Source organism: Chenopodium album, chromosome 9 (assembly GCF_948465745.1).
Source record: "Chenopodium album chromosome 9, dcCheAlbu1.1, whole genome shotgun sequence".
NCBI classification, from domain to species: domain Eukaryota; kingdom Viridiplantae; phylum Streptophyta; class Magnoliopsida; order Caryophyllales; family Amaranthaceae; genus Chenopodium; species Chenopodium album.
In genome coordinates, this window is record NC_137842.1 from 14,423,769 (window position 1) to 14,495,857 (window position 72,089).

Genomic DNA, 72,089 nt, shown 5'->3' on the forward strand with positions numbered 1-72,089 from the left:
CCACCTATATGGGATCCGAGGGAGAGAGTTAGAGAACTCAGCTGGAGGGAAAAGGAAGAGTGATGGGGGTTCACATGGAGTTGATAAGAGGCCTAGAATTGGGGAAAATTCTGGGGGGAAGTGGGCAATTCAACAGGAGGGACAATAAGGGAAACCTTGGGAAGGGAGCTAATGGACAAGGAAATAACAACCATGGGAATGGAAATAACACCAGGCCTAAGAGAAGTTATTTTTGTAAGAGATGTAAGAAAAATCACCCAAGGAAGGATTGTGAGGGAAACCCTGTGACTTGTCGTTACTGTCAGAAACTGGGGCATCGGGAGTATGAGTGCTACACTAAGGAGAAGGATGTTAAGATGGGAAAAGTACAGGAGACCAATAACCCACCTAAACCACCCCAGACCAATGGATCAGCTCAGAAGAATGGAACCAGTAACGGTGCAGGAGGGGCCCCTAAGGGTCGTGTGTTCGTGATGAATCGTCGTGAGGCTGAGGCTTCTAATGATGTGGTAATTGGCACTTTCCTTGTTTGTTCTTTGAATGCTAGAGTCATATTTGATTCGGGTGCGTCTCATTCTTTTGTTTCAAAATCTCTGGTCCAAAGATTAAAGTTAGAGAGTCCATTATTAGTGTCTCTAGATGTTTCTATTCCAACTGGGGAGGTGAGAAATTGTTCTAAGTTACATAAAGGGGTACCTATCACCATAGCTGGAGTAGAATTTCCTTCAGATTTGATTGAGTTTGATTTGCAAGACTTAGATGTGATTTTAGGAATGGACTGGCTAGGAAAGTATAAGGCTCACATAGATTATGCTGCTCAGAAAGTGAAATTGTTGGGTCCGGGTAATGTGACAGTGACTTATAGGAAGGAAGGGAAGAGTTCAGGGATCAAAATCATTTCTGCCTTGCAGTTTCGAAATTGTGTCAGGAAGGGTTATCCTATATACATGTGTAGTGTTCAGGAAATGGGAAGGGAGGATGAGAAGAAAGAGAGTATTCCAGTAGTTGAGGAATTTCCAGATGTGTTTCCTGATGAGGTACCAGGTATGCCGCCAGTAAGGGATGTTGAGTTCACCATAGAATTGCTACCAAGGACTGGACCTATCTCGAAGGCCCCATATAGGATGGCTCCAGCTGAGATGAAGGAATTAAAAACTCAGTTAGATGACTTGTTGGATAAGGGATATATTCGACCTAGTTCTTCTCCATGGGGTGCTCCAGTGTTGTTTGTGAAAAAGAAGGATGGAAGTTTGAGGTTGTGCATAGACTATCGGGAGTTGAATAATGTGACAGTCAAGAATAAGTATCCTTTGCCTAGAATTGATGATTTGTTTGATCAGTTGAAAGGAGCTGGGATATTTTCCAAGATAGATTTGAGGTCAGGGTACCATCAGTTGAGAATTGCAGAGCAGGACATTCCCAAGAGTGCTTTCAGGACACGTTATGGCCATTATGAGTTCACAGTCATGCCATTTGGGTTAACTAATGCACCTGCAGTTTTCATGGATTTGATGAACCGAATATTTAGGCCATATTTGGATAAATTTGTGGTGGTTTTCATTGATAATATTTTGATCTACTCCAAGAATAGGGAGGAGCATGAAGATCATTTGAGGAAAGTATTGTCGATCCTGAGGGAGCACCAATTATATGCTAAGCTGTCGAAGTGTGAGTTTTGGTTAGAAAAGGTAGCCTTTTTGGGGCATGTGATTTCTAGGGAAGGAATTTCAGTATATCCCTCGAAGATCAATGCAGTGAGTGAATGGCGAACACCTAAGAATGTGTCAGATGTTCGAAGTTTCTTGGGATTGGCAGGCTATTATCGAAGATTTGTGAAGGATTTTTCGAGGATTGCGAGGCCCATGACAAATTTAATGAAGAAGGAATGTAAGTTTGTTTGGACCCAGGAGTGTGAGCAAGCGTTCCAGACCTTGAAAGACAAGTTAACCTCAGCACTAGTATTGGCTTTGCCATATGAAAGTGGGCAATATGAGGTGTATAGTGATGCATCGAAGTTTGGATTGGGTTGTGTTTTAATGCAGAATCGGAGGGTCATTGCATATGCTTCGAGACAATTGAAACTGCATGAGGTGAACTATCCAACCCATGACCTGGAGTTAGCTGCGATTGTGTTTGCTTTGAAAATTTGGAGACATTATCTATATGGTGCAACTTGTAAAATGTTCACAAATCATCAGAGTCTAAAGTACATTTACACTCAGCAGTATTTGAACTCGAGACAGAGACGATGGTTGGAATTTATGAAAGATTATAGTGTGAATATCCAATATCATGAGGGGAAAGCTAATGTGGTAGCTGATGCTTTAAGTAGGAAAACCAGTCATTTGATGAATTTGATGATTTTACCAGACCAGTTGTGTGTAGAATTTCAGAAGATGAATTTGGAAGTGGTGGAGCATGGAGAGGTCAGTAAGATGTTAAATGCCTTGGCAGTGAAACCTTCTATTTATGATGAGATTAGAGAAAGTCAGATAGGCGACTCGAAGTTGAAGGCAATAAAAGAGAAGATTGAAGGAGGACAGGTTTTGGACTTTACTATCGCAGATGAGGGAAGTATTCGATTTAAAGGGAGATGGTGTGTTCCACAACATCGTGGGGACATCAAACAGAGATTGATGAAGGAGGCCCATAGCTCTCCTTATTCGATGCATCCTGGAGGGGATAAGTTGTATAAGGATATGAAGAAGGTCTTTTGGTGGCCAAACATGAAGAAAGAAGTAGCAGAGTTTGTGGCAAAATGCTTAACATGCCAGAAAGTGAAGATAGAGCATCGAAGGCCACAAGGAATGGTTCAATCCTTGGAAGTACCAAAGTGGAAGTGGGATTCGATCGCCATGGATTTTGTGGGGGCATTACCAAGGACCAGGGCAGGGAATGACACTATTTGGGTCATTGTGGATCGATTGACTAAGTCCGCAACCTTTATACCTATGAAAAACACTTGGTCTATGGATCAGTTGGGAAGGGCATATGTGAAGTTTGTGGTGAAGTATCATGGAGTGCCTACAGATATCATTTCAGATCGTGATTCAAGATTCTTGTCTAACTTTTGGAAAAGTTTGCAAAAGGCCATGGGAACAAAGCTATTAATGAGTACAGCTTTTCACCCTGCAACTGATGGTCAGACTGAAAGGACCATACAGACCTTGGAGGACATGTTAAGAGCATGTGTATTGGAGTATCAAGGTTCATGGGAAGATCACTTAGACTTGATTGAGTTTTCATATAATAATAGCCATCATGCAAGCATTGGAATGGCCCCGTTTGAGGCTTTGTATGGAAGGAAATGTAGGAGCCCAGTTTGTTGGAGTGACATAAGTGAAACTGTTGTACTTGGGCCTGAAATGATAGAGGAAACTGTTAAGCAAGTAAAGCTGATCCAAGAGAAAATCAAAGCAGCCCAAGACAGACAGAAAAGTTATGCCGATGAGAAGCGCAGAGATGTAGAGTTCCAAGTAGGAGAAAAGGTGTTGCTAAAGATATCTCCTATGAAGGGAGTAATGAGATTTGGTAAGAGGGGGAAGTTGAGCCCAAAGTACATTGGGCCATATGAGATTCTTCAGAAGGTTGGGAAAGTAGCATATAAGTTGGACTTACCCAACGAGTTGGAAAGGGTGCACAATGTTTTTCATGTAAGTCAGATTCGCAGGTACATTCCTGATGTTGCACATGTGCTAGAACCAGAGACAATTGAGCTAGATGAGAGTTTGACCTATGAAGAAAGACCAGTGAAAATTTTAGATAGTAAAGTTAGAAGCACCAGAAACAAGGATGTGAAGATTGTCAAGGTTCTATGGTCGAACCATAAGGTTGAGGAAGCTACTTGGGAAGCTGAGGCAGAAATGCGTAAAAAGTACCCGAACCTTTTCATGGTGAGTGGTTAAGTTACGGGGACGTAACTTCCTTTTAAGGGGGGTAGAATGCAATAGAGTTTCGCGCTTTCCTTTTATGTCTTTATTAAGCGAATCTTTTGAATCAAGTCCTTAGATTATGCATGAACTTACTAAATTTTAACTAACTCAAGCTAATTCAGAATATTAAATCAAGGTATTAAATGTTTCTAAGTTTCGGGACGAAACTTCTTTTAAGGGGGGTAGACTGTAATATCCCGAAATTTTGAAAATAAATAATAAATAAATATTTTAATAATTTATTCAATTAGGAGCCAAAATTAAATTTTTGGCGCAAAAAAAAAAAAAAAAAATTCAATTATTTATTTTGGTTTTTAAATCAATAATAATTAATTATTTTGGTTAGTTCATATTTTATGATATACAACTATTTTAGTTAGTTTGATATTATCTAATATATATTTTTTTTTATCAAATCATTATCTTAAACTATGATTTTCAAAAAAAAAAAAAAAAAAAAAAAAAAAAAAAAGAGAAAAATGGCCGTGAGCATGAAGCCTATTTACCATTATCCTATTCTAACTTAAATTTCTTAATTTCTCTTAATTTATCTTTTCTTAACCATATTAGCATTTATCTTACTTCCATCCCTAATCCTTTCCATTGTATTTTCCCACATGAATTAACCTAGACTAAATTTCACTCATATTCATTTAACAAACTTACATTTATCATGTTCCCATGTTAATCTCAATCCTCCTTTAACTCTATCTTACTACCCCTTAAACACTATAAATAGACCCTCAACACTTCACAATTCCTCACACCAAAAATCAGAAATCCTCTTCTCTACTCTCTATCCCATCACCCCTTCTTCTTACTCTATCTAGCTTAAATAAACTCTACAACCCATAACCAAGTTGTTGCCACCGAACAACCACCTCGTCCGCCACCAACGACCACCCAACTATACTAATAACACTATTTTGATAAAGGTTAATATTTAGGTAGTTCATGCACAATAGAATGGTGTTTTTGGTTTTGTGTTATTTTGTTAACCTTATATTAATTAAGGTTATTTTATTTGTGTAGGAGGAGTCTCCCGATCGTGGTCAAGTTTAGTAGTCGTACCTTTTTGTTCTCGTGATCAAGGTACGTATAGGTGGCTAGGTCTTTGATACAATTTTGAATGCGTGTTTTGTATAATGTTTGTTTTAATGATTGTTTGGATAAATGTTGCGTATGAATATTTAAGTTAACAATTTTCATGACAAGTTAAAGTATATAATTTTATGATTTGAAGGTTTGATCTCTAAATGTTGATCGATTTAATAAAAGTTGTTTGATTTATAAATCACTTGGTTTAATTAATTTGTAGCTCATTGTGAGCCTGAGTATTTGATATTTTAATTGTCCCTCTACCCGGGACTGGTTAAGTAAGACCATGAGCTTTGTATGATCTGGTCTTTCCTCGAGTATAGTATAACTTGCTTGGGGGGTGTGCACACTTAGGTGAGAAAATTGGTTTAGAAATATATCAAAAATTGAGAAGTTTATAAATTGGAAATCTATTGGTTTGGAAAGCTTTTATTGATGGATATTACTACCCTTGGAAGGTTTAATTATTTTTGGAAAGTTTTATTTTGGAAAGTGACTCGTGACAGGTTTAAATTTAGATGGTTATTTCGAAAGCATGTTTGCCTAATAAAAGTATTTACATGCCTTGCACTTATACGTACTTAGCGTTTTTGCTAATCTGTTTTCCTTTTTGTTTTGGTTCGCCCTGTTTACCATTTTGGTAAGCAGTCTTGATTTCAGGTGTGAAGTTGTTCGTACGCATACTAGAGTCGGGATTGGGTTCACATAGATAGGAATTTAATTTTATTTATGTTTGGACAAGTTTTTTTTTTTTTAGCTTATTTTGAAACAGTTATTATAATTATTCATACTATTAATAAAAGTTAGTTATTTTTCCGCTGCAGTTTGAGTAATTTAATAAGCCTTACGTTTTCACGTGGCGGTAATACGCCCAAGTCTATCTCTACAGTATTTGTATACGTATAAATATAGTATTTACGTAGAGGGAGATTTGGGGGTGTTACACATATCATGGACCAACCAAACTGGATTGACTGTTTTCTTAAAATAAGTTTTCAAAAACAGAGAGAATAGAAAAGAATTAAAACTATCCGCAACACTAGACTTTCCGCACTTTCACTTCATTCGATTATGATTCGACGTGAAAGGTACTCATCACTGGGTTTGGTTTTGGGGAGACACAAATGGGTGTCTACAGAAGGAGAAACAAAAAAAGCAAGAAGGGGGATTTCGACAAATATATATATATATATATATATATATATATATATATATAGGGAGGAATCCGGTGAGAATAGGTTCATATAATTTAGAACACGTGAGTAAAAATTTAGAACATGCGACTCAAATTTAAATTTAGAACATATGACTAATAATTTAGAACATATGAATAATAATTGAACATGTGTAAGAGCAATAAGACATAGTAAAGTGTCTCACAACTATTAAAAAAATAAAAAGGTACAATGAAGAGGGAGAAATGTGGAGAGAGAGAGGAAGAGTGAAAAAGGTAGTGTGGGCCCCACTTCACGTGCAAAACGGACAAAAATTTAACGGGACCACTACCACTGAGTCTATATTTTGTTCAACTGAAACTCTAGTTGAATCTTTTTTAGTACCACCGAGACTACATTTTATATCATTGAGAGTGTATTTTGTACAACTGAAGTTCCAGTGGTATGATTTAACAGCTCAATGAGACATCTCTAAAATAACGTCTGAAATGTCTGTATTGCCCTTGTGAGACATAATTTCATTGTCTCACAACCCTCCGTTTGGAACACCTCGACGTGGCGCAACAAAAAGGAATACGTGGCACATCGACGTTCTTAGGAACGCCTTTTAATAGATAGAAAAGATAGATTTTAAATGAAATGACGTAAATAAAATAAGTTAGTGTTTGTTATATTTACCTTATTTTCACTTATTTTTAGTGAGGATACGTTCAAATAAGTACATAATAAATAACGCCTAGTATCCATCGTTAACGATTAAGACTAGTGGTGTATTTGATCTCATTCGCCCCCCTAGCTTTCGTCTCTGAGTGATAGTGTCGGCCAAGCGGAGTGCTTTCGCAGCTGGTGTTCTTTTTGATCTCTACGTATTTCACCGCTCCACTAGAAATTCCCTCTGCCCCTATTGTACTTCAGCTTAGTAGTTTCCATCTCCTGTCCAGGGTTGAGCCATGGGATTTGACGGCGGACTTAAAGTGCCCACTACAAACGGATTACACTTGCATCCTTTAGCTTACCGTGACTGCTAGCACAGATGAGTTAGCCGATGCTTATTCCCCGAATACCATCATTGCTTCTTCTCCGGGAAAAAGAAGTTCATGACCCGTGGGCCTTCTACCTCCACAAGGCAATGCTCAGATTTGATAAGATCAAGAAAAATATGATTGAAATAAATTTTAATAATATTATACTCTGTACTAAATAAGATAAGGTAAGATATCAAGTGAATAAAACACACCTTATAATGTCGATTCATCCTAAGAAATACTCCGTCTATAGCCTTTTTTACTCGAAAAATACAAAACTAAACCCGATTGCATAAACCGGGTGTATATTCTAATTTGCGAAATCGGAGAGATACAAAATATTATACGGGGGTAATCAGAAACGATTGAACGTAGATCTGTCATCGTCTCTCAATCTCTTTCTCTCTCTTTATCTCTCAGTTTCCCATTCAACCGCACTTCACGATCTCCATTGAAGCACCTTCTGATCTTTCAATCCTCCATTCAACCAGTTTCCGTGGTAAGATTTGTAAAAACATCGATTATCAATTTCACAATCTAGGGTTTATCTTTGATTTAATTCTCAGTACACTCAATTTAGGGTTCTTCTGTACTCGATTATTGAATTATTAGTTATGATTACTTAGGTTTATAAAGGTCGATTTTTGTTGCTAGAGAAGAAAATTTTGTGTTTTTCGAGTTTAATTTGATGTCTGAATAAAGTTTGCCTTTAATCTTAGGATGGAATTATGAAATTGAAATTGGACCTTTTCTCCCTAAAATTATGTGATTTTTTTTAGCCTAATTTGATAATTGAATCAAATTTGGTATTATTATTGTGTTGCAGAGCCTTTAATGTTAGGATTGAACTATGAAATTGGACCTTTTCTCCTTGTGCTTCGGGCGGTTGCCCGGCTTGCCCCTCCTGCCCGGGCTCAGGGACGGACCTGGTTGTTCTTGTTGTTTATATTCTCTCCTTTCGCATCTGAGTTGTTTGACTTATATTGTAATTTTTGTGGATAAAGTAGCAATATCAAGGTTATAGTTAGTTGTTTTAATACTCTATCTCTTACGCTTTTTGGGCCTTTTCTTTAACTAGTTTTGTCCCAGATCAATCATGAGTGACGAGGGTGAGAAGACCTGTCCACTTTGTGCCGAGGAGATGGATTTGACTGATCAGCAATTGAAGCCGTGCAGATGTGGCTATGAGGTTGAGTTTTTTCCATAATTTTTGTGGCTTTGTTTTACCAATTAAAAAGCGTTTTACTTCTTTTTTTTTTTTCTTCTTTTACAATGTAGCGTTGTTTGCTTATGTGCTCTACCAGATCAATTTAGAGGGATGAATGACAGTTATGGCTTTGTAGTTTAGGGGTGATATTTAAAATCTGTTAATACCCTTTGGCCTTTGCTTCTTCATGGGCTCTTGAAGATGCTGGATTTTTTTAATGTCTCTTGTTCTTAGTTTTAAGCAATTGGGAATTTTGCAATATCTTGAACGTAAGACAATCTCTTTTAATGGTTAATTAATCAAATGTCAGGCTATTGTGTAATCATGCCAGTCCAAACCTTTTACTTCTGCTAAAGTGGAAGTTTGAGGCTGTATTATTGTGACATTTTGGTGTCTTATTATAGATGCATCATGCTTGATTTTATGTACAATCATAAGTTATATTATATGTCCTCCGTTTTTTTTTTTAATATTGCTCTATAAGAGTTGGGCACAAATTTTTTGGTAGTGAGAAAAGAAAGAGAGAGAAAGGTAAAAGTACAAAATTGCCCATGTGATGGTAAACATAAATTAAAGAAACAAGTGTTAAAAAGTAAGGGTAAATAAGGTATTTGTAGTGTGAACACAAATATCTATTTGCCTAAAATGGATATGGTGCAATATTTGTAAAACGAAGGAAGTAATATTATGACGAGGCATCAAATTTTAAGTTTTACATTATATCACTTGTTTGTTCTTCCTTCCGTCTATACTCAGCATATGTGGTGTCTACTTTGTATCAGAATTTGATTGAAGTTACTTCATACTTTTTGTTGGAATAAAATTTGAATTCCCCTTTTCTTTGTATGTTCACTGTTTGTTTGACTCTTCTTCTTGTCCCTCTTGTGGATTCTGCTGTGTGCAGTAGGATTTTGTTTCGGTTGACTGGGGTTATGTTGGGATTTGTGCTCTGTATCCTGGTATGATTCTAGTAATTATTTCATCAAGAACGTAAACTGGGCTGGTATGTTCAGTTAGGTAGCTTGCAAATAACTGCTTTAGGCACACAAATTGCTTATGGCTGAGAGCCTGAGAAGTTGCATACACCATTTTTCATTTTTTTTTTTATCACGACTGTTCTTTCCTCCATTTGTCCTTTATTTTTCATTCCTTTGCTTGTCTTTAAATCTGCATCCGATGATGCAGATTGCAGAGTAATGAGAAAATTAATTCATTAATGGTGTTTTGTTAATGAAGCATAGAAGATAATCAGTTGGATGATTATGTGGAAGAGTGGTACGAGGCTAGGAGCTAGTACAAACTAAGGATCTAACCACTAATGATTAGATTTTTCTTGTTCTTCAAATTTGGCCTTGCATTATGGTCCATGCCTTCTTGACATTCATCCCTGTTAAAATGATTGATTATAAAGAGTTAGTATCCTAATTTTGACGAAGCTTCATCTTCACTGCCTATTTTTGACAAGGAAAACAGTTGTGTGTTGCATTTACTGAAAATCCAGCCCTTTTTTTCCCTTGCTTCTTATTTTTATTTGTTTCAATTTTACGCTGTATCTAGGGGCTGTATCCTCGTAGTATGAGTTATTTTATCCATTGCAAATTTAATTTGATATTTTCTATTTATTTCTTATCATTTTGGTTAGTCTCTACATTACTCTTATTGACTTTATGACAGTAATAGTCTCTTTTTGTGTTGAACTTTTTCTTGCTGTTGACATGCTTTGAAGTTTAAACTTGTATTTTACTAGAAACTAAATTTGAATTATTATGTATAACTGTTAACAGATGGCTGCAACTGTATTAATTTCTTTGTGCTTTTGTGCAGATTTGTGTGTGGTGTTGGCATCACATAATGGATATGGCCGAGAAAGATGAGTCAGAGGGACGCTGCCCTGCATGTCGCACTGCATATGATAAAGATCGAATTGTAGGGATGGCTGCAAACTGTGAAAGGTTGTTTAACTGATTTTTTTTTTTTTTTTTTGGTTAGGCCATAAATGTAACTATTATACTTCAGAATGTAACCTAAACCCAAAAAGAATGGAAGAAAAGTATGTCTCATCCCAGCTTTTTTCAGGTTGGTACAAGAAGTTAATATGGAAAAGAAGCACAAGTCACAGAAATCGAAGGTTAAAACATCTGATAGCAGGAAGCAGTTGAGTAGTGTGCGTGTTATTCAAAGAAATCTTGTCTACATAGTGGGCTTACCTCTTGATCTTGCAGATGAAGATGTGAGTGTTTTGTTGATTCCCCTTTTATCATCATATTCAGTTCGGTGCTAATTTTGGTGGTTAATTGTTTCCATTTTTTTGCAGCTTCTACAACGTAAAGACTATTTTGCCCAATATGGCAAGGTTTTGAAGGTGTCCATATCCCGGACTTCAGCTGGCACCATTCAGCAGTTTGCAAACAATACTTGTAGTGTGTAAGTCAAGTTATTGTCTATGTGATTGTTTCATAATATCCTAATTTTACTATTCATATATGTCTTTCTTCTCTTTACTCATGCATGTGTTCTCTTTGCTGGCTTCATCGTAGTTTGCTTCTTGCTTGTGTTGTAGTCGATCCTCAGTGTTTATTGGCATAGCTAGCTTGCTCTGCGTCTTTTATGATATACGTGGTATAATTATTTCAAGTACCCAGTTGAAATGAAGATTACTGATTTCTTGTGATCAATTTTCCTTTATATCGTACTTGGTATCCATTTGGGGATAATTGAGTGTTGCTACTCCCTTGCACTGCTGCTTTATCTATGCTTGTCTGTTATGCCTCCTCTCATCCTTCTCTTGGCTGGTAGACTCGGTCAAGATCATCACTGTATGTTTTCTCCTATCGCAGCCTTCAGTACTCAGTGTTACTGTGGTAGGAAATGTGAACGGACGGTAAAAGGTGGAGGATGAAGTTGTTATTGTTATGGTATCTAAATTCTTGAATGGGTTTTATTTTAGAGCCAATTGCCTTGTTATAAAGATGGAACAAAATTTTGAAATAAGCTTGAAGTTTGAAATTGAAATTATCTGATTAATGTCCGTACTCTGTCTTTGCTGTTATAATAGAGTTTAGGTTTAAGGACTCACTGAATTCCTATATCTGACGTGCTGCCATTGCTCTAGAAAGCACAATTTATTTTATTTAATTTTTTTAAGGTTTTATTGTACCAATGAAATACATACATCTATCTGAAGGCATGACTGCATGTTCTGCTGCTTATTTTTGGGTTTCAGATATATTACGTACTCAAAAGAGGAGGAGGCAATTCGTTGCATTCAGTCAGTGCATGGATTTATTTTGGATGCCAGGCCTTTGAGGTGATTTGAGAATGGAATCATAACCTTCTTAGTGCTTGTTTTGTATTATTTAATACTACTTATTTTGAAAACTTCACTTTATTTTACAGGGCATGCTTTGGAACTACAAAATACTGTCATGCATGGCTAAGAAATGTGGTATGATACCTGAATGTTAGTTGATTTGTAATATAGAACAACTATATATGTTTAACATTCAGTGCTCACATAGTGTATTTCTTTTGTTTCAGCCCTGCACCAACCCTGATTGTCTATACTTGCATGAGATTGGTTCACATGAGGATAGCTTCACAAAAGATGAAATTATATCTGCTTACACAAGGTATTGATATGCCTGCTTGCTAAAAAGTAGGGTTTGCATTGCTCCTTGACAAGGAAAGGTTTGTTTAAGGACATTAAAATTCGGTAATGGGTACTTGGTAGCTTATGGCTCTAGCTTAGTGTATCTACTTGTGCATTTAAAATTTTTGTTGGCCTTTGTAATCACTGTGGTTTAGAGGATAATGTGCTTGATTGAAATTAGAAAAATGATAAAGATGTAGACATTTCGTATTGCAAATTGCTGCATTCAAGTTGCAACTTTATGATAATTTTTGATTTTAAGTAATTGATGACTTGTTTTGCTTAACTAGGTTTATCCTTGGTGCAATTTTTATAACAAGTTTCTAATTCTTAAGATGTCAATTATACCTCCTTTTCACTATGCCACATAGTTTTAGGCCATCCTTAAATTATGGACTGCTTTTAAAATCTTGTAAATTTAACTTTGAAATTCCCACATTATCCTTCTTGAATTATGGGAAATTTAGTAAGCTCAATGAATTTAAAAGAAAGACTGTTAGTACGGTGGGGGATGAAAAAAATGTGTGGTGAATGATGGTTTTTCAATTTTACTCCATTTCTTTATAAATTTGCTCTATCAATTAAACCCCTTGTCACTACTCACTAGTGTCTTTCTCATTCATAGCTTTACTTTGGCTTTCTATTATGCATTGCCTTTTAATTTTGTTTGGTTTTTTCTTTTTGATCTGGTTAACCGCTCAGTATTAATGACTCGCTTTTCTTGAATAGAGTTCAGCAGATTACTGGGGTTACAAATAATATGCAACGGCGTGCAGGGACTACATTGCCTCCTCCAGCAGATGATTATTGCAATAACAGTTCTGTTGTAATAGAGAAGCCGACTGCCAAAAGTACTTCAACTGTAAGACCTCTTCCTTTTGTGAGGGCTATTTTTCCCATATTTTTCTTGAAAGACAGTATGGCTGCTTATGTGCTTTTTGAGAGAGCTCATGCTGTTGGCAAGGACTCAAATTGGCTATGATTTGTGGTTCTAAATTACATTGTGTGTGGTATACTCTTTTTTATAATTGCAACATTTTCCCTTGGCATGCATTAAAGATTGTCAACAGAGAAATTCGTTTGAAAATCTTGCACCGGTTGTTCAACTCTTCCCTAAACGTCTTAAAGTTATATTGATTAAATTGTCCGTTTACCTTCTTTAATGTCTTCCTGAAAATGCATGTTAGGGGACATGTTGTGATTATAAGAAAGCAAAAGAAGTATGTGATATTTGTAACATAAAAGGTTGTTTGACAAGCTGATATAGGTTGGTGCTTGAATGTTGACGTAAACTTAAAATATTATTTTTGTTGTCCTTGTGAGTTGTGATAAATAAACTGATCCTTATTACCCTATAGGTTGTTTTACAAACATTGGAAATAATTTTGAAGGAAATTTTCTGTTGCTTGTTTACATAGGGCTTTAAGTGTCTTGTATCTCATCTTTTAGCCAAGCTTGTTTTATCAATATTTGATAATTGGGAAGACATGTATGAATATTACAAGTCTTGGAATTATCTTCATTGTTGTCTTGTTATTTGGATGATTATGTCCTCCATCAGTGGGCGTTTGTTTCTGTTACATGAACTTGGATACTATCTAGATTGTTAGGTATTGGTAGTATGGGTATGCTTCATGATTGATAGCTGGTTTCTGGGATTCTGAATGCAACTCAAATTTAAACTTTTCCTCTCATCTACACACACACACACACACAATTTTTTATTTTTATTTTTTGCAATTTCCTCTCCACATATCGACATATACACAGTCTGCACACAGTCAAATATTGGCTTTAAGTATTCTTAGATCAATGTGAAATAGATAATGGTACATGCATTAAGCCGTTTGTTCTCATGCCATGTTAGTCTGTTAAGTACATGATTGTTTCCTTTGTCAGGGCAATGTTTATTATTTGATCTCATTTTAGTCTGACAAATGGTTCTTTGTCCACCCTTTTCTCCAAGGGTTTGTAATATATGCAAGGTTTGAATTAAACTTAATTTTGGAAACCAGAAGAAGACACCATCTTTTTGCTTTTAGATTTTTAAAATTTATATTAATCGTTATGAAACTTATATAATATTCCGTCAGCCCCTTAGTATTTCCACCAAGTACATATTGCACTCATTTCAATGTTTAGTTGAGTGGAGGTGATAAATGACTTAAAATATTGGGGACATGTAATTTTGATGATTGAGTAAATTAAAGAGAGCACATGGCTCGCATTCTTTGAGGCACATCCTAGAAAGCAAAGTGTTGTAAACTGATGAGAAAGGACACTTTTTGTGTTGATATACTGTGCAGTAATTAAGGTTTTTGTTGGAATTCTGAGAGGCAACTGGCTTTTATTAGGTTTGGTAATTGACCAATATTTTTTTGGGGGTAAGGCCAAAAACTAAACTGATATTGAAGCTGTACAGGCATTAAGGCTTTTGTTAGAATTTCTGGTGAAATTATTGACATAACTTAGGTGCGTTAACTGGCTAAAATTCATTGAAGGGTTTATTGGGATAACCGTCATTTGTTGGCTGTGGTTTATGTCTGTACGTGTTTATGTGTTCTGCTTAATTTGAACAGCTATCTATTGCGCCCTCAAGTATTTAGGCTAGAAGTATTACCATATAGATATTTGGGCTGAGGTTTTGACTTCCGTTTTAAGAGTTACAACTCGTTTGAGTATGAATTGCCAAGTGTATGGGATTCCCTTCTTCCCTGTTACATTATTAAATGCAGTCTACGGTTGTTTTTGCTAATTTGTGTGGTGATATATTCTTATTGTGGCTGTTTGGTTGCAGAATTCAGCAAGCTATTCAAAAGGTTCACCCCCAAATAGCAGTTCGGGTAGATCTGTTGCTCTGCCGCCAGCAGCGTCATGGTAAGTTTCTTTCTTGCCTATTATTACTCTTTCTGTTCATTGTTTTTGATTTCTGTTTCAATATCAGGGGTGCACGTGTTTCCAATTGCAATCCTCCGTCTGTAAGCTTAGCTAGTTCAAATGGATCATCCAAGCAGAAGGCTGAGACAGTTCATGAGTCACCAGTGCTGGCAACAACCGTTTCTGACTTCATTTCCAGTGATAGTGGAAAGAAGCAAATGCCAAATGAAGAAATTAATGCAAATCAAGCTAAAAGTAAATTGGAAATTCCAGAAACAGTGAAGAACACTGGTAATAGTTCTCAAAGAAATGTTTCAGAGGTCTCTTCTACACTTTCAGTTGCTTCAGCTGGAAAGTCTGTAAGCCAGTCATCTTGCTCCCCAGCTATCAGTAGTGATATAGAAGGTGGTGAATGGCTTTTAAATGCAAATTCGTTAGACAGACAACCTTTTTCTTCTTGCGAAGACAACGGGAATTGTTCTGTTATGGACGGTAAAATTCAGAAACTCTGCTCTGATATATCGTCTATAAGCACTGACAAACAGCTAAATAGTGAACATTCTGAGGTCGTCAGACCTAATGGATTGACTTTAAATAATTTCTTATCCCCTAGAAATCAAGGTATACAGTGGCATGAGTCTGAGAGGCTTCAAGAACATTCTTCTGCTACCTCTAGTAAACCTAGTACTATTAATTCTTTGACCACTCAAAAAGAAGTATTTGATTTGCGATCAGATATGCAACCTTCGGTTTTACAAAATATACCTTCAGAAACAGAAGATGATTTTAATAATCAAAGACTGCAGGATGCCATAGTCGTCAATCAGGCAGCAATACCCGCATCATCTCCACTCCATCTTTTGAGTCATTTAAGGGTTCCTTTACAGTCTCATGGCGGTGCTGATTGTGCAGGAAATTATACCGCTGCCCCTTCTATTGTAAATAGATTAAGTGATGAGTGTTTGACAAGTGTATCTAGTGCATCTGTTGCTCCTAATGGATTTTTAGACTGTTTTGTCAGCCATACTCCAGACCAGGATAGTTCTTTGCTATTTAAAGGTGGGCAAGAGAGTCGTATGGGAAGATTTGATGGTGAGCTTGGTTATGTGGACTCACAGCCTGCCCTGGATATGGGGGAAAACAGCATAATTTCAAACATACTGTCCTTGGACCTTGATTCTTGGGATGATTCTTTGACATCCCCACAAAATTTGGCCAAGTTGTTGCGTGAAACTGATAAACAAGAGGGTACGGTGAAACTAGCTGGTTCCTGGAAAGGTCAAAATAGCAATCAATCCAGATTTTCTTTTGCAAGGCAGGAAGACTCACGAAATCATTTATTTGACGTGGATCCTTCGCTTGGCAATATTGGTCTGGCAGCAAAGAATCCCCCTTTTGGACAAGAATTTCCTGGAATTAGAGATCCTTATCTTGATAGAATGGGTAATGGTTTTGGATTTCCTCATCGAAATATTGAGCTGTCGGATAATTTGACTAGTGGCCATTCCAATTTTTCTACCAACAAGCTTTCTTGTGAGTACCTATTGTGCCCTTTCTTTATTTGTGAAGTGGGGAAATTTAGGTTCTCTTATCATATATAAGTTGTTTGTCAATGTAACCCCTTTTTTGTTTTCTTTTATGTTTATTTCTTAACATCTTGCTGACATAGTCTCTTTATCTGAACTTCAGTCTCTAGATCACAGATTTCAGCTCCACCCGGTTTTTCTGCACCAAGTAGGCCTCCTCCTCCAGGTTTTGCTTCACATGAAAGAAGTGATCAGACTTATGACTTAATGAATTCTGGTTTGTTACTAAACTCCCATCTTCCCTCAAGACATCTTGAATTATTTGTCACATTTTAAGCATTTAAAATTTGTATATGTTATTACAGGAAACCATATGGTAGAGACCCCATCATTCTTGAGAAACCCTTATCAGGCACCACCAAGTGGAAACATAAACCCTGTGAATGATATTGAATTTATAGATCCTGCAATTTTAGCTGTTGGTAAAGGGAGGCTCCCTGGTGGGCTCAATAATTCCTCTATAGACATGAGGCAGAATTACCCTGTACAGCCGCCTGCATTTGAAAATGATTCAAGAATGCAGTTATTTATGCAAAGATCTCATTCACCCCATCAGAACCTTAGATATACTGATGTTAGGGATAACTTCTCTCCACCAAATGACGCATATGGCTTTTCCTCTCGACATATGGATCAGTCCCAAGCTAGTAATCATGTCCCTTTTTCACAATTTTCACTCCAGCAACAGCCTAGAAATACTGCAGTCTCTAATGGTACTTGGGATAATTGGAGTGAGCTGCAAGCTGCAAATGATATTGGTGTAGCAGAGCTCCTTAGGAACGATAGACTTGGTATTAACAAATTCTATGGTGGTTATGAAGATGCCAAGTTTCGAATGACCAATTCAGGAGATTTATACAACAGGAGTTTTGGGATGTGATTATCATCCTAATTCTTATGCCTGAGTGCCAATTTCTGTGGATGGAGACGCATAAATAACAGAGGATATCCTTTTACACAGGGGTGCAGGCAGTCTATTTTTTTTTGACTAGTCTCGTTGGGCAGCTTCACAGAGGAACACTTTATTTGAAGCTGGAGCTACAGCTGATGATGATATGGGATAGGAGGTGCAACGAATGGATGACCACTTGCTATATTCTTGAGAGTGGTTTGTGATTGTTTGATATGGATTCCAACTGGATGTTATCTTCTATTTTAGTAGTAAAGTTGGAACCATGTCCTAGATTTGGCGTTAAATTTCACATGTGCTAAAAAGTGGAAGAGGATCCTTCTAAGCAACAGGTGATTATGTCTTCTTTTCATTAGTTTGAGAAATTAGATATGCATCCTGTTTCTAGTTGTCTTTCCAAAATGTTGTATGTCATCAGTTTATCATCTTTTGTGCTGCTGTGCTTTTTCTCTGGGGAAGCCGATGTCTGACTGTTTTTACTACTGTTACTCGTCTGTTTATGTGCAACTGCAATGTTCACAGGCTGATATGAATATATAGTTACGCTTTAGGCATGTTATTGCTTGGTTGTTTGTACTAGGAATGGTTGAATACAAAGCACAATTTTTGATGATGAAACTTATGCAGATGTCTTTTATTTCAGGTTAAAGGTTGCTTGAGGGTGGGACACAAGCTATATATATACTGTACTGTCTGGTCCTTTATGAAACCATCCGTTCGGCTGTCTGCTCCTGCTCAGAACAATGCTCCAAAATTCTGTGAGTGAGATGGAAATACAAAATTTTTGCCCTTGGTAATGCATTAATTCTAATGGGTTAGTGCTGTTGATAATATGGTATATACTTTAATTAGCTTTATTTATAGTTCGTGAGCTTTTTCCCCCCCTTTTTTTTGGTGTTTTGTGATATTGAATTGTCAAATGTGATTTAAAAGGATTTTTTGCTCATCAATTTTGACTTGATCTACATGCTTGTGTCTTGTGTAATGGATGAATTTTCCTCTACAAAGTTCTGGAAATGCCAAGCTGACTGCCCTGCTGATTTGGGTTTTGGAGGTTGTCACCCAATTTGTCTCATTTCTCATTTCATGCTTAAGAAATTAACATGATGAGAAGTTATGCATAAAATTGACCACTACCAAAGTGGTTTATGTGAGGCCTTTCATAGTAGGTTGTGCTAACTCAATTTCATCACGCGTCAATAAGATCAAGTTATGATTGAGTGTGATGGGATATTTTTAGCTCTAAGGTTTGATTGTAGGTTTGGATTTTTTTTTTTTTAAAAAAAAAAATCTATTATATTACTCCCTCGGTTTCTTTTTAGTTGCATCACTTTCATATAACGGAAATTTCAAATTAGTTACATCACTCTGCTTTTTAGTTAATAAACTCTTTCTATCTCTCTCCTTTAACATGATTACATTTTTTTTATTCTCTCTCACATATCCACAAATTGACTAGGAGTCCATAATTTGCAAAGTGTTACAACCAAAAAAATTGAAGGAAATGAAATATCATGGTATCTCAGTTGTGTATGATATGATTTATGCCAGTGCATGAAAGTAATATAATGAAGTACTAGTGGTTTATTATACATCTAATGAAAACATGGCATAATTTGAAACGAACATTTTTTTTTTTAAAAAAATAAAATCATAATGAGTTGTATTTTCTTAGTTGAGTTATGGTTGATTAATCAAATGTGAATTTGAAATTGCAACCTGCGTTAGATAATGTTACTGAAATTACATATTAATACTAAAGCAAATAGAGTTAATCGCCGCTTCTCTGTGGATGCGTTGGCGATCCGCCTTATGAATACTGCAAACCCGAAACCTAGAGGCAAGTTGTAAAATCCTCCGAATGAGCCATATATAAGCGATATAACTTTGTCCCTTCCCTCGAAGTAGGGAGACCAGAAGATAGGAATCAGTAAAAACCGCGAGAGACAGAAATCCTCGATCAAACGCCCATTGTAGCCCATACATGCAAGCCAACACCTTCGCATCATGTAAAGCCGAGGAACAAACTCCGAAGTTACTTCTTCCACTGATCCGATCATCTAGTGGGTCATCATTATCCAAGCACCATCCCATTCTTGCTCGTCGAGAATCTTTGAACTAAGAGCCATCTATTTGAAGAGAGAGTAAAGCACTTCCATGGGGAGTCAGACCAAGCTGAGCCATGTAAAAACCAATCGGTGAAGAGGCACCGCCATTTGTCGCCGCTGTAGTAGGGATACTAGTAGGGGGATTTGAATTGACAAAGATTGAATGAGTATCCATTACCTCCTGAAACAGAGAATCAAAAGGCCGAGATGCAGAAGAATCCTTAAAAAATTTGGAATTACGACATAACCACAAGCTCCAAAGCGTACCGACAAAGGTACCTAAGCGAGTACTAGAAAGACCATCCTGACTGATAAAAAGTCGGAATAATCTTGGATCCAATCTGAGAGAGAAAGGTCTCCATTAAATTCTGAGCGAATGCCGAGGCATCCACCCCTTCAAACCGATTGTGCATTAAAGCACATTCTGAAAAGGTGTTGTAAATCCTCCGGTTCCGTACGACAGAGGTCACATCACACGTCTAGAGTCGGAACTCCTCGATGATTGAGTTCCACCTTGACCGCAAGAGCGCGGCGTAGCAATTTCCATAAGAACAACTTCCATTTAGGCTGCAACGGAAGAGTCCAAAGAACCTTCCAGAAAGAATCAGAAGCAGAAGGTATAGAAGGAGGGGAAAGTTGTTGTTGAAGAATAACATACCCAGTTTTAACCGAGTACTTTCCAGGAAGGGTACCCAACCAATAACGGAAATCGTCCTGAGTCGTATCAGGGACCTCCATTGCCAGGATTGTAGCAGCATCTGCAGGAACAAACCAATCAACAACTTTAGTAGAATCCCAACCCATGGTCTGAAGATTGATGAAAAAACTGACAGTATGAGGGGCCGTAGTTGGCAAAAGAATTCCCGGATTGAACTCAGGAATGCAACCATTAACCCACTTAGCTGACCAGCTAGAGTGGACTTGCCATTACCAGTTTTCCAGTGACAACCGGAACTTAACAGAGTGTCCGCCTTGAGCAAACCCCGAAGGCCATAGGAGTTGTGACTGGAATAACGCGGCCGAGTATTAGGGTTGTTGGAGAGAAAGGTCGTACGAGCACTAAAAACTTTAGAAGCTAGCAACTGTGGGTTAGAAAAGAATCTCCAAACTTGTTTCATGAGCAAAACCTTATTTAAGGAAGACAAGCAGCGAATGCCCAAACCACCGAGGCCACGAGGAAGGTGCATGGTATCCTTATTTACCCAGTGCATACCTTTAGTATCAGAATGCGCCAAGAAGAAGCGCAGTAAGGAGTCAATTTTCCCAGTCACAGAGACGGGTAACTCATAACAAGTAAGAACATGGGAAGTCATAGCAATAAGGATTGAGTTAATAAAAATTAACTTCTGCGATTGAGAGAGGCGTATGGTATTTAGACAATTAATGCGCCCAGTAATTTTGTCAATGATAAACTGAAAGTGATCTTTCTTCCTTCCGACGAAGTCAATTGGAGCTCCTAGATGATGATCGAACACCTGAACATGCTTCATTTGGAAAATAGATTTGAAGCCGTGCTGAGCAGACGTACCGATATTAGGGCTAAACTTAATCAAGGATTTAGACAAGTTTAGTTGTTCGCCTGAGATCTTAGTAAACCTATGAATAATATGCATGATATTAGGCTGTAGATGAAACCCGAAAAAAGATGAGAGCATCATCCGCGAAGAATAAATGCGAGATAGTAGGGCTCATTCTAGACAACTTTATTCCTTGAAAAAGCTTCAAATCCTGTCCCAAATGCAGCATATGAGAGAAAATATCCATGTAGAATAGAAAAAGGTACGGGGAAATGGGGTCACCCTGGCAAAGACCACATTGTGGTTTAAAGGTATCCGAAGTCGAGCCATTAATCAAGGATTTGTAAGAAACCGTGGCAAGACATTGTTGGATCATCTGTAACCAACGGCCCGGAAACCCATAGGCTTTTAAAACCACAAAAGAAAACTCCAGTGAACTCTATCCTAAGCCTTGCTCATATCAATTTTGATCGAGGCAAGCCAATTAGTGCCAGTTTTAGAACAATTGATTTTCTCCATTAACTCACGACTCATCAAAATATTATCCGTCATAACGCGACCTTGAACAAAGGCATGCTGAGAATCTGAGATGAGAAGAGGAAGATATTGGCGCACCCTTGCCACCAAACACTTGGAAGCACATTTATACACTGTGTTATAAAGGCTGATTGGACGTAAATGCTCTACCTCTGTTGGTGTACCAATCTTAAGAATCATAACAAGAAGCGACTGATTCCATTCTTTCAGTAGAAACCCCGTGTGGAAGAAACTTTGAATGCCGGAAACCACCGAGTCACCCACAACATCCCAGTGGGATTTGAAAAATTCGACTGTAATTCCATCCGGACCCGGAGACTTACTGTTCCCTAAAGAAAAATTAGCAGTGCGAATCTCAGAAGTAGAGAAGGGACGATCCAGGTTTGCAAGCTGAGAAGAATTGAGTCGAGGGAGATCTAATTCACGTAGAACAACATCAATTTCCGGATCATAAGGAGGCATAGTATCACATTGAAAAGTGTCTTTTAGGGATTTCACAACCACTCGCTGGACATCCGTCTGACCATGCTGAAGAGTTCCTTGGTCGTCAAATAAAGAACTAATCTCATTCTTCTTTTGCCGACTTTTAACCTTCGAAAACAAAAGTTTAGATGGACAATCACCTTTAAGTATCCAGTTTTTCTTACAGCGTTGTCTCTAGAATTGCAGCTGCAATAAAATATTATCTTTTGAAGTAACTATATTGGACATGTAGAGAGTGGCATCAGGAAGTAATTGGACTAGATCACTACAAAATTTGATGACAGTCTGAAGTGAACTCCCAAGGTTTATGTATTTATTACTACCTCCGTTACAGGTTATGTGCAACGATTTGACATAAAGCAGAGAGGGAAAATGTCTAATCGTTTCACATAACCTGTTTCGGAGGTAGTATTTTCTTTGGGAACATTACGCTAAATTGTAGTGAGGAGGTTTACTGTGTCATTTTTCTAAAAAAAGCACCATAATATGATGGTGTGTCGTGTTATGATTGGTTATTTCTTATAAAAAGCCTAAATGTCCTATACGTGTTTGTATAATTGTAAATACATGTATTTTTATTTAAAGAATATGTAATTATAGTATTTTAAAATCTATTTTAATCTTTTTAAAATAATTTTTGAAAATTAAATTATAATAAAAATTTAGAAAATAATAAATTCATCGTTGTTTTTCATTCATGATCTAATTAACCACCCCAAAATCTTGTATAATCTATTCGGAAGTCAAACTGAAATTCCGTCCAAAGATCGGGTTTATTGGGTTTTGGATTTGTTTCCATGATTCGTATACAAATTTCATTTTAGGGTTCGATTGATAATTTTGATTCACGTAAAAGTCAAGTTTGATAGTTTTGAGCAAGACTGAGTTATTCGTGAACTGTTTGAGCTCGGTTTGGTAATTTTTTTAAAAAATTTACTACTATTCTTAAAAATGTGGAAGTATGAATTACAGTAGTAATTAGTAAATGCTACATAACTAGCCTCCTCTCTCTATTTTTTTTTTATTTTTTATTTTTATGTATAAATATGGTCAATTGATACAATCTATGAAGATGCTGAGTATTCAATTTGTAATTGCATACCTAATTTCTAATAAATACAGAGTACTTTACACTAAATTGCTGATTATGAGGTTCTAAAAATTACAAGTTCAATCCGAGCTTCGAGCTCAGCTCGAACTTGCATCGGGATTCTCGAGCTTAAGCCGAGCCTATGTTTTGAAGTTCCTCAAGCTTCGAGCTCGAGCCAAGCCTCCTTTGAGACAAACGAGCTCGAGAAAATAGCCTTAGAAGCGAGTATTATGATGATCTACAACACAGATCTTTAAATTTTTTTATTGATCAATGGATAACGAGGGTGCTTTGCGTTTTAGAACTTTTTTTTTTTTTTTTTTTTTGCAAACCTGTTTGATCCAGAATTTAGATCTGTGATTTTTGTTATCAGTTTGTGGTTAGGTAATTACCTGTATTTAATTAGTTCATTACCTAAAAAATTTACTTTTAATTACAAACCGATTATATAAAGCACTATTCTCCTTATGTAATGACCAAAAATAGTTAAGGTCATTAGGGTAAGTTTATCCCCTGACCGAGACTCTTAATTCAGACTCTACCTTGTCAGCTTTCCGCTAAGGTTAAATTATTTTTTAATTATAATACTCATACCAGACCTTCTCCACTTTAACACATTATTCCAAGACTCACTCCAGATTCACTATTTATATATCTATTTGTTTTATAAAAATCAACAACTTTTTTGAGCCGATGAGTTGGCAGCTCTTTATTGGCCAACAAAAAAATCAGATTGCCTTTTGTAAATCCGTTGAGTTTTAAGATGAGTTTTAGAATCCAAAACTCATCTCAAGACTCCCCATAACCTTGCACCGCTTTATTGCAAAAATTATATAGTCTTGTATGTGAGTCTTGAGTTAAGACTCCACTCAAGACTCTCCAATAAACTCACCCTTACTAAGTCACAAACAAGTTCGTGAACTAATCATTACATTTTTACGAATCAAACAGAAGGGGCTCTAAAAGAAAATATAAACTAAAAGATTGTATTATGTGATTATATAGTCTAAAGAACGCCCATCATTCAACTTAAATCACTATGATGCATACCACCGCGATAATGCAAAAGACCCATGCAATTCTTCCTTAATAAATGCTTAAAATGAGATTGTAAATGAGATTTTTAATGAACCAAAACCTAAACTAATAAAGTGCAAAAAAAAAAAAAAAAAAAAAAAAAAGCAAAAACACAATTGATATACAAAGTTTAATTTCGAATTAAGGCCGGATTTGAGAATCTGTCAACAATTAAACGATGATTTTGGGAATGACTGGCTAATCTATGACATGAATGAAGAACATTGATGAACAAGATGAATAATGATGAACAATTTTAATTTTGGGTTTTTTAATTTTTATTATAATTATAATTTTGAAAAATAATTACTACCTCCGTTACATATTAGTTGCAACTTTGAGTAATATTTGTGAGAGATAAAATATTCCAAAGTTGCAACTAATATGTAACGGAGGTAGTATAATTTTATATTTCTTAAAACAATACATGTATTAAAAAGAATACATAAAACAATACAATTTTAATACAAGATGGACATTAAAAATAATTCAAAATTAAAATTAAAATATTAAATATGCGCCAACTAGATTTTGCCAAATCAGCAAATTATGGTGTTTTTTTTTTTAAAGATTGACATTGTAGAATTTTTAAGGGGTGATAAGTGTCAATGTATTACACAAATTAGTGTAAAAATACAATCAAAAGTCAGATATGCACGTCAATTGGACATAGATTAAAGGTAAAATACAGTCCATCAACTTTTGTATATGTGCACTTTTAGTCACTAAGAAGTTTTTTTGACACTTTTGGTCCCTCTACCACCACTCTTGTTGTTTTTGATCAAAAAGTCTAGGGACCTAGCCTAGTCAGCATTAGTTTAGGGGTCATGACTCATTTTTTTATTTTTTTTTATTTTTTTGCCAGAATTTATTAAAAAAATAAATAATATTTTTATTAGTTTAAGGACGAAGCTACTAAAAAAAATAATTAAATAATCTTTTTATTAGTTTAGTGATAGGCTAAAGTCGTATCACCTAATCAAAATTAAAGTATTACCTAAGTCCTCTAACTAATGTTAATAGGGAAGTAGGGTTGAATCCACAGGGAAACAAGTCTTTCTTTTCCTAATTAATTATTATAATCTAAAGTATAGAGTAACCAAAATTGTTGTTATTAAAATAAGTTATACTACGAAGATTAAGATTAGGGAGAAATTAATTAATAAAAGGCCTAGGGTCATGGGTTCACCAATAATTAATATTCCTGGATAAAACAAAACAATAATAATTAACATTGCACATATACCATGATTAAAAGGCTCTCACAATTTATTAATCAACATAGATCTAACAGGATCTCGCAATTTACTAGATCTAAGTTCCTATTGAAAATAGCCTTTAATTAACATCTGCTCGATTCATCAATTCAATATTAATATACTTTTACAATCAAATCACATCTGCTCGATTCATAATCTAATTGTAAAGAATTAGAACGATCCAATAAGAAATTATCATGCAAAATCAACAATATCAAATTATCCCTTCATATTAATTATGGATCCCCAAGAACCCTAGAATTAAACTACTCACACATAATTAAATCTAAACTAATCAAAGCAATTAAAGAAGACATGGTTAAGATTAAATCAAGAAAATAAACAATAGAGAAAGAAGAAAGAATACCGAAAGAAGGAAATTGGAATTGCACTAAAAAGATAAGATCTTGAGTTTAAGAATAAATACCAACTAAAAAGCTCTCTAGAGTTTGAGTATGAGAGAAAGAATAATGAAAAACATCGCTTAGAAAGATTACAAAAAGAGTATTAAAACTAAGCTCGACAAATTAGCCAAATCGAACTTCCTAAACCGACTGCAAACACACGCGTCCGACCGGGCCCGCCTTTTTTCATAGATGCTTGTTTCTGGGCAGCCACCCGATCGAGCCTATGGCTGCCCGATCGAGCCCGACTTGCTTTGGCCGTGGCTTGATCTTCTATTCTATTTCCTTGGGCTTCAAATGACGAGGCCCAATATCTCTTCTTGGTCCATTGTCCGGACCAATTTCACGAACCGAGCCCTTAATCACCGATACGATCGGTCTTGGGCTACAATCAACGGTCATGATGTGCTTCAAGCTCCAATATCTCGTAGTGGCCGGAAAACCATAGAAAATACCGGTAAATCCGGGAAAATCCAACAAAACAACTGCCAACTCTACAAAACATTAGAAACCATACATTAGTACCAAAAATAGCTCCAAAGAGCTCAATTATGCATGTAAATAACCGTGGGATGGGGATAAAATATAATATAAAACATGAATATCATTTAGGGACCAAGGAAAACCGGTAACCCAGATCCCTTTGTCACACCTGATAACCCCACCCTACTTGCATTGACAATGCCCATCCATGAACCATATGTTTTCAGCTTGTAATAGACTTTTTGAAGAGGAGCCCACATTCTAGAAACCTTTTCAGTAGAAGAAGATGGTCCATCCAAATTTGCCTAGTTAAATTTCAAAGAGAAATGATAATCAACAATGAACTTGTTAAAAGTTGACTGAATAAAAATCATTTTTTTTCCAAAGTATAGGGAATATTTCAAGCATTAGCCCTAGCTTGAACCCCACTGTGATCATACACTAAAGTACGGTGGCGTCCAAAGGGAAAGAAGATAGAGCAAAAGAGTCGCCAACAAGTTTTAGGAACTTGTAAACCGTTCACAGGGTGAAGGTTACACCCCTTAACGATCCAGGAGATCATCAACTCCTATAAGTCTGAAACCATGACTGATAGTTCGGGGATGAAGGTACAAATCCAACCTAAAAGAGATTAAACCTGCCCTAATAATAGGCCTCTACTTTATTCTGATCTTATTCATGTGCGCTTTCTGACTAACATGCAATCAATAGATTTAACCCTAAACCTGTTTATCTATGTTGGTTGAATATTAATGCACAAATAAAACTATTATTGGCGATCACTTGAATTATAATCAAATAAACCCTAAACAAGATTATTAATTATCTTATTAAGCGTGATTACAAATACAAAATTCCTTTAAACATGCATAAAAGGCGTGATCAAGCAATAACAATATATATAATCAAGCAACATAATAATAATCATAATAACAATCATCATGATAATAATCATCATGATAATAATAATTAAAATAATCATGTTAAAAATAAAGCATAATAATAGCAAGATCCTAGGCATGATACTAACAAGATTAATAACAAACCCTAGCATGTCACTAAACAATAAAAATCAAAGCTTTAACCCTAACATGATATTAGGAAAGAAAATAGGAAGCATCGCAGGAAACACAATTGTCATATTTGATAATAGAAATTATAGTTGTTACCCTAAACATGATACTAGGAATCAATAAAACATCCTAAGCATGATTTCTATATCATAAAATCAACAAATCAATTAAAGCACTTACTTGGATGCCTTGTACCTCTTTCTAATAACAAAATACACACGTTAGTAACTTCAAGGAAAATAATAAAACCAAAGAATTAAATTAAATAATTAAAATAGAGATTTGGGACCAAACCCTCAGAAATTAAAACCTTTCACGTCTAGGGCGAAGGCAACTTTGAACTATGTTAGGTGTTTCTAGGTCTTGTGAATGCGGAATTTTGTAGGGGTGAAAGTTCGGTTTGCGGTTTGGATTATAGCCAAAACCACATCTAATCCGAATTAATTCGGTTTCGGAAATCTCAATCCGAATCCAAACCGAATTAAGATTCAATCCAATCCAATCCAAACCGAATTAATTCGGGTTTTCAAATTAGAATCCAATCCAAACCAAAATTTGTTTCCTTCTTTTGCAACATTCAAATCCGAAACTCGAACTTCACCCTGAAAATTCCTATAATCATTTCTTGTTAACTACATTCTTTGTGAGAGAGTAAGATATTGAGAAAGGAGACTTGAGAATTAGGTTCTTTTTTTAAGTTTGTATATAAAAGGGCAAAGTGGTTGGATAGTTTGAAAAAGAAAATAGGCTTAAAGTATTGGGTCGAAATTCGGTTTATAATTCGGTTTTCGATTTTTTTAAACCCCAAACCGAATCCAATCCGTAATCCATATTTATTAATTTTTCCAATCCGATCCAATCCGAATTCTTATAAAATCCAAACCAAATTACTAATTCGGTTTGGTTTTCGGTTCGGTTCGGTTTTAATCCGAATTACTTTCACCCCTAGAATTTTGTATGAAGGGTGGTTTAGAAGAGAGAGAGAGAGAAAAGCTTCTAGCTTTAAGAGAGAAGAGTTAGAAAACTAAGAAATTGATAATTGTAGATGATTGAAAACGGTGTTTTTAGGAGGCTATTTATAGAGAAAATCAGGCAAAAAGATAGAAAACCGAGCCAGAGTTCTGACGCGAAAAAACAGAGTTAGCGCCAAATGCTGACATTAGCGCCAGACGCTAACGCTAGCGCCAGGCGCCAAGCTTAGCGCCATACGCTAATGTCTGGCGTTAGGCGCTAATCAGGATTTTGACGTGTTTTCTAAAATTAGATAGAATTTAACTGTACGGGAGGATAAAATCGTATTTTCCTCAAAAACACTTTTATTCTGATTAAAACTCCAAAAAGTCAACAAAAGTCAATTTATCAATCTAGAAGACTAAAATCATTCCTAATTGTATTAGGAATGATAAATCCATATTAGGCCCTCCTCTAGATCATTGGGCCGCATATAAGGCTCAATACCGGGCCCAGTTTAGTAATTTGGCCATAACTTCCTCAATATTAATCGGAATTGAGCTTATAATATATCGTTGGAAAGGTCTTTTCAAGCCCCATCCAACTATACTATTAATGGAGCCATATCATGGACCAACCAAACTGGATTGACTGTTTTCTTAAAACATGTTTTCAAAAACAGAGAGAAGAGAAAAGAAATTAAAACTATCCGCAACAATAGATTTTTCACACTTCACTTTGTTCGATAATCAAATGACATGAAAGGTATTCATCATTGGGTTTGGTTTTGGGGAGACACAAATGGGTATCTACACAAAGAAAGCAACATTTCTAGTATGCCAAATAGCAACTGCAAAAATGGTTTTCTAGGTAGAAATATTTGAAAAGTTAAATGCCAACCAATCTGAGAGATTGGTGTTATACAACCGATGCAATTAAATCAATCTTTAAATAAGGAAACATGTTAAAAATAATAGACCAAAAAGCAAAAGAGTTTGGACAGTCTCTAAAGATAAGAATGTTGTCTTCTAGAGGATCCTCACATCTCATACAAGTAGGACAAAAAAATCTAAACCTCTTCTTTAAGGTAGTACCTACAGGAAGAATATCTCTTATCAGTTTCCAAAGAAGCATTTTATACGTGTATGGCACCTTGACTTTTCACATATTCTTTGAAGAAAAAATAGAGAGGAAAGAAGTGTTAAGATTATTAAGAGGGAGAGTAGAGTTGTATGCAGATTTGATAGTACAAGAACCGCTCTTATTTAGTGTCCATTTCAACCTATCAAAAACCTGAACAAGCTTAGAAAGAGGGTAAGCTAAAATGAAATTACATAAACAGGAAGGAATAATATGCCTAACATCATCTAGATACCATTTAGTGTTTTCTAGATTCCTTTCCCTAAATAATGCTACAAAAATACTCAATTCCATAAATACAATCACTTTTTTTATTTTTATTTTTTTTATAAATTCCCACAATACCGTCCACGTCATCAGTTCAAGTAATTTTTAGTTTTTACGATTTTATGTGAAAACCGCTACTTAAGTGGCGGTTTACAAAGACAAATCACTACTTCAAGTAGCGGTTTTTATCTTAGTAAACACGTTAAACTTTATTCTCTCTCACCTTCTCACTTTTGTCTTCGAATAAAAGCAAAAAAAGTTCCTCAACGACGACATTCATTCTCAGACTTCTCAAATATGAAGAAAAAAAATTATTCAACCCACTTAATTCCGCAATCAAAGCGACGCTTGATGCTAGAGATGATTGATGTTTAAATTAGGGATAATGGAGGGTTAGTATAGTTTATGCCTAATTTTGTTTTTATTTTTTTCAATTCAATTGTTAATTTAGGCGTAATTTTGTTTCTATTATCTAAATTCACTTGTTAATTTATTCAATTTTTGTAATTGTGTAATCTAGATCTAAACATACTAAGGTTTTTTTTTTTTTTTTTTTTTTTTTTTTTTTTTTTTTTTTTGGGAGTTTTATCAATCATAATTGGCTCTGCTTTGTTTTCTTCTAAGCATTACTATCAATCTTGGAGTATTATAATTATGTAAACTTTGTTTTTGTATTTTGATTATTTGTTTGTTGAAAGTATACATATATATATATATATATATATATATATATATATATATATATATATATATATATATATATATTACAGCAAAAACTGCTACTTCAAGCAGCGGTTTTCACTTCTAAAAACCGCTACTTCTTTAGTTTTGAAAATTACCACCTCAAGTAGCGGTTTCTCCCTGAATCAGTAAAAAAAAAAAAAAAAAAAATCGGGCTTTTCTAACTTGCTTACGTGGATGGTATTTAGGGAATAAAAGAAAAAGAAGCTGTATTTAAGGAATTGGAGTTTTTCCCAACATTATTTTGGGAAAGAGATCTTGTTTCTAATAATAATGTTAGAAACACGCCAATTTCCTTTTGAGTCTGATATGATAATATTAGGAATAAGATAGAAAGGACAATCTCCCATCCAATGATGGAACCAAAAAGAGGTATCATTTCTATCTCCTATATTGATAATAATTCTTTTCTTGAGAATATCCCTACCAACTATAATATCTTTCCAAATGATGGAATATGTAATTCTAGGGTTAGAATCCATGAAGTTAGAAAGTAAGATTTTTTTTTTTAAATCCAGAGTTTCTCAGGTTGAGTTAAAATTTTCCAACCTAGTTTGGCCATAAACGATAAATTCCATCTTTTTAAATCTCTAATACCTAGACCTCTCTTAGCCATAGGATCACACACAACTTCCCAATAAGTACGAGGAATGAATTTAGATCTATCAACGCTATTCCATAGAAATAGTTTGCATTTTTTTCTTCAGATTTGCATGGAATAGAACGGATAAGAATGCAAAACAAATTTAATAAGATTACATCTTCCGGCTATGTTTAGAAGTTTTTCCTAGAACAAGTTTTATATAGAAGGGGGAAATAATCTAACTAATTTAAATGTTTCTGAGATATAATAATGCCAAGATACTTACCAAAATTAGTAGTATTGGTAATATTACATAAATCACAAATAGATTTTGGATTTCCTAACATTATAGCTGACGACTTAAGGATATTAATGGATAGACCTGAAATGCATTTAAAATGATCAAGAACCTCCATCATTGATTTAATTTGATGTTATTGGAAGAAGCTTTTTCAAAAAGGAACACGTCATCTAATCTGCATAGAATAAATGAGATATATTGGCATTTTTTTTTGCAATTTTCATAGGTTTCCAAGATCTATCATTAACTTTATCTTGAATCATACAAGATAAACGATCAAGACAAAGGACAAAAATGTACGGTGAAAGAGGGATTCCTTGTCTAATTCCTTTGCTGGGAAAAAAAGACATAGGCCCTGTTCTTTAGAGCTGCTCTGCTATACTCTACCGAAATTTGCTCCGCTTCAATTTGCTCTACTCTACTCTGCTTAAAAATTATAATAATAATTAATATTAAATAATAATAATAAAAAATTAATATTTAATAATAACAATAATTAATATTGAATTATTATGATAATACTAATCAATATTCAATAATAATAATAAATAATTATTATTAAATAATAATAATACTATTAAAAAAATAATATTTTATAATAATAATAATAATAATTATTTAATAATAATATTATTATTAAAATTTTATATTTAATAATAATAATAAAAAAAAATATTATTTAATAATTATAATAATAATTAATTTAAATTATAATAATAATAACATTTATATAATAATAATAATAAATAATTAATATTTAATAATTATAATAATAACAGTAATAATAATAATTATGATTATTAAGGATTATATTATTATTATTATTATTATTATTATTATTATTATTATTATTATTATTATTATTATTATTATTATTATTATTATTATTATTATTATTATTATTATTATTATTATTATTATTATTATTATTATTAAGTGCGTATACCATTGATTTAGGTGAGTGAAAACTTAAATAAATGTGTACCATATATAACATATGTTAATAGTACAGTAGAAAGATAAAAGACAACAGTTTAACATCTTCAAATTATTTCAATCGCATATCAAAATAGGAACATAATTAGATTAGAGTCTAACATCGTGGTGAATTAACCATCCACTTTCATATGATTGTGATTTTCATCATCTTCATTGTTGCTTTGATCTTGGTTATTATCACTTTCATTGTCGCTATCCGATTGATTAGCCCTCCAAATTCGAAGTGGTATATGATGTCGCACTATGTCCATACTATCTTTGCGCTATTGTGCTTATATAGTTGAATTTGCATCTCCTATATTCGCATCATGTTGAATGATTGGTATGCCAAATTTATGCATCCGAATAAAATTGTGTAGTGTGCAAGTGGCTATATTGATTGACATTTGACTCTTTTGTGACGCCTGTGGCATGTTATGTAATATCTTCCACATTTTTTTCCAATTGTTATTATTATTATTATTTTTTTTGAAAGAATTGTTATAATTAAGGATGTTTCCGGGTTACTTCAAAAGTTGAGTGGGAGCTTTATTGCTATAAGATTGAATTGAGTCTACCTATTAAATTAGGGAACGTGTCATGGCAGCTTGAAGAGGGAGAATTCAGAAAATACGTGGCCACATTCAATTGTATTACTTAGTAATCATTTGGTTTTGTAATTCGAACTCAGATTTCAAGAAATGATTTGTAGATTAATATGATCTCGACATGTGATGCAATCATATTATCAAATCGACACATATTGACTTAAGGAATTTGAATATTGCACACTTGTCTCAGACAAGTGGGAGATTGAAAGATTTATGTCTTCGTCATGTGCAATTACTAGATATATAAATAGATCAAATTATGGAGATAATAAAGTTGTAGATCCACACTTAATTATATATACGTTACTTATATGGATGTTATTCATACTTATATTATCGATTTTTTTAAGGAAAATTTGCAAATTACCACCCAAAAAAAGTATCAATTTCTAAATAACCACCCATTTAAAATTTTATTTTAAATTACCACCCACAAAAATGATTTTTATGCAGATTAACACCTTTTTTCAAAATCCGATGGAATTCAGATGGGTGGGGCCCTCCTAACGGCTAGTTTCTCCTTCCCAAATGAATTTCCCCCCGATTTTCCTCTATATAACATTTCTCCTACCCTAATTTGCGATTTGTACTTCAAAAATTCCCCAAATTCCTCAAATTTCACTCCCTTGTAATTGCTGTAGCATCTTGAAGAAACCTTAGAGGTGAATTCGCATCAGGTAACCTATGACATTCTTTAAATTTAGGGTTCTTATTGTGCTTAAATTGGAGAAAACTTGCTGATTAGTTGATTAGGGTTTACTTTCTTCGCAAATTAGGATTCTTTTCCTATTTAATTGGGGGAAACTGAGTGTTTAGTTATTTAGGGTTCATGTTCTTTGCCCAATTTAGGTTTTTTGTCATTGAATTGCTGTTTGTACTGGGTAGGTTGTGTTTGCAATTTGTGCACTTAATTAAGTACTGGTAGTATTGATTGAAGCATGTTTTAAGCTTTTATGTTTATTTGTTGTTGGAATTATTGTGGCAGAAATGGAAGAGAATAAGGTGATTCTCAGATTAAGTATTTGAGTAGCTTACAACAGTGAAATCGACAAAAAAATAAAATAATTTAGGAGGGAAATAACGACTGTGGGCCCCACACGCCTGAAATCAACCGGAAATTTAAAAAAGGTGGTAATCTGCGTAATTAATTATTTTAGTGGGTGGTAATTTAAAATAAAATTTTTAATGGGTGATTATTTAGAAAATGGAACTATTTTTGGGTAGTAATTTGCAAATTTTCCTTTTTTTAATAACTAATTAAACAACAAACCCTCACTTTTTGTCGAAAATGATTCACCATCTCTTTGTAAACATACAGATTGGAAGGAGTCATCTTTCGATTTCACAGACAACCAAGCTTCCTCCGTACGGTATACAAAATATATGTTCATGTTCTACATATAAATTTATGTTAACTTTAAACAAATACATTAGTATAGTATACCATATATGATCGATCTGGTTTAATAATTTTCTTGCAGTCCGCACGTTTTAAAATTCAAACCCGGTACTTTGGAGAAGCATTATCACTATATAATGAAAGCTCATCCCGATCCGAATAACTATCATGATTCCAGTGGCGGATCCAGGATTTTCGAACTTATGAGTCACCATTAATAATTGATCACTTATTTCAATATAAAAATTATATAAAAAAAATTATATTTCACCAAAATGATTTCAATCCAAAAATAGGATATAAAAATACATACTATAAAACTATTACATTAAACTAACTTTATGATTTTTTACTTAAAAACAAGAATTATTAAAAAAATTGTTAGATAACTTAAGAGACCAGTTATTAAATATAACAGGTCTCTTTAATGAAATAAGAAAGCAGCGCAAAAAATTATTCTAAGCTGACAAAAAGAGACATGTTATCTAGATCCGCCTATCGTCTATCTGTAATAGGAGGTCTCTTAGTTTTTTTTTTTTTTTTTTTTTTTTTTTTTTTTTTGTGTGCTGGTGAGTCACGTGACTCACTGTGCACCTTAATAGATCCGCCCCTGCATGATTCGTTATCGCTCCTAGAGGTTAGCACGAGACTTCAAGACATACATAACCACATACGTTATGATGTTACTCAAATGCAAACTTCTACATGAAGGTGCAATATGTACGGTTTTTTTATTTTTTATTTATATTATTTTTTTAATAAAAAAAAAAACATTTGCGAACAAAAAAAATACTACTACATACGTGTTTTGTGCAAGGTTTCTTATGTTTTTTTCCTAAAAAAAAAAAAGTTTCTTATGTTTCCTGATTATTAATCATCTCTTTTTTCGGTCAATTTACAGATAATACAAATAATTATTATTACAATCAAAATAATGAGATGAGAAACCATATCTCAATGGTACTTGACAATGGTACTCAACAACTGCCTTCAAGCTTTATGAATGAGGCTTTGTCTAGTGGTGTTAAACATACGCGTTCATGGGAAATTGAAGATCTGCTTAACTACGTTCCTTATGATAATAATCAATCACAAACTCCGTATGAACGTACAATAATATGTACTCCCTCCGTAACATTTTACTCGCAACAAACTACTAGTTTGCGGACTCCTAGGCAAAAGATGGTAAGTGTAATTAACAAAAAATAAGGGCATGTGTTTAATATTAATCCAACCCAAATCAAAAAAAAAAAAAAAAAACATCAATTACAACCACCTATCACCAGCACCACCACCGCCTTGCACCATCAATTAAAGCTTTAATTGGTCAAATTTAACCATCAAAACTCCAGATCTAGAGTTTTCATGGTTAAATTTAACCATAAAACCTTCAAATACATGCTTCACCGCAATGACAAAACAACAAGAAGAGGAAGAGAGAGAAAACGGAGGCGGCCGCAACAAAAGGGACATCGGCAGCAACTTCCGGCGACGGTGGTGTACTGAGGTGAATTTTTGGGTGATGAACAAAGAATGGAGATTGGTGGTGGACTAGTGGTGGTTCCCAGTCAAGATGAGAAAGAACTTTTTTTTTTTTTACAAAAGATGAGAATGAATTTAGATGGGAGAGTAATGATTTTGGGGAAATAATTAAGTTAGTTAATGTTAGGGTTTAAATTATTAAGTTATAATCAGTAGTTTAATTAGGGTATTTAAGAAAAAAAGTAAGGGTAATATTGTAAAATCACACCAAAAAAATTTACCAAAAGGAAAGAAATAAGTTTGTTGCAAGTAATGTGTTACGGCTAAAAATAGTAATTGTTGCGAGTAAAAAGTTACGGAGGGAGTACATATCTTACCTTATTTTGTTAGAAATTTGCAAACAAAAAAATACGTGTTTTGTGCCTGCTTTTTGACATTTCCTAATTATTAATCATCTATTTTTGGTCAATTTACAGATAATGATACAAATAATGAGTACAATCAAAATGATGAGATGCGCTACCTCACCGCCATCCCAGATGCTTCAAAGATTTATGATAGTACTCAACAATTGACTTCGAGTTCTATGAATGAGGCTTCATCGAGTGGTGTTCAACATTCATGGGGAACCAATGACTTTTTTTCAAATGGCTCGTTAGGAGATATCTTGAGGAGGTATTGTTAGAAGTGGCATAACGTAAAGAAGATAATCCACGTTCTCTTTTTTAGCTCGAGAATGTGGATTATCTTCTTAGAACTTAGAACAGTTAAAAGTGCGAAATTGAAGTGTTCAGTCGTGCAGTTGCAAAATTGTCGCAAAACAGAGAATTCTTACATCTAATTAGCAATATATATCCTAATTTTACTAAAATCATACACTATATGAATCCGAAAAATCTTACATCTAGTCATCACCATAAGCTCGAAAGTTATAACGCTCCTGGTAAAAGTCATTGAACCACAGGTCAGCCTCGAACCACTTGGGATAGCGCACAAGGTCACCAGCCTTAAAACTCATATATTTTTTGCTCCCTTCCGGAACAACTCTAACCTCTCCCCTTCGATATAGACAAGCTGGTCCACATGCCAGTCCCTGGGCAATTTGCATTTTCCGGTCTTCCATACTGACCATCTTGATACACCAAGCTCATCTAATCTCTTAGGAGATACTTTTCTTTCTACCCTTATCTGATAAAGTTCTTCCAAAGACTTCTCTACTCTCATTGCCTTTACACAACAAACTCTGCCAAGTTTATGATCACGCCTTTTAACTTCTGTGCTGGTTCGGATAGTTGAGCCGTGAAATGTTGGTGAAAACAGAACACTGGCAATCACTGAATACAGCTCCAAGCTTGTTTCTGCCAATTTTCCTGCAGCAAAATTTTGAAAGACCAAACTTAGAAATTAAGAGCCCTACAGCATTACTGTAAATACTACGAGCTAGCACCAAAATGGCTAACAGTCAAAATAGAGATGCTGAAGAAACAGGGGCCTATTTGTTTAGAGGGTACAATAGACCACAAGAAAATCAATAATCTTCATAACTGTTAACTGTTGTATTTAGTTTGAAAATTCTTGGTCTCATTTCTCTAATATTCTGTACGGAATTACCCCAAACGACTCACTGATTCCACACACCCCACAGATTTCTGATTCCCCCAGATTTTTCTAAATCCTCTCACCTCTTCCATTAGCTTACCACCAATCCACCAGCTAAATCTTGTAAAGATCAAACAAGTATAAAAGCCCTAACACAATATGCAGCAATTAAAACAAATTGTCTGTAGAACCAGAGCTGAAAAAACGGCTACAAGATAATGTCGAAAGCACAAAACATAAGTATTAACCAGTGTGGATTACAATCAACATTCCAAACCGAATGTGAAAAATACACAATATCATCCACAGATTATTGGCAAACAATAGCAGCATACAACTCAATGAAATGGTATGCATCAATTACATCCAAAACCAAGCCTTTTCATTACTAGAGAGTTTAGCTTGAAATTCTGATATACTACTCTGAACACAGAAACAGATACAGTATAAGGGTACTTAATTAACTTTTTTCATACGTAGTATTATAATTCCTCCACCTTATATTATCAGGAATACTACTAAACTAAGTTTTTTCATATTATCGGGATCACTTAACTATCATCTACAAGTATTACTTCACTATCATCACACCCCACAGGATTTTCAATTCCCCCAGATTTCTCTACACCCTCACCTCTTCCATTACCACCAATCCACCAGCTAAATTTTGTAAAGACTAAACTAGTATAAGAGCCCCAACACATTATAAATTTATAAGGGTACGAGATTATGTTAAACACGCAAAACATAAGTATTTGACTACTTAAGATTTATTAGCATTTACATGTGGACAAAAGCAGTGTGAGATATGATCAACATTCCATGCCGAACATGGAAAATTCACAATTTAACCCATACATTGTTATTGGCAAACAACAACAAGCATCTCTACGAAATGGTCTACACCAATTACATTCAGAACCAAGCATTTTCATCACTAGAGAGCTGAGCTCAACTTAAAATTCAGATACACTGCTCCAAACACTGAAACATAAACAAACAGTATAGGAGATTAATCCCTCCCCTTTATATTATCGGATTACTACTTAACTAACTATTTTCATTATCATATATACAAGTGACTCACTATCCATCACACCCAAGGAATTGGATTCACCCGAAGCATTGGATCAACAATCACTGTTTATAATATAAATCAATGTATAATACTGGGAATTTCCCTAATCTTAAATCAACTATCTAGCAGAATTCCTTCCAAGAAATTGATGCATTAAATTACAATTTTACCTCTTTCTCTTTTGCCTTATATGTAAAACTGAAGACCTCACAACCACCACTAACACTACTGCCAAAGCTAAATTACCACCATATTTCTCAAGAACATCCAGAATTATACTAGATTAAACAAATAACATACCAGAGTGAACATACTAGATTAAAATTTCAGAGTGAAATGAACTAAAATAACATAGAGTTGAAATTGAAATAAGCATGAAAATTACAAAAAAAAAAAAAAAAAAAAAAAAAAAAAAAAGTAAGTAAAATAAAGGAGTGTAGAATAGAAAGATACCAGAGCCTTAAATGGCGAGTGAGAGCTGAAAGGGGTTTACTGGAGATTGGTGTAATTGATTTAGCAAAGTTGTTCAATTTGCCTTTTTTTTTTTCTTACATCTTCTTTATTTGGGTGGGCTGGATTACCCCTATAAATGCTATTGTATTATGGCCCATTTTGAGGCCAGGTTTGGGGATTTTCTTTTTCTTTTTCTCTTTTTTATAAACACTGTCACAAAAAATTTCATTTGTGTTATGAAATATTTGTGGATATCCATTATCCTCCCTTGTATCATTCCAAAAGAATCTAGATCTAGGATTTATATTCTTATCCAACCAAACCCTAATTATATTGTGTGTATATATATACCTTGCCATAATATGGAATAAGATACGAAGTATATAGATTAATTCTCTCCCTATCTCTCATATTTCTTCTTGTTTTATAACACGTTATCAACACCAAAACTCAATATAATTGATCGAATTAGTTACATTACGACGCATATATAATTCATCCGTGATCAGGTATGTAGTCACCCCTATTTTGATTATGTTATAGAATTTCTTGAGTATCGTGAGTACAATTGATCATCTGCACAATAGATTAGTTTGTTTTATATTCTTCTGCTTTCAATTTTCTAATAAACCTACCACCCACTAACATGACATAATTAACTAGCAACTTTACCACAAAACTATATTACGATTTGGTTAATTATCTAGTAACATGCATGATTGATATTGTAGTGTTTAAATCCTTTTCTTAATATAGTTTCGGATGCAAAACTGTATAGTTCCGAAGTCTGGAATCTTATTTCTGCAATTTTGTTTAATAGTTATTTATATGTATTATTATTAGATCCAATTTTTTTTAACTTATTACGTTGAGTTATTAATATTAATTGTTCGATAAGCAAGTATTAATATATTTATTTTACGCTTGTATGATGTGATAATTTGACTTATCAAAAGGTAATTTGATGGTAGTGGAAGTGTAACATATCTATATGCAATTTAGCTAAGTGGTTATAACTGTATTTATCACATATATGATGATGATTGATTTTCCATCTCCGTTAATTTACCTTGTACTCCGTATTACAGTACCAATTATAGATTTATTTGCAAAGCTGGTCGGATTAATAATTTTCTTGGTTTTGATTGATCAACTTTGAGATTAATCCTAGTTTTATCTTGAATAAGTTTGGTTGCTTCATATTGTTTACTCCATATTTGGGTTAATGTAAGGAATAGTAAATAAATTATGTCATTTTAACATATCTATATTATAATTTCGTTTGATGATTTTAGAATCGTAACCGTATCTTATACCATGAAAGAAATTGATTTATTTCGTGAGTGTTATATTGCTAATCAGTGAATATATGTACAAATTACAAGCTAAAAGTTAGGCTACTAAAAGATAATGTTTGACAGCTATCTTTGACACATTAAAATAGCTAAACGTTTGCTAACACTGAGGAAAGTTCATATACTAACTAAATTAGTAAATAAGATGTATACAAATTCTTATAGAATACTTCGTATATGATAAACGTATTCTAACAATATCAAACTTGATAGCTTTGTTGTATGATTTTTGTTATGTGTTAGGGCTATCAAACTTGATTAGCTTTATCTTAAGAATATCAATTACTTATGATATTTTATGATAAATATATTTATCTAAGTGATTTCCAAACTAATAAGTCCTCATTTATAGTATTTATTTTAGATGGCATGTTTAGACCTTATACTCCCTAAGATAGATGACATGCGTTTGGTAGTTAAGTTCACTACCAAAGAGAATCACACTAGTTTTGTTTTGTTATGGAGAATACTTATTGGGTTTTAAGTCTATTGAGCTGTTAAAAGAGCTTAACTTTGATTGAATTAAGTGACTTTAACTTGATGGGTATGGATTAAACTTTGTGGACTAAATTTTCATGAAAATGCAAGGAAGTCTTTAAAGATGATCAATATTGCTTGTACTTTATGAATGGAATTACTTGTAAGTGGGTGACGAAATAATCTCATTCACCATATGTAGATTTGCTTTAAGATATTTAAAGTCATTATCAAGAAATATAATTCATGAGTATGATTTAGCTCTTTGATGATAGATAGTATTGTTTTTAATTATCTTTTTGATTGAGATTGCAATATTTGAATGCATGATGTCACATACTTAATTGACTATATAGATTTTTTCTAGTTGACCTCGAATTATGTTAATCGTATTCCATCTTGTTTTATTTTATTCATTTATTTCGTTAATTAGATGGAAAAGGAGTTGATTGATAAATTATAGTAAGTGATGATAATACGAGATCCGACATATAATTAATGAAATGGTCAACTTTCAAGCTAATACTCATTCGCATCCCCATTTTTGGGACTTGAAGTTTCACATTTTGTTCTTTTAATATTAATTACATGCTTATAATGCTGAAATATTGATTAATGTATGATTGAATTTAGTTATATATGATATCATATGACTACATGAAGTTGGTTTATAAAAATGAATTTATTTCAACATGTAATTTTTGTATATACAATGGATCTGAAGTAACCTAAATTTATGAAAGCAAGGGTCAAAGACCTTCAAGAATATTAGGAAAACAGAAATAGCTAATATAGTTTCTAAAGTATGTTGACTAGATTATCCATCATGTTAAAATATATAAATAAGGAGTTGATGTATCTCTCTTTTGGTTGAATATTTTTTTAATAGAAAACTCTGTCTGAGATCAAATTGATGAATGATAGCTAATTAGACTCACTAGCTCATTCCCGAAGTGAATGAGAAATTGCATGATTAAAAAAAAAAAAAAAAAACCTAATAAGCATATTTGCATGATGTTCTTTTAATTATATTATTCATGAAAAAAAAATATTCATAAGAATATCTATTTGAACAAGAAATAGTGTTATGAGTTTAAGAAATTAATCATGACATTATGAGCAACTTACTTACAAAATATATTTATTATGCTCATACTTATAAGAGATTAATATAATTGGACAAGAGTTACGAGTTGAGTTTTTTATAAGAGTATTTTATTATGCTTGATACATGCATTGGTAAAAGAATTTATCCCTTAAAAGGTGGAAGAGATTTAAATGTTGTTGTATTTATTCCATTATTTTATGTAATCCTTGCACACAAATAATAGAATATATTGCTGGTTAGTTTATTTGGTACATACATTAACCTAAATATCAACGATTTATATAATAGAATGAAGTGGCCACATGTTAATTAATTTTGTAATGATATATACCATCATGAAGATGGATATGAATAAATGTCATTGACTATATAACGGCTATAAATGCTCCAATGAACCTAAAGAACGCCAGTAGCATGATAGCCCAATGAGTTCTAAATAAACTTCAAATAGGAAAGGAGCAATTATTGACAATAATTTGACGAGGTGATGCATTTGAATAGATCTCTAGAAGAGATTATATTTATTAATTGATATGTACCATAATTATATAAAATACTCCAAAAAAGTATAAAATTTCCAACAAGGTTAGCATGTATTAAGATTATACTCCAGCAGAGTATGAGTTAATATTGGATCAAATATTAGCTGATTGTCTTGCCAATAGTATAAAGAAACACATGTTAGTGTTCTAATATCAAATCATCTTCATGGCCATGTATAAAGTACGTTTAATAAAGTGATCACTAGTGTTGGAAGTTCAAATTTAGAGAAGTGATTGGATGTGATAGTTAAATTAGGTCATCCAGGTTTAATAATTACCCGTTATGGAAACATGAAGTTTTATTTGATAATGTGCTGATGCTCTCTCAATGTTAGATATATAAAATGAATTAAATGGCAAGATATAACATTGAGATTGAGCTATATTTGGATTGTGATTCATAATAATTTGTATTGATGAAAATTTCAAGAGTTATTAGGTTTTGATTTCTTATATAAAAGAGTATTGGGTGACTAGAAGTTCACCAAAGTAACTTATATATTATTGTCAATTATTAGGTGACCAGAAGCTCACCAAATACACTATTTAAGTCTTTAAAGATCCAGAAGATCACCACCTAGTAGAATTATAAGCAAGTGATTTATGCTTATATAACAATTCCTTTGATTGGGGCTATTATATGTCAGCACATAAGAAATGAGAAAAGAAGGAAATTCAACTGCACAACATATGTCTCCCCATTGATGTTGAATTATTGATCTCCTGAAGAAAACAAATTATGAAAGATCTTATAGTAAATACATATGCGTTATGCACTGTATAGCTAATGAAGAAATGATTTAAAAATTGTTCTCTAGAAGAGATAAAAGCTTGTTTAATATAATTCTTATGAGAGATAAATTTTGTTGATTATGATCCTCCCATGAAATGAATTTTATTGCAAATTTGTATACTAAGTTGGTGAAGAATTGTGATGCCCCTATATATGAGATATTGTACCAACTTAGGGGAAGAATTGGAGTAACTTGGAAAAATTAATTAAACTGATGATCCCTATATATATAATGTAATTTGAAATATTTTCTAGCCAACTTTCGTCCATATTGTTGTTAGGTTTTGATGATAGATAACAAATGATGATTATCTAACTAATATGTGTATTGAGATGAGCATGAACAGGCCATGAAGCATGAAGAATGTTGATTACAAATTTGATCATTATTGAAGATTACAAAGTATGAATCATGCTTGAGTTCCTCAGGGGAACACAAGAAGGAGAGTTCCTCAGGGAAACACAAAAAGAAGAGCTCCTCAGGGAAACACAAAGAGAAGAGTTCCTCAAGGGAACATAAAGAGAAGAGTTCCTCAAGGGAACATAAGGAGAAGAAGAGTTCCTCGGGGGAACACAAAAAGAAGAGTTCCTCAAGGGAACACAAAGAGAAGAAGTCTAAATGTTCAAACGTTCTTTTAGACTTTATACGCAGCTCCTAAGAAGCACTAGAAGTTTGTTCTTCGACGAAGGGAACAAGCAGCAGTTCCTCAATGGAACAAACAAAGAGAAGTTCCTTTGAAGGAACTAGAAGCTTTGGAGTAGAAGCTTCATCAGAAAAACATGAAAACGACAGAAAAATAGGAGTATATTTTTCTAAGAATCATGTAAGTATGTTGGACAAGAGAAATTGTTTGGAACAAGCCTAAGGAACTAAATTGGAGCTTTAGTCTAGAAGGAACTAAGTCTGACAGCTTGGAAGGAACTAGGTGACCAGTCAGTTCCTTATGGGTCAGTCAAAGAAAAATAAGTAACGTTCTTTTAATGAATGAGTTTATATTTAGTTATTTTTCTTTAAAAGATAAAGTTTTTTAAATGTGATAAAATTAGTCTTCGAAAAAGATTTTTTACTGTTTTTGGAAAATAAATCTTTGATATTATTTTACAAAAAGATTTTATTTTGTTTTTGGAAAATATATATCTTAAATATTATTTTACAAAAATATATTTTTCATCAAATAAAATTTTAACTGCTTACTGTTTAGGGCAATTTTACCCCGCCACGTGGTCCAATCAGAGGATGACACGTGTCAGCCTCAGGATGGCCCAAAGTGGACCAATCTCTGATTGACACGTGTCACTCCAGAAAATAAGGAAAAGGCGGCCTTCAGGCCCAAATCCCGAGAAAGCCGCAAAGCGGCGCAGCCCACCACTGATTACGGTACAGTGATCTAATCAGGGGCACAAATCCCAAAGACCCTATAAATAGGGAGATGTCCCTCTTTTTGAGGGCACATTTTATCATTTATTACACATTTACTCTTTGATAGAGACATCCTGAGCTTGGAATCCGAGCAGACCCCTACCTAAATTTCCGCACCTTTTTCTCCCTTCAAGTTTCTAACTTGTGCGTCGGAGGCGGAGCACCACCCAACTGGTGTCTCCGTTTGTTTTGCAGGTACAGCTCACCCCGGATCAGTCTTCGTGTTGTAACTCTCCCGAGGGACAAAAACACCCAAAACATTTGGCGTCGTCTATGGGGAGAGTACCTCGAAGATGGTTCAAGAGTCTGTACCACCCCCTAACCGTCTGGGCGATGACCCAGAAGTTTTTACAGACCAGGAGGATAAGGATCCTCAGCTCGAAACCTTTACAGCCGAGGATGGCTCGCTTAGAATCAAGAGCATCCGGCCCAGAGATATTCTGGAGCGGGGTGCCTCCCAGGCGGGTCCGAGCAGACCCACTGGGCAGCCGGAAGGGGAAACCAAAACGGCCGCTGGATCAGCCCCTATCACCCGAGACGAACTCATGAGATTTATGACAAGTTTCAAGGGTGAAATTAAAGAGCTGATCACCAAAAGCCGGGCTGGCCCAAGTAAAGGTCAGTCGACCAAGAAGACTCCTCTGGAAAAGGGGAAGTCAGTCAAAGATCGGCAGCCCACTCCTCATCCAAAGGATAAGGCAGCCGGGACCATTGATTGGTCCAAAATTCTTCTCCCCAAGGGGAATAACAATTAACTCCCGTCGGACTCAACAGCCGGTGAGAAGTAAAAAATCAACTCTTGATGCCCGGGAGATCATTAACCGGAAGAGAAACCAATCGCTGTCTGAGTCGGCTTCAACGTCAAACTTTCCAGACAGCTTCAACAATATTTCTGCAGGGAGTGCACCCTCCTTGCATGAGAGCCAGACATGCAGTAATACCGTCCATTCTGGCCTCACATGATTGGAGCTGTACCGTATGTGCCTACTCAGGCTTATGGACAATATCCTCCTCACTTCATGCAGCCGGCCTTCTTTGGAGGTCAGGCGGCATATCCAAATGTCCAGCCATTGGACTGGCAGCTTCGTCTGCTGCGCCTGGGTGAACAACCTTCTGCGTTCACTCGGGAGATAACCGAGGCGGCCCAGCCGACCAAGGTTAAGAATGTATTGGTTGGTACCTATGATGGTACCACCAATCCGGAAGACCACCTCATGGCTTACACCAACCTCATGTATCTGCAGGGGTTGGATGATTCCACTTGGTGTCGATGTTTCCCGGCTACATTGAAGGGCATTGCCCAATAATGGTTTGGTAATCTGCCAGCCGGGTCCATCGATAGCTTCAGGAAGCTAGCCTTCCTGTTTTCTTCTAACTTCTCAATGAACATCCCTGCTAAGAAAACAAGCCTTGATTTGAGCACTGTTAAGCGGGGAGAGAGAGAAGGGTTGCGCTCATATGTCAGGCGGTTCAATCTGATCAAAATTCAGATTCAGGGACTGTCTGATGAGGTAGCTTTTACAGACTTTTTCAAAGGTTTGAGAGACGGGTCGACCTTTAAGTTCGACCTAGTCAGAAAAGGGGCTTTCACCTTACAGGCGGCCCTGAGGGAGGCGGAAAGTTACATTCAAGCTACTGACCTCTGCTCGCCTGGTAATCAGTCGGACTCCAAGAAGTCCGACAAATCGAAAGACAGCCGGTCTGCTCAGCCGGCCAAAAATAAATAAGAGAGCAAGAAAAGAAAAGAAATCTGGGCGGTTAATGATTCTGACCAGCCGTCTCAGAAGAAAAAGAAAGAGTTTAAACCGTACGTCCCCAAGTACGAGTTTAACAAAGACTGCAACTCCATCCTCATGGAGGTAAAGGACCGGCTGTCCATTGAGAAGCCGAATCCTATGAAGAGTTCTGTCCAGTCACGGAACAAAAACAAATTCTGTCAGTTCCATGAGGAGGTCGGCCATGATACCAACGACTGCTTCAGTCTTCAGCGGGCGTTGGACCGTCTGGCTGACAAAGGGCTGTTGAAGTCCTACATTTCTAAGAATTGACAAGGAGCCGGTCTACACAATAGCAGGCGGGTTCTCCTGTGGTGGCCCTACCATCCGGGGCACCAAGAGCCATCTTCGAAAGATGGACAAGGATGATGATGAGCAGGCGTCTGGAAGCACCTCCTTCCCAGACGTCTTGATTACTGAAAAGGATAGGGGCAGCGTCCGCCGTCCGCATGATGACCCGGTTGTCATTGAATGTAAGGTTGCCAACCAGCTGGTTGGACGGATCCTTATTGACACCGGCAGCTCATTAGACATCATCAGCCTCCGGTGCCTGCAAAAGCTAAAATACAATGTCAGCAGCATGCATCCAGTCACCCACTCCTTGGTTGGTTTTGGGGGTGGGATGGTCTACCCAGCCGGAAGAATTGACTTGCCCATCCGGCTGGGAGAGAAAGGCCAGGGACGACATATTGTCGTCAGATTCTTGGTCGGTGAGGAGTTGACCGCCTACAACATTATCCTTGGCCGGCCAACCCTCAACGTAGCCAAGGCAGTAATCATCTCGTCTCTGATGCTCATCAAATATGTGGGGGATGACGGCTCTGTTGGTTCCTTGAATGGGGATCAGAAGACGGCCCGGGAGTGCTATCTCTCAGCCGTCAGGGACAATGTGTCCCCAGGCGGTCAGGAACCAATTGACCTTGACAATGTCAAGGATGCCGATCCAGCACCTGCCCCACCAGTAGCCGGAAAGAAAAGAAAGGCACCTCTGCTGGTGGAGGTGAAGAAGGAGAAAAAATAGCAATCACTGACCGGTGAACGGTCAGATGAGCTCCGTCCCCAATCGACTGGTGAAAGCATTGACCTCGTTCTGGATGACAGCCTTCCGGAACGTACTGTAAAGGTTAGGACGGTTGCTCATGCTACTTTGGGTGCAGACTTGCACCTTCTGCTGAAGGAATTCAAAGACATTTTTGCCTTTGAAGTGGAAGAGATGCCAAGTGTCAGCCCGGATCTTGCTGTCCACAAGCTCGCCGTGGATCCTTAAAAGAAGCCCATCCGGCAAAAGAAAAGAAACCACGGTGAGGAAAGAAGTCAGGCGGCAGCTGCCGAAGTCAAAAAGCTGCTAGACGCCAGGTTCATCCGGCCTTGTAATTTTCCCGACTGGGTGGCCAATGTGGTCCTTGTTAAGAAACCGAATGGGACCTGGAGCATGTGTGTTGATTACACAGACCTCAACAAGGCGTGTCCAAAGGACAGTTACCCGCTTCCAAAGATCGACAGTCTGGTCGATTCTACAGCCGGTCACGCCTTGATGAGCTTCATGGATGCCTACTCCGGCTTCCATCAGATACCCTTGTGGAAGAAAGATCAAGAGAAGACGGCCTTCGTCACTGATCAGGGGTTATTCTGTTATACTGTGATGCCGTTTGGCTTGAAAAATGCGCCTGCCACTTTCCAACGGATGATTAATACGGTCTTCATTAATCATATTGGGAGGAATGTGGAGGCGTACATTGATGATATGATAGTCAAATCCAAGCTCCAGACGGGTCACCTTGCTGATCTCCGAGAAACATTCACCACCCTCAGGCGGCATAAGGTTATGTTAAATCCTAAGAAGTGCGTCTTTGGTGTTGAGTCTAGGAAGTTTCTCGGATTCCTGATTGATCAAAGGGGGATAGAGGCTAACCCTGAAAAGATACAGGCGGTGATAGACATGAAGTCACCCCGTTCAGTCAAGGAAGTGCAGAGACTCACCGGCTGTCTGGCCGCCCTGGGGAGGTTCCTCAGCCGGTCAGGCGACAAGTGCCTCTACTTCTTCCAAGCAATCAGGAAGAAGACCAGATTTGAATGGAGGGATGATGCTGAGACGACATTCCAGAGGTTGAAAGAGCATTTACATTTTCTACCTAGGTTGGTTAGTCCTTTACCTAGGGAGACGTTGTACATGTATTTAGCCGTCTCAGGTCATGCCCTTAGTGCCGTTCTCCTTGCTGAGCGAGACGGCGTGCAGCTCCCGGTTTACTTAATTAGCTATGTTCTTAAAAATGCTGAACTCCGGTATCCCATGGTTGAAAAATTTGGCCTTGCTCTGTATATGGCTTTCAAAAAATTGAAGCCCTACTTTCTGGCACATCCGGTAGTGATTTACACCGACCAGCCACTCAAGCGGCCAATGTCTACCTTGGACTCATCCGGGAGAATGTTGAAATGGGCTATTGAAATGCAAAGTCTTGAAATCACTTACGAACCAAGAAAGGCAGTGAAAGGTCAGGCGTTTGCCGACTTCATTGTTAAAATGACCCGTCCGGTGGCTCCGAATAAGGGCTCGGTATAGGTGATACCGGGGCATTTGGACCGAGTATTCAAGACCCAAAGAGGAAACCCAGATTGGCCCGAAGAATTGGAGCCCAATCGTAGTCCAAATAGTGGCCCAAGAGAGCCGCCCGGCCAAAAAGGCTGGCGCCCGGAGGCGCGCCCGGCCGGGCGGGAGAAGCAAAGGTCGGCGCCCGGCCAAAAAGGCTGGCGCCCGGAGGCGCGCCCGGCCGGGCGAGAGAAGCAAAGGCTGGCGCCCGAAGGCGCGCCAGATCGGGCGGTGCCTCGCCCGATCGGGCGCGTGTTTTATTAGTTGACGCTTAACGTCGTTTTAATTTGTTTTAATTTAGGATTTTGTACGGAGTATAAATATTCCTCCGTAATACGATTTTAGGATCACTTCTTCTTCTCTTCCTCTCCTTTTTACTCTTTCTTTACTCTCTTAATTATTCTCTTAGAATTCTTTCTCTAAACTTTTGTCCTTAATTCTTCCATTAATTCTTGATTACTTTTTGGTAACAATTTCTTCCCCTTTAATTTCAGTTATTTTATTTACTCCCTTGATTATGCTTTTATTTATTTATTTGATTAGTTTAGTCATGATGATTTGTGAGTAGTTTAATTTCTAGGGTTTATGGGGATCTAATAAATAATATGAAGGGGTAAATTATTGTTGTTGATTATCAATGCTAGATTAATTTCCTATTGATTGATTTAATGCTCTGTGACTAGATTAGGCCTATCTTTTATGCATGAGTTTGACAATATTGATTCAATAATCGAGAGATTAGAATTAATGTTTAGGTCTAGTTTCAATAGGCAAGTTAATTTATAAATGGTTAAGTCAAGATTCGAGAAATGAGATTTAATACCGGTAAATTAATTGTGTGATTGTAATACGTAGCGAGAGCCCTTTACAATCTTGTTAATTGATGCATTGATGATTGACTATTATTGATTATTGGTATTGCATGATAATTTCTTATTGGATTGTTTTAATGTTTTACAATTGCGGCTTGTAAAAGTATAGCAATATTAAATTGATGAATCGAGCAGATGTTAATTGTATATTAAATGCTATTTTCAATAAGAACTTAGATCTAGTAAATTGCGAGAGCCTGTTAGATCTATGTTGATTAATAAATTGCGAGAGCCTGTTAATCATGTTATTTATGCAATGTCAATGATTGATTACTATGTTTTACCCTGGAGTATTATTTATTGGTGAACCTATGCCCTAGATCCTTTCATATATTGTTATCTTCCTATTCTCAACCTTAGTAGTTTAGTTTCTTACTTAATTATAAATATTGGTTACTTAAATAATTTAGATTATAATAATTAATTAGAATTAAAAAGACCTGTTTCCCTGTGGAGTTCGACCCTACTTCCCTATCTACTTAAGTTAGAGATTTAGGTAATTATTTTTGATTGGGGGATACGACTTTACCCTGTCAAAATTTGGCGCCGTTGCCGGGGAAACGGTTTTATTTTTATTTCTGATTGTTTTTGTAGTCTAGATTATTTCTCTTTTGTCTCAGAGAGCGTTAGTTCTCTGAGACAAATCTCATATTTGCTTCTAGTTTTTGTTTATGCCCAGGTGTTCCAGATCAGGTTATATCCCATTCGATCCTGAGATCGAACGTTCCTTCCATAGACAGAAAAACTTCTACAAGAAAATCCTGGCAGATTCTGGTGATAATAACAATAATCACCGCGATCCTCCAACTGATTCTAGCGATTTAGAGGCATCATCAGACACAGAATCAGAGATGACGGCTCCAAAGAAGCTTAGTGATTATTCACAACCAAAGCTTATGGATTTTCCACATCTCACCCCTACTCCGGCTCTTGATGGGGTTCAATTTGAAATCAAACCTCAATTTATAACGATGATAGAGAGGAAGCAATTCAGTGGAGCCAAGGGTGAAGACCCGAATCTTCACATTGCCGACTATTGTCAATATTGCAACACCATCAGGCAAGCCGGGGTCACTCAAGACCAAATTAGGGAGATTCTCTTCCCTTTCTCTTTAACTGGAAAAGCTAAATTGTGGTTTAATGGCTTAAATAGAACTACACTTGGTATAACTGACTGGGAAACTCTTGTTTTGAATTTCTATAACAAGTATTATCCTGCAGAGAGAACATCAGTACTACGGAGTGCGATTCAGAACTTTGCCCAAGAAGCCGATGAGTCTTTATATGAGGCTTGGGAGAGGTTCAAGGACTTACAAAGAGAATGCCCTCACCATAATTTAGCACAATGGTAGTTAATCCAAGCCTTTTATAACGACATTGGAAATTCCTCTAGAATAATTTTAGACTCTGCAGCTAGTGGGAGATTTATGAATCTTAATGTTGATGATGCAGGTGAGGTTATTGAAGATATGGCGATACACAATTCCCAATATGGGAATCCCAGAGGATTTTCTAACAAGGGGAAGCATAGTGTCGACTATGTATCCTTTCTGCAAGCTCAATTAACCTCTATTTCCCAAAAATTAGATAACCTGAGCACTGCTAATGTAGCCAATGTTTCTGCGATTAATAATAATTCTAATGAGGCTTTCTGTGAAAATTGTGGTATTGTAGGTCATTGGGAGCAGGATTGCAGGAGTTCCGTGGAGCAAGTTAATGCCTTCCAAGCTTATAGGCAGAATAACCCATACTCCAACACTTACAATCCTGGGTATCGGAATCATCCATACCTTTCCTACCGGAGCACTAATGTTCAAAATCCACCACCACAAGAACCACAGGCGCCGCAGCAACAGCAGCAGAAATATTATCATCCCAATGATAGCCAGAAGAACCAGCCACAACAACCCTCCTCATCTTCCGACCCTTCTCTGGCGGAAATTAGAGCAATGTTGGTCAATATGCAAAAGCATATGGAGAGCAGAGATGCGACAATTGATCAAATTTTAGCGCATAATAAAATTGTAGATAATCAAATTGCGCAACTCTCCGCTACTCTACAAGCCCGCCAACAGGGAGCCTTGCCGGCACAACCTACAAGGCCTACGGATCAAGCATTTGCAATTACTCTAAGGAGTGGTTCGAACTATGAAGGGCCCTCTATGCCTAGAGTTGATGAACCTGTTTTACCAAATAATGCTAATCTTGATTCCATTAAACCAAACAATGTAGTTGATAGCCCTGCAGGGGTAAAGGATAATACTAACATATCTAACTCTACATTGAAGGGTACAACTCCAGAGAAGGTGGCTACTCCAGACAAGAATAAGAATGCTCCAAAGCCAATCATCAAACTTCCTTTCCCCAATCGTTAATTGAAGACAAACTTGGATAAGCAGTTTGGTAAGTTCCTGGAGGTGGTTAAAGATTTGAAGGTAACAGTTCCCTTTACTGAATTGATAACACAAATCCCCTCTTATGCAAAATTTATGAAAGAAATATTGACGAGAAAAAGGTCTATTAGTGAGGTAGAGACAGTAGCTTTCACTGCAGAGTGTAGTGCCGTACTTCAAAATAAGTCTCCACCTAAATTAAAAGATCCGGGTAGTTTTTCTATCCCTTGTCATATTGGCAATCTCTTGATTGATAATGCATTATGTGATTTAGGTGCTAGTGTTAGCGTCATGCCATTATCTGTGTGCTCCAAGTTGAATATGGGTAAGTTAAAAGCTACCAATATAACTCTACAAATGGCCGACCGTTCTTTCAAATACCCCTTAGGTGTTTTAGAGGATGTCCCCGTTAAAGTAGGCAAATTTTACATACCTGTAGATTTTTGTTGTTCTTGATATGGCTGAGGATATGCAAACCCCAATTATTTTGGGTAGACCATTCCTTAACACTGCAGGAGCAGTCATAGATGTAAGAAGTGGTAAGTTAACACTATCAGTAGGGGATGATAAAGTTGTTTTTAATCTGAATAATGCCCCTAAAAGCTCCATGACTGAGGAGAAATGTTTTAGTGTTAATGTGGTTGTAAATTATTCTAACAAGCCCCAAGCTCTTGAAAAAGATCCCTTGGAGGCGGTATCTTGTGTTGCATCCTTTTCAGATGAGATAGACAAATGGCAGAAGGAATTCGATGCAATAGAAAGAGCACTCTACAATGTTGGTCTTGGTTTCGAGGATGAACAAGTGGAACCGATCGAGCAAGTTGTGCAAATCGAGCCTACAGTAAGTGTTTCGCCAGATCGAGTTGCAAGTGTTGAACGCAATGACAATTTGAAGCAACATTCGATCGAAAAAGGGTTTTTAGTGCGTAGCATTGAAGAACCCCCAGTCCAAGCCAAGGAAGATCCACCAGATAAGTCGACTTGGCGTCCCACAGGTTATGTCAGGAAGCCGCATCGCAGCTTAAACATCGCTAGACCGGGTGAGAAACCACCCGATCAAGCGTTAGGCCAAGGGTCCTAGAAATTGTACTTGGTAAGAAGGTCGTGCGGGACCTAGATAAACCAGCGCTTTGCGGGAGGCAACCCGTATTTTTAATGCTTTTTAGACTAGTTTTTTCTTTTCTTTTTCTTATGAGAGGAGAGATGAGGGAATTTAATGAGTTTTATGAGTGTTTGTACAGGTTTGAAGGAAAGAGTTAGACAAATTTTGGAGAAAAGAAGAAAATATCGATTGGACAATTTAGCCTCGGGCCCGATCGGGCGAAGCTTGCCCGACCGGGCGCGAGAGCAAGGTTCAAAAATAAAGTAATTTGGCCCGACCGGGCGAGTGGCGCCCGATCGGGCGCGAAACTTGACGTTTACAGACTTAATTGTCCGTCCGATTGGGCAAGCCTCGCCCGATCGGGAGCGAGAAGAGCGAAATTTTGGGCCTACATATCACCCGATCGGGCGCGAGACTTGGACGAATTCGGAGCTTAAGATCGCCCGACCTGGCAAGTTTTGTTCCGACCGGGCGCGAAAGTTGGGTGAATTAGATCGCCCGATCGGGCGAAGGCCGCCCGACCGGGCGCGAGAACCAACCTCAAAATAACCCAGATCGCCCGACCGGGCGACCCACCGCCAGACCGGGCGCGATGTTTTTTCCGCGTCTTCTTCTTCTTTCGTTCCTTCTTTCTTCCTCCATTTCTTCTTTCCCCATTACTTTCTCTCTCTAAAACTCAAATTTTCTCTAACTTCTCTCTAAGATTTCTCCTCCATTACCAACCCAAATTCAAAACTCTTTACATATTTGTGATCCTCTCTTCATCCTCTTCACTCTCATATAACAATTTTTCAGTTTTAATTCAATAAATTTTAAACCCATTTCTTGAACATGGCATCAAAGAGGGCTAGGTCCATTTTTGGTAGGAGCTCCAGTTCGAGGGAGGAGTACGACCCAGACTTGCAGCTCCCGTATTGGCCGACGATCCGGATCGTGAGCCGGGAACAAAAGGAACGATTGGAGCATTTGGTCGGTCGTGAGGTAATTCCTTCTCGGTGGTTACACCACCCTACCTTAGAATCATTTGGTTTGTACGATTTTGTTAAACGATTTTTGAATGACATTGGCATGAGAAAATTTGTTGACATGCATTATCCTACATACTGAGAACTTACCTGTGAATTCCTGTCCACTTTTCATGTTGTTAGTAGTAGGAATGGGCCTAATTTATTTTTCAGGTTAAATAATAGAAATATTAGTTTAACTTTTGTTGAATTTTGTAAAATTTTTGAATTAAATTCTGAATTATCTCACCAGTGGCATGCAGATTATAAAATGGGTGACTTATATTATGCTTTGACTGGTTTACCTGCCCCCGACCCCCAACATGCTAGTACCAAACCTATTCACCACCCTGTCCCAAAAATCTGGCAAAGATTTGCGGGTTTGTGTTTTTTAGGTAGGGCCGAGCCACATAACGCTCAAACCAATGAACTAGCTGTCATAGGACATTATGTGTACGGGTTCGGGAAATTGAACATAGGCAGGTTTATAGTTCACCATTTGAGTAGGCATGCCACAGCCAGCACCACTTCCAAGTCTCCTATCCGTTTAGGTGGCCTTATCACTCGAATAGCGGTGAAAAAGGCCGGTTTTGTAGTAGACGGACCCCACCAGCTGACCAACTGCGGACCAGATACCTACATGACTGCTAGGTATTTTGAGGATGTGGGGTGGGTTAGACCGGATAGCGAGCAGACACCCTTTTGGTGTATCCGGACTGGGAACGAGCAACCTTTGCCCATTTTTCCCTTACCCAGTCCAGACTTGACCGCCTTTCCCCCAGGGCAACTTTCTTACACTTATGATGCTTTAGTTGCCAACGCTAGGGGGCAGGCACCACCACCACCAGTTCCACCACCCAGCCTCAGCCCGAGGTGGCTTTCTCTCCACCTCGTATGTCCCATTCCGTCCCTCATGTTGACTCTGACCCAGTTTGGGATCTTCAGAGTATAGGTCAGGCCCTAGGCCATATCGAGCATTCACATACTGACCTTAGGAGGATGGTAGGCTCCATAGACCAGAGGTTAGGGTACCTAGAGAGGAACCAGGGTAGAGCTCTCTACCCTATGTACGATGATTATGCTCGTCGGGGCAACATTCCCGACGACGCTATTCACCCTGACTGGTTTCAGCCTCCACCCCAGGGATACGATAGGGATCCCACTGCCCATGGTATTTACACTGACTATTCTTCCTTTTTCGGGTACGGGCAGGACATTCCTTTCGGGGGACCGGCGGGGGGGGGGGGGGGAGTTTTCACGCTGATTATTTTGGTGGTAGCTCTTCTGGTGCAGGTGGAAGTGGAGGTGCAGGTTTCGGCTCGATGGACGAGGATGATGAGGACTAGCTATGCTGGGCTAGTTTCCGAGCCACTGAGGACATTGTCTGATTTTGGCTTGGGGGAGATTTTTGTTTGGTATTTTTCTTTTTCTCTTTTCTTTTATTTTTGGTGTGTTTTCTTAGGTTAGTTTTATTGCTTTCTTTATATATAAAAATACAAAAAAAAAAATTGAAAAATAAAAAAAAAATTCAAAAATACGTTCCAATGAATTATAAATTATGCTTCCCTGTGCCCCTTACTTGAGAAAATTGTTTTGATTCCTGGTATTTGATGATAAGCATTGTGGATTAGTTGATCATGATTTGAAGTTTGATTGCCTTGAAACCTTAACATGCGTCAATTTTGTCCAACTACTTGTGAATATAGTGCTCGACTAGTTGATTTGGTAAGGAATGTGTGATAGTTCCATATTTCCTGGTATGTCAATGAATTTGAGTATTGGTTTGCAACTATTAGTAATATTTATATGATTCATTATTATGCACATTGTGGAGGACGAAGGCATTTGTTCTTTTAGGTAGCCTCCAGATGATTGTAGATACATTTGTTCCCTTCTTGCTACCCATGTTGTTGCCTTGACCTTTTTGTTGTTTATTAGCCACATTACAAGCCTATTTTGCCCCATTGGTTACTAGTCCCAAGCTTGGCTTGGGGGAGCTATTAGTGATTGAGGCGAGGGAGTTTGTAGTGTGCTTATTATTTGCACAATTTGGGTGGGATTTGAGAAGTTGTTTTGTTTGTTTATCATGTTTATTTTTGATGAGTATGAGAGTTATATTTTCTTAAAAAAAATAAGCATGATATTACGAGAAAAATAAAGAGAACTTCAAAGAAAAAAATGTGAAAAAATAAGTGAACTTCGAAAGAAAGAAAAAATGTTCAAATGTTCTAGTTGGAGGTTGATCAAAAGAAAAAAATAGAGCCTCAATGGAAAAAAAATTCAAGTTTTGAAAATAAAGTTTGTTTATTCACTCTGTTACTCCATTATTATATCTTATGAGTGAAATTGTAAGAGTTGGGTTTATTTATTATGATTGGAGTATATTTGGTTGATGTTAGAGTTGGTTATGTAGGAGATGTATGATCACTATTTATTTTGATAATGGGTTTTATTAGGATATAGCTCCTTTAAGCATAGCTTTTCTCTCACTTATTCCCAAATTTATCCTACCCTTTACCCTAGCCTTACATTACAAACTTTAAAGACCTTCTGACCTTTGTGCATAGAATTGTATGAATGTGAAAGTGTCGCTTATCAATGCAAGTTATGATTTGACATATTTCGAGTCGACTAGTAGGTTGAGCGTTCATTGTTTTATACACACGAGAGTGTGAGTTGGGAGGGCATTGTTCACATAAAGGGGTTGGATGGAGAGCGATCGAGTACATCTTTTACTTGCCACAAAAATGAGAGTTGAGTGCGTGAGCACTAGTCTTGAATTCTATATGCTCTTGTGGTTTGCTCTGTTTGACAATTGTTAGGGAAGATTGGTAATTAGAGGGATTTGATTGGTTGATTTTGAAACATGTTTATTTGATTTACCCTGGATCATTTGTGCTTGATTTTTACTTTTTGGGGTGAAGCATATTTATTGATTCATTGATGAGATCTTTGCTTAGGGACAAGCAAAGGTTTGACTTGGGGGAGTTTGATATGTCTATTTTATATAGTATTTTACCCCCGTCCCTTGGTCATAATTAGTAGTGTTTTTGGCTCTTTAGAGCCCCTTTTATTACTAATTGGTGTTTTATAGTGTTTTCGTAGATTTGGTTGACTTTTGCAGGGATTTATGCTTTTGGAGTATTTTCCCGAGATATTTTGGAGCAATCATGAACATTGGAGAAGCACGACCAGATTTTATAGCCCAGGGCCGGTTAGAGCCATCGAACCGGTGATTAAGGGCTCGATATAGGTGATACCGGGGCATTTGGACCGAGTATTCAAGACCCAAAGAGGAAACCCAGATTGGCCCGAAGAATTGGAGCCCAATCGTAGTCCAAATAGTGGCCCAAGAGAGCCGCCCGGCCAAAAAGGCTGGCGCCCGGAGGCGCGCCCGGCCGGGCGGGAGAAGCAAAGGTCGGCGCCCGGCCAAAAAGGCTGGCGCCCGGAGGCGCGCCTGGCCAGGCGAGAGAAGCAAAGGCTGGCGCCCGAAGGCACGCCCAATCGGGCGGTGCCTCGCCCGATCGGGCGCGTGTTTTATTAGTTGACGCTTAACATCGTTTTAATTTAGGATTTTGTACAGAGTATAAATACTCCTCCGTAATACGATTTTAGGATCACTTCTTCTTCTCTTCCTCTCCTTTTTACTCTTTCTTTACTTTCTTAATTAGTCTCTTAGAATTCTTTCTCTAAACTTTTGTCCTTAATTCTTCCATTAATTCCAGATTACTTTTTGGTAACAATTTCTTCCCCTTTAATTTCAGTTATTTTATTTACTCCCTTGATTATGCTTTTATTTATTTATTTGATTAGTTTAGTCATGATGATTTGTGAGTAGTTTAATTTCTAGGGTTTATGGGGATCTAATAAATAATATGAAGGGGTAAATTATTGTTGTTGATTATTAATGCTAGATTAATTTCCTATTGATTGATTTAATGCTCTGTGACTAGTTTAGGCCTATCTTTTATGCATGAGTTTGACAATATTGATTCAAGAATCGAGAGATGAGAATTAATGTTTAGGTCTAGTTTCAATAGGCAAGTTAATTTATAAATTGTTAAGTCAAGATTCGAGAGATGAGATTTAATACCGGTAAATTAATTGTGTGATTTTAATACGTAGCGAGAGCCCTTTACAATCTGGTTAATTGATGCATTGATGATTGACTATTATTGATTATTGGTATTGCATGATAATTTCTTATTGGATTGTTTTAATGTTTTACAATTGCGGCTTGTAAAAGTATAGCAATATTAAATTGATGAATCGAGCAGATGTTAATTTGATATTAAAGGCTATTTTCAATAAGAACTTAGATCTAGTAAATTACGAGAGCCTGTTAGATCTATGTTGATTAATAAATTGCGAGAGCCTGTTAATCATGTTATTTATGCAATGTCAATGATTGATTACTATGTTTTACCCTGGAGTATTATTTATTGGTGAACCTATGCCCTAGATCCTTTCATATATTGTTATCTTCCTATTCTCAACCTTAGTAGTTTAGTTTCTTACTTAATTATAAATATTGGTTACTTAAATAATTTAGATTATAATAATTAATTAGAATTAAAAAGACCTGTTTCCCTGTGGAGTTCGACCCTACTTCCCTATCTACTTAAGTTAGAGATTTAGGTAATTATTTTTGATTAGGGGATACGACTTTACCCTGTCACATGGACATTTTAGGTTCTTACACGCCTGCTCCAGGCGGTAAGCGCTACATCTTGGTGGCTGTGGATTATTTCACCAAGTGGGTAGAAGCTGAGGCGGTTAAAAACATCAAAACCTCAGACGTGATTTCCTTCATCTGGAAAAACATTATCACCCGGTATGGGGTACCTATGTCTATGGTATTTGATAATGGTCCTCAGTTTGAGACGCCTCAGCTAAAAACTTGGTTGGGAGATCAGGGGATCTCAAGCTATTTTGCATCCGTTGGCCGGCCCCAAGCAAAGGGCCAAGTTGAAGCCTTCAATAAACTCATCTCAGACGACATTAAGAAGAAAATAGAAAGAGCCGGTGGCTTATGGGCAGAAGAGTTAATCCATGTCCTATGGGCCATCCGGACAACAGCAAAGGGGGCAACCGGTGAAACCCCATTTCTCATGGTTTACGGTGCTGAAGTCGTCTTGCCCATCGAACATTACGAGCCGACCCTCAGAGTCATGCTATATGATGAAGAGGCAAATTGGGAAGCAATGCGCTTGGCATTGGATTCACTCCCAGAACGGAGGGGCAATGCCGCCTTGCGTCATGAGATTTACCGTCTGAGAATGACGAGAGCCTACAACAAAAAAGTATACAAGCGTCCTTTGAAAGTTGACGACTTAGTGTTACGAAAAATGGAGGCAACCGGTAGGGCCAATGAGCTGGGGAAGCTAACCCCAAATTGGGAAGGCCCCTACCGGATCTATGAAGAAGTAAGGGATGGCACCTACCGCCTGGAAACTCTAGACGGCAGGCGTCTGCCTAGAACTTGGAATGTAGACAATCTAAAAAAGTACTACTTCTGAGATTGTAATTGTAAACTTTTTGTAAACAGTAAATCAATTAATGAAGATTCAGACTCTGTTTGCAAAATTGAGTTATTGTTTGATTATCCATCCGGGTAATACCCAGACGGACTCTTCCTTTACCTAACTAAGTTTGATACTTAGCAAAGGTTACATTTGATGGACCGCCTGGGTAATACTCAGATCCCTTGTTTATTTAAGTTTGATACTTTGTTTATTCAACTGCCTGATTATCCGCCTGGGTAATACTCAGACGGATTCTCCATTTATCTAACTAAGTTTGATACTTAGTATGATCAAATATTTGCCTGTCCGTCTGGGTAATACCCAGACAGACTCGTTTGTTTAAAAAACTAAGTTCGATACTTAGTGTAAATTCAATACTTTAACTAAAAACTAAGCACAAAAACGTTTAGTGGCTATACAACCGGTCTCAAACAAGACCAGAGGCTAAAATGGCCGGATGGTTTCTCATTTTATAAAATCGCCTGTCCCAACATGGACAAAGGCGTCCGGCGACACCCCTCCGGGTGCAATCGTCGCAGAGAACAGTATTTGTCGGTTCTACGTACCCATGCAGACGGCAAAAATTGAACGACCAAATTGGTCAACTCATAGCCGTCTGACCAAAATGACCTATGAAGAATGATCAAGTTGCCGAATACCGAATGCCCTGGGGCATCAGTCGGTCACCGGCTGAAGATCTCACTTGGTTATTTATTCCAAAATTGCAATTCCTACCTCAATTGGAGCAAAGGAGTCGTGCAATGGCTATGAAATCTCTACCAAGACGGATAAGCACCGTCAGGGTAGTGACTGGAACGCCTGTTGGTGTACGGCTGTGCACTTGGTTTGGGGCAATCACTATTGTGATTGATTGACTTGCAAACATATCATGCTCTTTACAGCATCAGACGTTTTCAAGTCAATCAACCAACTCCACTTGAAACCAACCACACAGCCGTCCAGGGGCAAGGACAGCCGGACTATTGATTAGTTAGGCAAAAATGAAAAATCGCCGCATGCTTTTGATAAGTTAGGCAAAAATGAAAAATTAAAAATGATCAAAACCGACTCAGTCGGTGCATTTCATAAAAACCACCCAACCAAACGGTTGTAGTGGATTAAAATGTTAACCGGACCCCGTCCGGGAGAAAAAAAAATTGTTAATTGACCCGGCTCCTCAACCGGTAAATACAAATTTACTCGACACGCAGGCTGGAAAAACAAGTTTTGGCATACTGCCGCTGAATAAAAGAAAAAGACAAAAAACAGAGATTGGCATACTGCCGCTGAAAAGTCACTTCTGGCCTGCAGGCGGCTCCTCCTGGTCCTCCTCCTCATCATCTGAGGGTATCTCCTGCGCTTCACCCGGACCAGGTAGCTGAGGTACGAGGGGCTCATTGTTGGCATTAACCCAGGCGTCGAAGGACTCAGGCTCTGGATCACCCTTCTCTCTCAGGTACACCACGTCCTCGGCGTACCTGTGAGCCAGTGCCCAGACGCCATAATCCGCGTCCGGGTATAGGGCAGCCCATGCGATCTTCATCCGGGCGTCATTATCAGCGCCACTCTCAGCAACTAGACGGTTTTGCTCTGCCTCCAGGGTTGCTGCAAAGTTTATCTGAGCCTGAGCAGCCTCCTTCTCCAGTTTTTGAACCTTGGTCTTCAGATTGGTTTTCTCTTCAGAAACACCCTGAAGATTGCCAAGGTCCGTCCGGGCTTTCTTGAGCGCCTCATCAGCCTTTTTGGCACTCTCAGCAGCCTTCTTCTAGGCCTCCTCCGCCTCCTTCCGGGCCGTCTCAGCATCAGTTGCCCGCTGCTTGGCCGCCTCCAGATCTGACTCCAGCTGCTGGATTCTAGACTCCTGTGTCATAATGATTGCTTTAGTTTCAAGTTCATTTAAGATAGTTGAGTGTAAAGCAATATTGTCAGCGTCTATGGCGGACTTCTTGGCCCTTTTTACCTCTTCCCGTTTGCGGGAATAAGGACGTTTGAGCCCGTCCACCCGCAGCATAGCCTGCAGAAAAGCAAGCGGTGTGAGTATCGCTGGCGGGATAAAACACTTGGAAAAAATAAAATTGAATTGACAAGTTTCTTACCTCAGCCAGAAGGGATAGAATGCGTTCAAGATTGAACATCTCTATCCCAGGGGTACTGTCTTTATCCCTCTTCCGGACGGCTTCCAGCATGGCCTTGGCGTGCTTCTGGACGTCTGGCCAGCGGGGAGATTGATCTGCACCACAATCAATACGTGATGAGTGCGAAACTAAGGCAGCACCTATTTGTTGCCGACCGTCTGAAGATGACGTCTGTTGAGAGTGGGATTTCACCCGCAAAGGCCACCCCAACTCAAGCGGGGATTCAAAAGGGTTCTTACCTTCAGAGCCAGCCAAGCGGGAACCGCTTGCAGGCATGGAGAACCCCCCGGTCACTCTTACGGGGTTAACGAGGCTGAGGCCTAGGCTGCCGCCTACCTTCTCGTTACGCCCCGCTATCCGCATCTGCTGATGCCCGGCTGAGGCGCTAGGAGTTGACGCAGAGATGGATTTTTTGATTTTGTTGAGAACGGCAGGGGTCTCCTCCCTAGCCCGTTTGAGTTGTTTCTCAAACGACTTTCCAACCTCTCCTCCCTACAAAAATAACCAAAGTTAAGGTTAGCATCCGGGAAAAATGATTTTAAAAGATCAACTTATGAAAGGGTCAGGCGTTTGTTACCTTGGCCTTGACCTCAGCAGCAGCCTTCTCCGCAAGCGCCTTGCGGATGACAGCAGAGGATCACTTTGGGGTTTTCTCCGTCTGCAACATGTTTAATGCTTCTTCTGCAAAAAGAAGGAAATTGGTCAATATCCTAAATCAATTCTAGTAAAAAGCTACTACAGAAGGATATAAACTCAGGCGCATACGTTTGGAAAACATGTGCCCTAGCCCGCAGGCAGCTAGGAAGAACTCGTCCCTGAACCAGGCGCTCTTGGGGATCCAGTTCTTGGGACCTTTATTGTCTCCCCGGTTGACAAGGTCGCGTCTGTGAGGCCAAAAAAGTCTACCTCAATGATCTTGTCAAAGTCTTCCTCTGGAACCCGGGGAAGAGCACACTTCCGGCCCAACAAGTCGGGCTTCTTATTGTACAGACGGAATTCATAATTCTCCCGTCTGGTTGGAGCTGACATCAAGAAGAACCTGTGCTTCCAGCCGTCGATTTTCGAGACCTTGTCCAAGGTCATCATATATTGGGGCTGCGTGGTTAGAGTGTACCACGCCCTCCAGCCGCCTGGGCTTCTGTTAAGATAATGCATGCTAGCAAAAGCCTCCCAGCCGGGGTTAAGCCCTTGAAACTCGCAGGCGGCAACATACCCCAGAATGTTTGTCCAAGAGTTGGGGGTAAGTTGCTAGACTCCGAGGCCGTAGCCTCTCAAAATTGCCTTCACCGCCTGGTGAAGGGGAAAGCGGAGACCAGCCTTGAACGCCGCCTCATAACAGCCGAAATAGCTGTTGGCGTTCTCCTGATCGTCCTCCCAGGCGACGGTGCCATTCTCAGGCGGCACCCGGATCCTATACCCGTCTCCAAGCGGGTGCATTTTAGTGAAATTCTTCAAGTTCTCCTCCATTTGGATCCGGTCCTTGGAGGAGACGTGGATGTTGAAGGGATCATCCTTCTCGTTCCACTTTTTCCTTTCTTCCTCCTCGCTATCCGAAAGCGGGGGTAAATCGTCACTACTCTCAGAGGTAGAGGCGGAGCTGTCGCTCTCCGTCTCCTCCTCACTTTGACCCAAGGGGGCAGAGACGACCTCGTCGCCGCCTTGGTCGCACTCTTCCAAAAAAGAGTCAGCAGGGGTTGAAGGGGTGCGCGGAGGGGATCTCTCCAGAGCCGTCTGGTCATCCTGACCGGACGTTTCTCCCTCAGGCGTTTGGCCGCCTGAGCCTTCGCTCTTGTAATTTGGATCAGTCGCTGTCTGCATTGTCCGAGCCATTGTGTCCTGCACAGACACGTAACTGGTCGGAATCCGAGGCAAAGGGTGGTCCCAACACCCCGAGACGGCACTCCCAGTCCTAGACTCAGCCGTCCCTGGTGACCGGCTGGACTCTAACCTAGGCCGTGCCGTGTGTGTTGTTGATGCATCCATTTATTGCAAGAAATATGTACAAGCGGTGAAAAAAGAAAAAGAGCTGAGAGAGGCAGAGACGGTACCTTTTGAAGAGATATCTGAAACTAGGAGGGTCCGGCTGGGTCTCTGGAGGACGAGCTTTCTTGCTTGTGCCTGACTCAAATGGATGACTTCTGCTCTCTCAAAGTTCTCTCTAGAAATTTTTTTTGTAAACGTACCAAAAATTATGAGGGTAAACGGCTATATATAGAGGGTAAATACAGGGGCATTTCCGTAATTTACCCGGAAGGTGAACGGTTACTCTTTATTGGTAAAAATTACCGCCAATCGGAGCGTGACACATGTCACAGATGCCACGTGGCGTGCCACGTCACATCTGTGAGGGGCAAATGTTTACGGTAATTTTACCCCGCCACGTGGTCCAATCAGAGAATAACACGTGTCAGCCTCAGGATGGCCCAAAGTGGACCAATCTCTGCTTGACACGTGTCACTCCAGAAAATAAGGAAAAGGCGGCCTTCAGGCCCAAATCCCGAGAAAGCCGCAAAGCGGCGCAGCCCACCACTGATTAGGGTACAGTGACCTAATCAGGGGCACAAATCCCAAAGACCCTATAAATAGGGAGATGTCCCTCTTTTTGAGGGCACGTTTTATTATTTATTACACATTTACTCTTTGATAGAGACATCCTGAGCTTGGAATCCGAGCAGATCCCTACCTAAATTTCCGCACCTTTTTCTCCCTTCAAGTTTCTAACTTGTGCGTCGGAGGCGGAGCACCACCCAACTGGTGTCTCCGTTTGTTTTGCGGGTACAGCTCACCCCGGATCAGTCTTCGTGTTGTAACTCTCCCGAGGGACAAAAACACCCAAAACACTTACTTTATCTTTTCTCCAAGAAATCAGTTTTCCTGATTTTACTCCACGTTCAACGTAGTGCATAAGACTTTGACTACCACGTTATCACGTTTCTCTACTGCCCAAGTAATTGGCAGTTACCTAAAAATAAGGGAACTGATTGTTAGTGGAGGATTTAGTGGGAGTAGTGGTCAAGTCTTATGCATGCTATAAAAGGAGAGTTAAGTTTTAGTTTCAATTTGTCTGACTTTAGTGAGTCATTCCAAATTAGCGTATATCTCAAGTGGAAGAGCAGGAGAAAAGAATTATATTTTCTCTCCACGTTTTTGAGTCAGTTCCTCTAGGTTCCAAGTTCCTTACATATCTCAAATTGTCCAACATATTAGTTTTATATATTATATCTTTTATAAGTATTTGAGAGTTGTTCAAGGGTTTGAGTGAACTCTTGTAATGGGGAATTTATAAGGGTTTGAGTGAACTCTTGTATTGGGGTGAGAACTTGAGTGAGTTTTTTGTATTGAGAGAAAGAGAAAGCTTTGAGTGAAGTTTGAGAGAAAGAGAAAGATCGAGTTAGGCTTTGAGTGAAGTCTTAAGTTAGAGAGAGTTAAAGTGATCAACTGATTGAGGGATTAGTTGATTGGGGATCTCGGGTTCATTGAGGAACTCGATAGAGGCTTAAGTTCCTTATAAGTTGTAACAGAGTCGTCGGCCTATTTTAGTGGAATGTTTTGAGTCAAAATCCCTTGGGGTCGAGGTTTTTCACTTTCTATTTGGCCTAGGAAGTTTTCCTCGTAAAATCTCTCTTGCACTATTTCTCTACTTTTGTTTAGTTTCTTTTATTTCCGCAAAAAGTGACTAGAAACCTCCATACTACAATTGAGATATGTTATCAAGATATAAAAGAAATAGTATTTCATATAAATAACACATATGTTATCAAGATATGCTTCTAACAACTGCCTCGACATATGTTATTTAGATATCTCTCTTGCACATATGTTATTTAGATATCTCTCTTGCACTATTTCTCAACGCCTATTGTATTATTTCATCTAAATAACACATATGTTATCAAGATATGTTGCACATTGAGATAAAGCTTGCCAATTGTATATACTTGAATCACTACACCTGAAGTGTAGATTGTATAATCAGTTCCAAAATAAAGATGTGATATATGACAAGATAGTGCAGTTGACACTTTTAATAGTGTAATAGTATATTAATACCAGGTGTATGAAATACCCTTGAAGTTATGTAGATATCTTAATTACTACAATAGATGACCTATGATGTAAGAAAATTATGATGGTACCAATAAGAAATGTATTTAGATATCATAGTAAAATAGCATGCAAAATGTACGTTAAAGAAATTTTATGATACCAGTACAGAATGGAACCGATAAATAATATGCATATGCATGATATAATGGACTAGTGAATAAGGGATCTGGAATATATGTCCATTTTAGTGTTGACATAATGATAATAATTAAAGTTTATCATGGACCAGAAGTCCAATAAATATGGATTTTAAAATCCACACTGTATAGTGTCTTGCATTATTTCGAGTCCTATGTATGTTCATATGCATGTGTGAATTCATTGGTTACTGGATTATTCATTACATATGTTCGAAGTTGTTAGATGCATTACTTATTGTATAATTTGTTTAATATGTTATCATATTTTCTATATCTCATATTTCATGCATAACTTTCTATACAATAATTATGGTGTTTGTCAATGTTCATTCATTCTATGTATAGTAAGACATATTTACAACTTTGATGGAAAATGAGAAAGAGATATTTATATTCCAATGGGCTTATAATTGTGATGGGATTATTGATGACGCCTATTTAATTGCATGTTATGAGTCATGTAAGAAGAAGAGTTCCTGAAGAACTTATGTACGACACATTTATGTATCCGGCCCTATAAAATTTATATTTTGAATATTGTAATTATTATTAAAATTTTAGTCTATGTGACTAAATCATTGACATCTCAACCTGAAGTTTGAGCATAGTAATGAGAATTACTATTTGTATATGAAAGAGAACTATCGTGTCAATTATAAATATTCTAAAGAATCAACAAGATAATTATGCGTGAGACTGTTTTATCATGGTCCAGGAGAACCATGATCAATGTATATAATTACATGTGTTATATAATTATTTCATACAAGATTGCAAAATCAACATTAATAATATCATGTGTTGCCATATTATTAATAAGGAATGTTTAATCAAATAATAATGATCATCAATTTCTATTATTCACGGCCTCCAGAAGAAGGCATAAGTATAATGGTTAAGGCAACTAAAAACAAAGATTTCGAATGAAATGTGGACAAACATATGTATTATTGTTATAGGTTTGGTGATATGAAGACTCACTTGTTCGCGTAAAGACTTGAAGATTTGGGAGGATCGAAAATCAAGGAATGATACTATTCTGCATCATATGAGAAGACTCTCTCAACTATATTGGATTCATTGCATTAGAAGACCTCAAGTTATGTATTCATCAGGGGGAGAAATTACGCGTTGCACTCTTTTTCCCTTAACCAAGGTTTTTGTCCCATATTGGGTTTTCCTGGTAAGGTTTTTAACGAGGCAACATTTTGAGCGTATTACGAAGAATGTTGTACTCTTTTTCCTTCATTAGGTTTTTATCCCACAGGGTTTTTCCTAATAAAGTTTTAATGAGGCACAATCTTCGATTATGGACATCCAAGGGGGAGTGTTATGAAATATTTGTGGATATCCATTATCCTCCCTTGTATCATTCCAGAAGAATCTAGATCTAGGATTTATATTCTTATCCAATCAAACCCTAATTATAGTGTGTGTATATATATACCTTGCCATCATATGGAATAAGATATATAGATTAATTCTCTCCCTATCTCTCATATTTCTTCTTGTTTTATAACAATTTGTAATTTTTTTTAATTTTGAACGGAATATAATAATATCATTAAATAATAGTCATACGACATTTACAATAATAAAGATCTATAAACTATAGATTTAGAGAAAATATCATAACTTTTCGATGTCTTTAAAATGAACTAAAATAGCATAGCTCATACTCCACCACTTCAAACTTGACGCGAGCAATGATTTTCGATGTTTTTCCATCTTTTCAAGTTGAGACCTGTTTTGATTGACCAGTTGATGATGAATCCCAGACCCATAGGAATCCAAATCACCTTCCCAATTCTTATAAGAACCCTAAAAATAAAATTCCAATCAATGGATGAGAATCAAAATTCCAAAAAAAAATTTCTTAAAAAAAATCCCCAAAAAATTGGGGAAAACCCTGAAAATTGGGTCAAACTCTCACAAATGGAGAGGACAAAACAAAACAAACAAACCAAAACGTAAAACAAAACAAAAAGCTAAATTGATTTATAGAAAAAGGGACGGAAAAAAAAATTAGACTATTTTCAGCCTAAATGGCCAAGAAAACGAAAACCCGAGACGAGAGAGGAGTGGGAAAAGAGAAAAAGGAAAAAAAGAGTGGCTCTAAATCTCATTTGTATTTAAATTAATGTTATGTATATAAATTCAATACTTTGGTTTTTTTTATAAAAAAATTTCAACGTTCATAATTTATCCTCATCAATGCACATTTCATAACTTTAATATACTTTTGCACTTACAAATCATTAAAGAAATTCAAATATGTGTATAAAAATTTTCAAACGCTGTGATTAAAAAAACGAAAGGAAATACTATTCAATGGCTGCAGTGGCCACAATATTCTTTTTAATCTAGACCCTTCATATTTAGAGGAGATCTTATCCATTCAATTATTTAACCATAATTTTTTTTTAATTAAAAAAAACCTGCTTTTACCAATTAATTAAAAAAACCAATGATGGCTTAACCATATAAATGTTCCTCCATTGATAGAAGATTGAGAATTAATTTCCACACATATACTCATATAATATAAACATTAAGAATTCAAATTATATGATGAAACAACATTATTAGATTGAATAACATAAGCATTAGATTACAGAAAATGGAAGAAAAGGTATATAGAAGAGTAGATGATCAATGGTGGAATTTTGACAAATATATTGTTTTAATTTCTGCTGTGTACGGATACCTATGAAAACAATGAATTCATGGTAAGCAATGGAGTAATGCAATCTAGAAAGGAAGGAGATAATGCAGTTTTAATTTTTAATTTAAAGGTTAATTTTTTTTATTTTTTTATTTTTTTCAAGTCAACTAACTGCCTCAACTCAACATGGAGGAAAAATATACGACCATGATTTAAAAGTTATACTCATATTAGTCACAAAATTATTGTAGCCATTGCAATATTGTCCCTTGTTTATGCATAGAGTTCTTAAATAATACATATGGAGTATATGCTTAATTAAAATGGTGCATCAAGGAATCCTACCAAGTCCATATCAAGACAAATCTAAAACCTTTTTAAAAAATTTATTCCATCAAATTACGTGGTCAATTTTATACATTAAAACTGCATACCTTCGATCAATGCAAATTCTTAGCAATTTGTCTAACAAAATGTAAAGAACACTTCTATAATTTCAAACCATGCTCCGTAGCTTGCTTTATCTTTACTAAAGCAAAAAGTAAAAATTGGTCTAATCAAAGTTGACTAGATTGAACACAGTTAGGAAGCTAGCAGAAGTTGCGGAAATTTGAAGTAGATGACTTTTGCATAAATATTCTACGATGTTCCTTAATAACAGTGGCGGATCTAGCTGGGGTTTACTAGATCTAAAAAAAAATTAAAAGTTATTAAAAAAAAAAACCTATAAATAAAATATCTTAAACAATTGTTTACTATGTCAGGTGCTAGCTCGGTTGGTTTAGTGACTCTCAAATTGTACCACAGATCGTGGGGTCGAAACCCAGGACGCGCAACTTTATTTTTTTTTCTTTTTTCTTTTCTCCCTTTTTTTTCCCTGTAACTTTCGTTCTTTGTTCTATTCAATTGTTCCCTTACTTTTCTCAATTCTCATACACTGATGCTTGCTAAACCCTAACTTTCTTCTCCATTTTTTCTCATTTCTCAAGCCGCCGCACCGAGACACGTCCACGCCTGTCGCCACTTCTCACCGACGAGGCCACGAGGGTCGAGGGCGACGCCGACGATCTACTCGTGGTAACATTCTCTCACTTACTCCCTGTTTTTTCTTTTCAATTTCTGTTTTTTCTTTTCAATTTCTGTTTTTGAGTTTTAATTTTGAGTTTTGAGTTTCTTAATTGTTAATATCATAATATGTTGATTCACTTGGATACTTGATTGTTAAATGAATTATGAATTAATTTGCAGTAGTAGATGTAGTACTAATGAATTGTTTAGTCACATTTCTTGAAAGAGATCTTTTTGCTAACGTTAGTGACAATGATGTATTGGAACGTTTTCAAAGTATGAAAACTCGAAGAATGCTTTTGTAATTTGCATCTTTTTTTATGTATTGTATTTTGACATTTAATTGAAGTTATGTATTGTTGTATCGGATTATTTTATTTTGCAATTTTATTGAAATTTGGACTTATTTTGTTATTTACTTGTGTATTGATATTTATTTGAACATTCTATTTTATACTTGTATACCCGATTTATATCCGTGCATTTAGATATCGGGTGTTTGATAAAGTTCGAACCCCCTAGGTCCAATTCCTGGATCCGCCACTGCTTAATAATCAAGTAGTCTCAACAACCATTCAAGACTTGACTGAAATAAATACGAGTAATGAGTATACGCCGGGGATGAGGAAAAAATGATACAACAAGAAAGTATACGTCTATTGACGTTTTCGAATTTTGAATTTGATCACATTAGCTATATGCTGATGAACAAATGCAAACAAACTCATGAACGAATAAAAAAAATCGGGATATATATGGCTATATGCTGATGAACAAAAGCCCGCCATTAGTCCAGAAACAGGAGAAACCAAACAGTCGAAGAATTTTTCTAACACAATCAACGTGATGAATTTGACAGTAATTTTTCTCTGTATTAAGTTGCTTCCGGAGCTGAAACTGGTGCAGGTGATGGTGGCTTTAGTAACAGCTGGGGTACTTTGACAACGATGCTCATGTTTGGCCTTGTTAGAGGACCAACTCAACCAAAAACTTAAGCTAATGGTTAAGGCTCAGAAATATGTTTTATACTCTATCACTCCCCTTCACATGAAAAGCCCTTTAGGCTTGAAATGTACGTGGATGCAACACAGGCCTACCCATACCTGGTGCGAATCAATTCCACTTTTAAGGAGGGGCGAATGAGATTCGAACCCGTGACCTTTGTGTCACGCTGGCTCTGATACCATGTTAGAGGACCAACTCAACCAAAAGCTTAAGCTAATGGTTGAGGCCCAGGAATATGTTTTATACTCTATCACTCCCCCTCACATGAAAGGCCCTTTGGGCTTGAAATGTGGATGCAACACAGGCCCACCCATACATGATGCGAATTAATTCCACTTTGTAGGAGGGGTGGATGAGATTCGAACCCGTGACCTTTGTGTCACGCTGGTTCTGATACCATGTTAGAGGACCAACTCAACCAAAAGCTTAAGCTAATGGTTGAGGCCTAGGAATATGTTTTATACTCTATCAGGCCTAAATTCACCTTCATATTAAACACATAGAGCAGCCAACTGCAAATTTAGGAATTTCTTTCAATCATGTCAGCAATTAGCAGGTTGAAGAACTGAGAAGAAGGAAATGAGAAGAAAGGTAAGAAACAAACCTTAGCAACTCCTTTTGCAGGGTAATCCTTCAATCTGGGGTCAACACACTCTTCACTAATTCTTGGAGTTGCGAGCAAAAACAAACATATATTTTAGCTATTAATGGGACAACAAGACACTAAGCATACCGAGGACAAAACAAGCATCATTTCTCAAATGCTCTTGCACAGGTTCAGTAAAAAGGAATAAAGAGTTTACCCAAGTAACAAGACTTTGCTGACCACGAGGCTTGGTATGATCAACGGGTTTGCAGCTAGTTAAAAGCTCCAAAAGAACCACACCAAAACTGAACACATCACTCTTTTGCGTCAACTGCACGTCCAGTCATTGTATACCTG

General features: G+C 37.0%; 1 protein-coding gene, 1 long non-coding RNA gene, 1 other non-coding gene and 2 pseudogenes across 4 annotated transcripts; 1 reads left to right on the forward strand and 4 right to left on the reverse strand.

Annotated features, from left to right (window-relative positions):
• Nucleotides 1–6,906: 6,906 nt before the first annotated feature.
• On the reverse strand, nt 6,907–7,200 carry LOC145561224 (18S ribosomal RNA; annotated as a pseudogene).
• Nucleotides 7,201–7,436: 236 nt separating this feature from the next.
• LOC145558419 (uncharacterized) lies at nt 7,437–18,424 on the forward strand. Of its 2 annotated transcripts, none has more exons than XM_081619662.1 (14): nt 7,437–7,729; nt 8,309–8,419; nt 10,262–10,389; nt 10,514–10,667; nt 10,752–10,861; nt 11,661–11,744; nt 11,834–11,882; nt 11,975–12,066; nt 12,816–12,948; nt 14,884–14,963; nt 15,031–16,496; nt 16,653–16,766; nt 16,855–17,791; nt 18,103–18,424. In XM_081619662.1, exons 2-13 carry the CDS (start codon nt 8,327–8,329, stop codon nt 17,427–17,429), a joined length of 3,078 nt encoding a protein of 1,025 aa, XP_081475788.1. In that variant the 5' UTR covers nt 7,437–7,729; nt 8,309–8,326; the 3' UTR covers nt 17,430–17,791; nt 18,103–18,424. The 2 variants fall into 2 exon arrangements, with proteins under 2 accessions (XP_081475788.1, XP_081475789.1); XM_081619663.1 differs by having other exon boundaries at nt 8,320–8,419.
• An 18,291-nt stretch (nt 18,425–36,715) lies between these two features.
• LOC145559586 (uncharacterized) lies at nt 36,716–39,383 on the reverse strand. Its single transcript, XR_014092780.1, has 2 exons — nt 39,074–39,383; nt 36,716–37,313 (listed from the first exon to the last, which is right to left on the reverse strand). It is a non-coding gene; the product is annotated as an uncharacterized LOC145559586 (long non-coding RNA).
• Nucleotides 39,384–51,234: 11,851 nt separating this feature from the next.
• On the reverse strand, nt 51,235–51,341 carry LOC145560988 (small nucleolar RNA R71). The gene has a single exon (XR_014093574.1). It is a non-coding gene; the product is annotated as a small nucleolar RNA R71 (small nucleolar RNA).
• Nucleotides 51,342–71,015: 19,674 nt separating this feature from the next.
• The window catches only part of LOC145557469 (protein CYTOSOLIC ABA RECEPTOR KINASE 8-like), a 12,772-nt pseudogene continuing 11,698 nt past the window's right edge, over nt 71,016–72,089 (reverse strand).

Excerpts from the sequence above, each read along its gene's own strand:
- LOC145558419 (XM_081619662.1), top strand. The coding sequence starts at position 8,327 with ATGAGTGACGAGGGTGAGAAGACCTGTCCACTTTGTGCCGAGGAGATG. Across the intron at positions 14,964-15,030 it reads CTGCCGCCAGCAGCGTCATG|GGGTGCACGTGTTTCCAATT; the intron begins GTAAGTTTCTTT and ends TTTCAATATCAG. Across the intron at positions 16,767-16,854 it reads TTATGACTTAATGAATTCTG|GAAACCATATGGTAGAGACC; the intron begins GTTTGTTACTAA and ends ATGTTATTACAG.